General features: G+C 38.1%; 2 protein-coding genes across 2 annotated transcripts in view; both read left to right on the top strand.

The window, feature by feature from the left end:
* The first annotated feature begins 13,595 nt into the window (after positions 1-13,595).
* On the top strand, positions 13,596-45,582 carry LOC108719763. The gene is made up of 5 exons (XM_041567704.1): positions 13,596-13,741; positions 15,424-15,513; positions 16,115-16,915; positions 20,471-20,560; positions 45,503-45,582. The coding sequence occupies exons 2-5, from the start codon at positions 15,426-15,428 to the stop codon at positions 45,580-45,582; spliced, it is 1,059 nt and encodes a 352-aa protein (XP_041423638.1). The 5' UTR covers positions 13,596-13,741; positions 15,424-15,425.
* Positions 45,583-67,214: 21,632 nt separating this feature from the next.
* Positions 67,215-71,354, top strand: part of oc90.S (otoconin 90 S homeolog) — a 34,091-nt gene continuing 29,951 nt past the window's right edge. Inside the window, exon 1 of the mRNA XM_041568023.1 lies at positions 67,215-67,260. Within this exon, the coding sequence (XP_041423957.1) occupies positions 67,215-67,260 (46 nt within the window). The remainder of the gene's footprint in view (positions 67,261-71,354) is intronic.

Here is a 71,354-nt window from a genome sequence, read left to right as displayed (position 1 = left end):
TTTTATTTACTTTTACTATCTTTTGTTAGGCTGGTTTTCTTTAGTTTTTTACTCTCAATTTTGGTTTCTATGATAATTAATTGGATTCCTGTCTTTGGTGCCATGTTTTGCACACAGGAGGGTTCTCAAGGGTTTGCACTGTTAGTTTTTTTCCCTGCGGAAGATCACTATGATGTGGATTATTTGGATAAAATGGAGTCTATGAGAGACAGCTTTCATAATTCATAGCCTTCTTGATAAGGGTTTCTGTATAATGGATTCCATACCTATTGTAAGAAACTTACCCTGGTGGTCTAGTGGGCAGCGGGGTCCACGCCGTGTCCTTGGCGTGGATGCCTGCTGCGCCCCTCCTGTCCTGCCCTTGCCGGCGCTATCTTTGATTCCCAGGGCGCGCCTGCGCGTCTCTTAAAGACTCCAGCGCGAAATTGCGCAAGTTTCGGCGCCAATTGGATCCCTATTTAAGGCCCATTCAGACCTGTAGCCAGTGCCCGTTATAGGATCATATCCTGAGGTTTCCTGAGCTTTGTGCTACCTGTTCCTGAATTGCTATCCTGACTGATTATCCGTGTTTGACCCTGCCTGTTCCTGACTACTCTGCATTCTGTATCCTGACCCTTGCCTGCCTACGACAACTCTTCCTGCTTAACCCCTTGAATGACAATCCGGTTTGACCCTTGCCTGCCTGACGATTCTGATATCCGCCTGCCTCGACCCAGCCTGTCTGACCATCCTTCTGCCTTATCCAGTCTGTCTGATTATCTGGTTTTGACCCCTTGCCTGCCTGACGATTCCATTATCTGCCTGTCCTGATTCAGTCTGTCCTATTTCCATTTCCACCATACGCCTTGTCCTTGACCTTCTGCCCAAAGACTCTTGCTATCCGGTCGTGCCCCTTTGCAGCCAGAACACCTCGCCTTGTACCCCTCGTTAAGTCCAGGTGGCACCCAATTAAGCTGAGGGCTCCTCCCGAAGCCCAACGGTGGTCACACTACTGGTGAAACCGAGCCGAGACCAGGGTCCTTGGCATTTGTTCTGGTATTGGGTGCCGGCCGTTACACCTATATACATATATTGATACTTCCCAAATGTATTCTCAAAGGCATAACAGTCAGACATACAGTTCTACTTTTAAAAAGATTATGAAGCCTTTGTTTGATCTGCCTGTTCTAACTAGTGACATTGGAACTGATAAATGCAATGGTCACCTGGCATGCCATCATAATAGCTTGTCGATGAAAAAGCAACATGTAATGCCATTCATTTTGAATCCAAGAGATGTCAGTAGATAGCAAGACATCCACTTCTTGAGGTTTCCGAGGTTCATAATAATGAGTCTTCTGAAATTTACATCCCTTACTGTAAAAGTAGTGGAAGTCTTTACTCTACACTAATGGGTCCATTTACTAATTTGTAATCTTTGTATTTTTTTCCACAAATCTCGAAAAATTTGCGGTTTGCCCATTTTTTTTAAAAAAATAGCTCTAAAAATCCAAGATTTATCAAGTATAAAAAAACACAAAAATGGAAGCTTATTGGACCATTTTAAATCAAATCGGACTTTCAGTCTTTTTTTAAATTTTTTTTGCTAGGAATTGTCCAAAAAACTGTCCTAAAATTATTAGATGTTTTTGAGGTAATTGTATTCATCCAGTGCTTTTTTTCATTCATTCGTTTTATAATCTGAACTTTTAATACATTTCATGACTGTTGTCATTTTAGGGGCCAATTATGAAGCCTTGAAGTTTTCTGGTTGCGTTGTAAAGGGGAAAAAAAATGGAACTTTTATAGGAAAAAAAACCTCAAACTTTTCGAGATTTACTATGCTATAAAGCTGCTACAAATCCGAATTCGAAAATAAAACCATTTAGAAGTCAATGGCAGATGGTCACTATAACAATTAGAACATGTTTTATGCCTCCATGATTCTTGATAGTTTTATGGCTGTCTGACACTGGTTTTCATTCTATAAATAGATCATTTATATCGAGACGACAATTTGATAAAGTTGCGTTTTCCAGGGAGACAATTTGAAAAAGTCGTAAAATTCGAATTGTCACATGATTTTGTCTTGACTTTTTCCCGCACTGACTTTTTCAAACAGATTAATTGGTAAATTAAGGTGATTCTGGTTTTAGAGTTTGGTCGATTTTTTTTATTATAGTGAGAAAAAAGTCGAGTTTTAGTAAAAACCCCCCTTAGAGTTTCAAAAACCTCTAAAACAACTAAAATCTAACCCTTAAATGGCATGTAAAGTCTAAAATAGACTAAGGCTAGAAATGCTGTATTTTGTATATTAAATATAAACATGAACTTACTGCACCACAAGCCTAATCAAACAAATGATTTATGCTTTCAAAGTTGGCCACAGGGGGTCACCATCTTGTAACTTTGTTATACATCTTTGCAAGACTAAGACTGTGCACATGCTCAGTGTGGTCTGGGCTGCTTAGGGATCGTCATAAACAAAGCTGCTTGAGTTCTGCATGGCTGGGAAGTAAGGCGGGGGCTCCCCCTGCTGTTCATAAGTATGATTGTTTCCCTGCTCAGCAGTTAGGGACTGTCTGACAATTCCTATCCACAGCAGTAAATGAAGGGAGAATTTCACTGCATACAGTCAGGTTTCTTATAAAAACGGTACACATTTTTTAATTAAAGTATATTGGAGATAGGTTTCTTTTTCATTAAAGAAAGTAAAAATGGGGTTTTATTTTTTTGCCTTTACATGCCCTTTAAATAATAAGCCTCTGAGTATTATTTTCTTGCTTCTGAGAATTGGGACGAGAGGTCCTTGTGGCTCCACATCTTGTTGCATTTAATACATTATTTCATGGTCGATGAATGACTGAAGAAGAGAGGAGGGCTACAGCACCACCATTCTCTTAACATCTGTCATAGTATATAACATCCCACTCGTGTCGGGCATAGTTCTTTCTCCATTACTGCTCTTCCTTGTCAGTAAATTGCTGCCTAGACAGTTCATATTTCCACTGAAATAAGACAACAACCATGTCAGGTCAATTTGGCTGTCCACAGACGTTTCGAGCTGCCAGTTTGCCAAATGAGCAGATGTTTTTGATGTATCTCTTGTGATGACAGTTGCTGTGTGTTACCAACATTCCAGAGAAAAATGTATTCCTGTTTTCTGAATTGCCCTTTTCTTCTGCCATTTCTGAAAGAAGTTCAAGCATCATTTCTGCATAACCACTAATTAGCTCTAGTTCTATATAATTTTTTCTTTGTTTACTGTTTCAATGAATAATTGTTACCCTTATAATTGTTACCTCCCTGGGACTCCACAGCTGATTTTGGAGCATAATGAGAAATAATTTATCTGCACCAATTTACTATGCGCCTGAATTAAATTTTTACTGTAATTGAGTTAAAACTCATAAATTTAAATTAGAGTTTCAAAAACTCAAATTTTAGAGATTTATTAAGAAAAAAAACTTGAAAAGCTCTAATGTAAAAATTTGACATGTAAAAGCTCTGAAGTGGTAGAAGTCAATGGGAGTTGGCCTTCACAAAATCAAAGCAATTTTTTTTTCAATTCAAGTTTTTTCACATTTTTCAGAGTTGGTAGAACCATTGAAAATGATAATATGAAATAGCTGCCTTTGAGCTTTTTTAAGCACACAGTCGAGTTTGGTAAGTGCTCAAGTTTATTTGAATATAGAAAAAAATCAAAAATTTGAATTTTGATAGATAGGCCTCTACGACTTTTGAAATATGGGTTAATAGAAAATGTGTTCTAGAACAAAATAGGCTTTAATGTAATGTAAGTTAAGTATACCTAGGGGGAGCATAGTTGTTGTGAAGAAATACTAGAAATGTCGGGATTAAACATTAAATCTATTCTGGGCCTCAAACCTTAGTTAAAATGAAGAAAAATAAATGGAAATGTTCCTTAGTAAAGATCTACACTGGAGCCTCTACATTCCTGGTCTCCATCATCCTCTTGCGCCTGCTAATATATTGCCCCTCTATATATTCTGCTAAATATAACAATGTTATTTAAAAAGTCTGTTACTTTTATAGGAAGGCAAATTTTATCCAGATACAGATGAGAACACATTTGTCTTATCTGTGTAGGGACCCATAGGGTAAATGTGCCCCTATGGCTTTAAATCCCTACATTTCTACCTAATTGCCCTTGTAGCTAGTTGTAATTTACATATCCAAGTTATTGGCCAGGAGGCGCTGTGACCACATCCTGTCACACTTTGGTATAGTGAGTGAGAAGAGGTGGATCTTCCTCTTTGGCTTCTGGTTGCTGATCCAGCTGGATATTTGAAGGGAGCCTGGTTACAACAAGGCCCAGTAAATCCAGTTTGCCCTAGAGGGACCAGCCTGGTGTGTTAGAGTCCAATGTAACACCTGCTCTATTCCTATAGCCAGAATTTAACCACTTTGGTCTAAAATAGCCCAAAAACTCATTACTGTTATGTCAATTAATGAAGAGAAAACTTGGGCATGACTGTTGAGATAAGATTTTCCCTGACATTGTTCTCTAGACCCTCTTTTGCTAATAGAAAAACACAGAGAGGCAGAATAATTCATTGTCCTATTTATTTGTTTTTATCACAGATACCTCACTTTGACTTACGTAGAAGAATTTTCAATTCAGAGCTTCATGGATAAATCTTGAAAATTTGAGTTTGCAAAACTTGAGTTTGAAAACATCCAAGATTGTGTTTTCCAAAAGATGCTTAGGGGCCCATTTACTTAGCTCGAGTGAAGGAATAGAATAAAAAAAACTTCGAATTTTGAATGATTTTTCTGGCTACTTCAACCATCGAATTGGCTACTTCGACCTTCGACTACGACTTTGAATCGAACGATTCGAACTAAAAATCGGTCGACTATTCGACCATTCGATAGTCGAAGTACTGTCTCTTTAAAAAAAACTTCGACCCCCTACTTCGCCCCCTAAAACCTACCGAAGTGCAAAGTTAGCCTATGGGGAAGGTCCCCATAGACTTTCTAATGTTTTTTTGGTCGAAAAAAAATCCTTCGAATCAAGAGCGTTATCGCTAAATCCTTTGACTTCGATATTCGAAGTCAAAGGATTTAACTTCGACAGTCGAATATCGAGGGTTAATTAACCCTCGTTATTCGACCCTATGTAAATCTGCCCCTTAATCTCAGATTTCCATAAATTGGTCCTTTAACTTAAACATCTTTCTCCTTTTTTTTTTTTTGTGGGACATCTTCACATTATTAAAATAATAAAAACAAGTAATAACTGTGTGTATACAGTATGTTCTATGTGTTGGTCTGTATCAAATTCCTTTTGTTAGTTTGAATGCATTCTATATGTATTTGGATTTAATATATGTCTTGCTTACTATGTGAGCATGAACCATTCTCATAAACAGTACAACAGAATACATTATTTTGCATTTGAATTTGTATGATAACCATGAACTCATTTTTGTAGGTATTGGTTTATTAATGTTAATTTTGGGGGTGGTATTCTTCATTCAGGCCTATAAATAATGTGACTGTGAGTACAACAGAAAAATGTTCTCCCATATATTTTCATTGAGCTCAGTATGAGATACACTCAAATTCCCACTTCAGAATCAATTCAGGATTGACATACCCATTTGCTCATTTATTTTACATGGTGCATTTTATGTACAGCATAAAGCATTAGCAAGCATAACGAAAAGAATAATACGATAATGTATTTGTGTGGCATTAAAGTCTATACCTTGAGCTGTCACAACATACTTTCCTGTTATTTTTTTCCAGAGATCCCTGCTGAATCCATTGATCTTTCTCAGTTCAACTTTACTGATCTGGTGAATGGAATGCTTGGGAATGTGTTTAAAGGTATTGTTTTATTCACTTACAGAGGCACAAGAAATATGTCTTGTTGTTGAGATTAAGGAAGTGCTATAGCCTTAAAGGGAAAGTAAAGTCTAAAATAGAATAAGGCTAGAAATGCTGTATTTTGTATACTAAACATAAACATGAACTTACTGCACCACAAGCCTAATCAAACAAATGATTTATGCTTTCAAAGCGGGTCACCATCTTGTAACTTTGTTATACATCTTTGCAAGACCAAGACTGTGCACATGCTCAGTGTAGTCTGGGCTGCTTAGGGATCGTCATAAATGATCAAAACAGCACAAGTCAAATAATATCTGCCAGAAGCCGATACAACAAGACTGATTAATAAACAGAATATACAGACTGCACAGGGTCCTGTTTTGTCATGTAATGTAATGTGGATTTTATAGTTTTTATATTGTTTAATACAAACTTTCTCCAACTCTGCAGAACCAGTGACTGCAGCAAAATAATCCTCCAAAGAGAATCCCAGTTTATCTGTTTAAATCTGGCTCCATGATCTTTGTCCCTGCTGCTGAAGTTGGAAACAGTAAAGGGGATGTAAAGGCAAAAATAAAATCTGATACAAATCTCTACACTGTCGTCGACTGCTCTACAGGGAAACAAACAAAGCTGCTTGAGTTCTGCATGGCGGGGAAGTAAGGCGGGGGCTCCCCCTGCTGTTCATAAGTATGATTGTTTCCCTGCATAGCAGTTAGGGACCGTCTGACAATTCCTATCCGCAGCAGTAAATGAAGGGGGAATTTCACTGCATGCAGTTAGGTTTCTTAAAAAAAATGGTACATATTGTTAAATTAAAGTATATTGGAGAAAGGTTTCTTTTCATTGAAGAAAGTAAAAATGGGATTTTATTTTTTTGCCTTACATGCTCTTTAAAGTTATCTAGAAATTTCTCTAGCTGTACCTTATGTAAAGTTCTTTCATAGTAGCATAGTAAATTATGTTGAACAAAGACACAAGCTCATCAAGTTCAACCCTTCTATATATAACCTGCCTAATTGCTAGTCGATCCAGAGGAAGCATCTCCCTATTTGCTTCAGAATGAGAAAAAATTCCTTCCAGTCCCAGGATCAACTTGTACTATGAGCTATCTCCCATATCCCTGTATTCCATCACTTGCTAAACACCATCCAACCCCTTCTTATACCTATCTAATGTATCAGCCTGTACCACTGATTCACTTCCCAGCTCTCCCTGTAACACCCCTTTCCCTCCTCTAATCTCATTGGCTCCCTCCTGTCTGCTGGGAGGAGCTACTGGTGAATAAAGCATCTGACCCTTCCTTGTACCTATCTAATGTATCAGCCTGTACCACTGATTCAGGGAGACAATTCCACATCTTCACAGCTCTCACTGTAACAAACCCCTTCCCAATATTTAGCTGGAACCTCTTTTCTTCTAATCGGAATGGGTGACCTTGTGTCAGCTGGAAAGACCTACTGGTAAATAAATCATTAGAGAGATTATTATATGATCCCCTTATATATTTATACATAGTTATCATATCTCCCCTTAAGCGCCTCTTCTCCAGCGTGAACAGCACCAACTTGGCCAGTCTTTCCTCATAGCTAAGAATGAATATTGATATAATGTCGACCTCAATTAAGTTGGCATAAAATATTAAACTTAGAAAAATTTTCTTTCAGCAGAGGGAGGAGATTTGACATTTAAAACTCAAAGCCAGTTAGTTAATTCAATTATTTAAACACAACCTAATATTTTGGATTAAATTGTTTCAAATAATTCTCCTATCACCTGGTGCTATATATATATATATATACGTGTGTGTGTGTGTGTGTGTGTGTGTATATATACACATACACACACATATATATATATATATATATATATATATATATAAAACTATTGTAACATTAATAGGGAATATTGGTGTGACATGTAACAACTCACCTCCCTGGTGGTCTAGTGGTGCGGTGGGGACGCCCGCCACGGCGCTCCTCCTTGTCCCCTCAGGTGCCGCGCCTCTGTGGGATTTAAAAACGCAGTTGCGCTTGTGTGATGACGCCAGCGCACATTGGCGCGAAACTCAAACACTATTTAAGGGCAATTCTGTGTGCGAGTCCTTGCCCGTTCTAGGATCTTGTTCCTGAGTTTCCTGGTGCTTCTGTGCTTTTGAGCTTTTGCTAGTTTGTGATTCTGATTATCTGGTTTTGACCCCTGCCTGCTTCTGATGATTCTGACTTCTGAAATCCTGACCCTGCCTGGTAATTGACTCTTCTGTTCCGTAACCCTTCTGATTGATCTCCTGTTTTGACCGCTGCCTGTTTGACTCCGCTTGTACTCTGCCTGCCCCGGCCTGATCTGACTTTGCTTTCTGTCTACGCCTTATACCGCCACCGTCTGCCCAAAAGACTTTGCATTACCGTTGTGCCCCTTTGCTTGTCCAGAACCCCTCGCTTTGCGCCTCTCTTAATAAGACCTGGCGGCATCCGACTAGCCGAGGGCTCCTCCCGAGGTGAAAGGCTGTAAAAGGCAGAAACAAGAGCCGAGAACAGAGTGTTTAGCATCGGTTCTGAATTTAGGATGCCAACCGTGACACTTATACAAAATGTTTAGTGATAAATCTGTTTCCGTTCACATAAACTTAACAAAGGTGAACACCGCTAATTAAAGCACCAAAAAACTTTATACTAAGCCTATGCTATATGGTGCATGCTTCATCTCTATCGGACATTTTCAAAAACTCACATTAAAACTGCTCACCCGAAAAAGGTGGTGACCCGGTTGTATAAACCCTTGATATTGCCTGAAACAGTATCAAGGGTTATTTGCAAGAGGGAACTCACCAGATCAGATGGGTGGCCCGGGTGCATCTTTTTCAGTAGAAAAGATTTAACGAGCACTCCATTCACCCGTTGAATTAAAAGAAGTAAATGTTTATTTCAGCATATTAAAAGCATCCATTACCTGACGCATTTCGTATCCACGTAGTCATAGGTATTACATATACAGTACATGCAGCCAACGTCTCTTTAAACCAACAATTATATTGGTGTGACAGGGATTAAGAAGAAGCTGAAGATCATTTGAAGAACCTTAAAGACATGTAAAGAGGCATAAATGTCAATTAAAAGAACAAACGTTATAGTCTCAAACTGAATTGTAAACCCCTTTGGTGTGAATGCAAACACTATTATTTTTAATTAATTTCACAAAGCAAATCTTTTTTAGGCATAAATCATTTCACACATATGGAATGAAGGAAATACATTTGGTAACCAGGGTTTTCTCACTAGTAGTTTTTAATATTTATGGGGAATCCACATATTGCAGCACTCTGGTCAAGGAAACATAATTTCACATCTCTGATATAGGTTTAACAATTTTTACTCATTCTATGTAACTGGAAGCAACCTTAGAAGTGTGTTTATTTATATTTTATATTAAGAACTGATGTTTCAATTGTTTTCTCTACTGAAAGTAAATACAATGAGGATTTTATCATGGGTATTCCGACATTTTTACTTCACCCTTCCTGCAAGTCACATTGCTGAAAGACACACAGATGCAACACCGACTATCATAAATGATTCCTCTGGATTTCTCAGATACTCTAACTAACACTTCTAAGATGGATTCCTGACATTAATTTGCTTGAGCTGACTGAAAGTTAAAAAAAATATTTTGGCATACTTGTAGGGGCACATTTACTAAGCTCGACTGAAGGATTCGAAGTAAAAAAACTTTGAATTTTGAAGTATTTTTTTTGGGTACTTTGACCATCGAATAGGCTACTACGGCCTTTGACTACGACTTCGATTCGAAGTAAAAATCGTTTGACTATTCGACCATTCGATAGTCGAAGTACTGTCTCTTTAAAAAAAAAAACTTTGACTACATACTTCGCCAGTTTAAACCTACCGAGGTACAATGTTAGCCTATGGGGACCTTCCCCAGCACTTTCCTAAGGTTTTTTTTGATCGAAGAAAAACCCTTCGAACTATCGATTAAAATCCTTCTAATCGATTTTTACATCGATCCTAGTATTTGTGGTAAATCCTTCGAATTCAATATTCGAATTCGAAGGATTTTACTTTGAGGGACGAATTCGAGGGTTTAATAACCCTCGATATGCGACCCTTAGTAAATGTGCCCATAGTCTCATAATTGTCATCTTTTAAGCAATTAATTCTTGGGTATCCAACTAATAAAACCTTAGTACCTACACCACGGGTCTCCAACCTTTTATAACCCACGAGCCACATTCAAATGTAGAGAGGGTTAGGGAGCAACATAAGCATGAAAATATTTCTGGGGTTGCCAAATAACGGCTATAATTGTCTATTTGGCAACCTCTATGTCTATTGGCAGTCTTCAGGAGGCTTTGTTTGGCAATAGACCTCCAACCAAAAATAAAAAAATAAGCTCCTGCTTTGAAGCCACAGTTTTGGTTGATCTCATAACTAGTATTTTATATCACTATAAAGTACCTGCCATTATACAGTATATTTTTTATAATTTTTTCCCCCAGATAACTGTAACTAGTGTTTTATCGTAAGCAAATATTAACCTGTCATTACTTTCTCTTTCAGGAGCAAACAGCTTTTTTTCTTTTTTGAGCGTAACGTCACATAGCACATTTGCGTTCCATAAAGTCTCGATCCTCATTTACAATAGTAGGTTTCATAGATTTACTCACTTTAACTGCACTGAATGCTCGACTTCAATGGAATGTACATAGTAAAATACCTTCTGTTTCAATACAGTCTCGAACATAAAATATGTGGACTACAAAAAATTTCCCATGAGGTATTGTTACTGCTTAAACAATCGGACCAATGACTTATCAGGTATGTATAATATTGTTTTATTCAAGAGCAAAATTAGAGTGTTAAAGGGAAACTGTCATGGGAAAAAAAATTTTTTTCCAAAATGAATCAGTTAATAGTGATGCTCCAGCAGAATTCTGCATTGAAATCTATTTCTCAAAAGAGCAAACTGTTTTTTTTTTATATTCAATTTTGAAATCTGACATGGCGGCTAGACATATTGTCAATTTCGCAGCTGCCCCAAGTCTTGTGCTCTGACAAACTTCAATCACTCTTTACTGCTGTACTGCAAGTTGGAGTGATATCACCCCTTCCTTTCCCCCCCAGCAGCCAAACAACAGAACAATGGGAAGGTAACCAGATAGCAGCTCCCTAACACTAGATAACAGCTGCCTATTAGATCTAAGAACAACACTCAATAGTAAAACCCATGTCCCACTGAGACACATTCAATTACATTGAGAAGGAAAAACAGCAGCCTGCCAGAAAGCATTTCTCTCCTAAAGTCCAGGCACAAGTCACATGACCAGGGGCAGCTGGGAAATTGACAAAATGTCTAGCCCCATGTCAGATTTCAAAATTGAAATTGAAATCCATTGCTCTTTTGAGAAATGGATTTCAGTGCAGAATTCTGCTGGAGTAGCACTATTAACTGATGTGTTTTGAAATAACATATTTTCCGATGACAGGATCCCTTTAACATAAAGTAGTGGTTCTCAATCTGCAAGGATGCCCCCTAGGGACCACAGAAAGGTTGCTAAAAGGGCAGTGGCGTAACTAGTTGTTACTGGGCCCCATAGCAAATTCAATTTAGGGCCCCAAAATATTTATAAGTTGGCCTGTTTTACCAAGATATATTAAATTGCTAATTAATTAGGGTCTCACTGGGCTCCCTACACTCCTGGGCCCCCCTGCAACCGCAGGGTCTGCTTCCTCTATAGTTACGCCCCTGTAAAAGGGGGATAGAGTGAAGACCAGTTAAGGTAAGATTTGGAGAATGCCATTTTGCTGGCCTTCATATGTGACTAAAATAAGGCTTGTTAAGAGAGAGAGAATAAAGGTAAACATATGTTTGCTGTCTTAGATACTCTTTGAACTATGACAAATATTTTGGATTCGGCTGAATCCTTCGCAAATGATTTGGCCGAATACCTGAATCTGAACCATCCAATCCAAATCCTACTGATAAAAGCCGAATCCAGGCCGAATCCCGAACCGAATCCTTGATTCGGTGCATTCCTACAAATAGGCAATGTTTCCATATGTTTATAACTTTGGTATTGGCTAATGGGCCTTAGCCAAATATTGGATCTCAAAGCCGGCCTGAACTGAATATGTTAGAAATCCTCTCAGCTAAAGAACCCAATAAGCAGTTCATTCTGATTGGTCTGCAAATAAGTGAATGAGGGCAGAATTTTTCTGTGGGTTACTAATGTGGGTTTTATGTTATGTACAATTACCTATAGATAAGAAATGTCAGATTTTAGTCATTTATAGTTACACTTCTCTTTCTAGACTACACAGCAGTGCTACTTGACATTATTGGAAATTCAACCAGCTCTCTTAAAGAACTTTTCAAATCAACATCAATCATCTCAGGTTGGCTTCTGTATTTCATCAATATAACTATTTATTTAGTCAAACTCTTGAATATCACCAACATGAAAAACAATTGTCAAGATATTTAGAATATAAAGTATAAGTATCTTACCAAACCCATCTAACACAGAGAGGTCAAATTTAAAAAATTTTGCTGAAAATAAATCTAATAATTTTATTACATTTTTTTCTGACTTTCTCAATGCTACCTTGCTTAAAAAAAACATTGAAATGGAAAAACTCAATTGTGCTTATTCACTCCAAATGCTTGACAAACAAATTTTAACAAATTAAACTTAGAAAAAACAAAACTTGACATAAAGTAGGTTTGCCTTCTAAAGAAGGAAGGAGTATTTAGTTGCTGACTTTTTCCATTAAATTGTTTTCAGTTGATAACACTCAACAATTCAAATTAGGAAAACTTACGTTTGCATATATTTCCATTTTAATAAGTTGGACCTAGAGTGAAATATGGTTGATTTCTTTTGAGTAATCAACACCCAATCCCAGTAAAGAGTTCAACTGATATTTGGAAACCAAATCACTTCCAGTCGGACATGTAGGAGATAACATCCAATTAGGAATTGACAATTTTCAACATCATGTGATCTAATAACTTGGTCCAAGGAACAAACAAGCAGATTTTGCATACAATGTGGTCATTTGACAATAGCAAGCCTCAGATGCTAGGCAGAAACATAATGACAGTCTACCAACCAGAATTATTGATGTCAATTAAAATGATAGTTGAAAATATTGAGGAATAAATCATATTTCAATGAAACTTATTCCCTATAAGATGAGTTGATGAGTTTATGTTGGCATGAATAGGTTTGGTTTATGCATCAATAAACACAAGCACAGAGCTATACTTTCTACTTCTAACTTATAGAAGCACCATTTTAATTAGCAAGAATGGTCGGCTGTTATGATTTAACATAATTAGCTCCGTATAACTGTCAACTACAGCCGGCAAAGAAAAATTCTTGTAATTAAATGGCTTCTGCTGACTAATTAGGAATTTCTTTTGTCTTGCAGTGAGCCAGTTTAATGAATCCGACTGCATCTACTTCTGCGTTATGACGGGCAGAACGGGTAACAGTCATTAGCGAAATAAGTATTGGGTATTCAGTAGTGATGGGCGAATTTATTCGCCAGGCACGAATTCGTGGCAAATTTGCGCGATTCGCGCCAGCGAATAAATTCACGAAACGCCCGCGAAAATTTGCAGAAAAATTTGCCGGCGTCAAAAACGGGGGGGTTACGCGGACTTTTCGCCGTTTCGCAAATTTCGCGTGAAATTCACAAATTTTTCGGCCAAACGAAACACCGCAAATTCGCCCATCACTAGTATTCAGACGCTTTTACCATTATTTATCAGAATTATTTATATTCTCTTGTATAAGGGAGAAATTTATCAGATATATGGGATGTGACACAGAAGGCTCCCGTTGTAAATGTGACCTACCCCAGGAACAAATCCATAATTTTGGGTAAGTAATGAGCATTTAGTTAAATATAATCCAATTAATGCGGCAGGTTTCTCTTTTGGGGAAAAGGTCTAGAGCTAAATTAAAATAACATAAGCCATGTCAGTTAGGTAATAGCTCAATAAATAAAACAGTGTCGTTTATAATGAGTAAATATGGAGCATAAATCTCAAATATTTTGTATTTATTTTTATTATTAATACAAATGGTTTTAGTTATGTAGGAAAATTAGGGCAAACAAAGGAAAAATTGATCAGGTAGTTTATGAATGAAGACCCTTTCTTTCAACTCTTACATTTTAAGCACACACCCACCCACAATCTTTGCAGCAAAAAGTCCCCCAAAGCCATCCCCAGCCCAGAGATACTTAGCAAAGGCACTCCGACATTCGTGTTAATATTTTGAAAATAGCCCAATTGGTTCCAAATATCACCGTGACTTAAATGCATTTAAAGACATTGCAGCAGCCTTGCCATCTACTTGATTTGGCATTACCTGCTCTCCTTGCCGCACTTCCAGCTGTGCAGGAAATAGGCTGAGGAATGAAACATCTGTCCATATGCAAGCCATATAGACAGATGTTCCACAATTCTAATTTTCAAGTTTTTAAATTTCTACATTTTTTTTAATTCTCATTTTTCAACATATTTACATTAAACTACACTAGAAAATAATCAGGTTTTTTGCTGGGAAAAACCTGGTGGAAGAAACAGTATGATCAATAAATCAGCCTCTTAGAAAATACTGATGCCTCTTGGTTGGTAAGCATCGTACAGTTGCCTAGTTTTAGGCAGCATCTGAATCCATAACACTATTTATTGATGTCTCAGAACTTAACAGGAGTAGGGAAACATACAAAGTAAATACTGAGCTGAATTAAGTGCCTCCCCCACTCTAAACTAAAGAAGGCAGTATTTCGTACAAGGGTCAGAGAATTATCAAAAACAATTAGAAACCTTTCCTAAGCAGAAGAACATCAGAGCAGCCTCTTTCTTTCTCCAGACAACTTCCTTGACTACTTGGTGGTCAGACTGGTGGGAAACTGACCAGCAGGTGGCGCTGTTGTAACAAAATTCATTCATATTAACATTATGTGTATCCCTTAATATCTTGGAATTAAAGAAAAATAAATAATGAATGTGCATTGCAAATGTTCTTAGAATAGCCCCCTCATCAATTTTACATTCACTTATTTTAAAGGATTACTTATCCTGGTGAGAGGACCAGGGAGAGTACAGAATCAGGAGCCAGGACTGTAGTCAAGATAAACAAGCCGGGGTCAAAACCACTCAGTAACATGGTACAAAGTCAGGAAAAGTGCTGGTCCAGGAAGCAGTACAGCAAAAAAAGGCAAAGGTCAGGAACAGAAAATCAGACAAGAATTAAACTCATGAAATATACCTACATTGGGCTATGAGTCAGTGCAGAGTAAGGGATTTTATAGCCAGACTAATGGCTTACATTGATCATCTGTGGCCAGATTGGCAACAGGTGAAACAAGCCATGCTTAATTGAACGTACAAGGCATAGCAATAGGAGTGAACCAGGGCTTTGGCTGTCTGCTCACATAGAGCAGTGGTACTGCAGACAGCACAGAAAACACCAAGTCCCCAGTTCAACTCCACCCAGGTTATTACAGTGTACTGGACATTTAAAAAATAAGAGTTTACATGTTTTTCACGTAGATATGGAGTCAATTTTACCCAACTTTATTACATCAGCCGAGGATATGGAAATTATTATGGATGTTCCTAAAGAGTTGTGGACCATAAATGGTAAGCAGCCTTCTTTGTATTGCAATGCAAAAACAACCCTTACCTTAATGCACAGGTTCTCCATACTTTGAAGCTGGTGTCCCAGGGGTGGGGGTTATATCACAATTTATTTAAGTTCATGAAACTCAAATTTTCAAAAATTATTAAATCCAGAATTTAAGAAAACAAAAATAAAACAAAAAAAAAACCTGAACAATTCAAAAAGGTGAAGCTTGATAAATCTGCTTTGGTTCAGTTGATGTGAAATTTTTACTTGTCTTAAATGTTACTTCAGTCAAAGCCCAAATTTCATCTAGTTTAATCTATAAAATAGAGACATGCAAGATATATTCAATTTTGTGCCTATTTACTTAAAAAAATTGCCATTGAAAACCAGCAAAAGGAAAAAAAAACAATAAAAATATGAAATTGATGATGTGCAGAGAAAATTTAAATAGAAAATATGAATAATTACATTGACTTCTTTGGTGGGAAAAAGTAAATGTTATAGGATCTCATAAATGCAATAAAATATGACAACATAAATTCAGTGTAGTTTATTTGATTTTTATAGGTGTTGTTCCATGTATCTAGTACAAGCTTGTTTTCTCCTGTGCTTTAGATTTGCAACGGCAAGAAAGTGATAGAGCAGAGCAGTACCTGTCTCCAACAATAAACCCTATGTGGATTTCTTCAAAGCAACATGATTTCCCAAAGAAAACATCACAGGACATTACTAAAAAAGAGCAGGAGGTTCAACCATCAGACCTTCATCCATGGACATCTGAACCCCCTTTAAAAGGTCAAAGTAGTATATTAACTAAATTCCCTTCTTGGCAGCAAGGCTTTGCTTTAAAAGGGGATGATGCTGTACCTACCAAAACACATCAGTCAGTGGATATTTTCCTACCAAAAGGTCAACATCAGTCTTCTGACACAATTCCTTTATTTCCACTTAATGTTTTAAAAGGACATAACATTTCATTTTCCATTCAAAAAACTAAAGATGCATATCCACTTAAACTTCTAGGATGGACTTCACTGGTCCCCTTGGAAATGCTAGAAAGACCTTTCACAATGATACCATTATGGACTGAACTTCATTCTGAAACCTCTACTTTTAAAAGGGTATCTGCGTCTAGAGTTGACTCTTCAAACATACAGGAGGACACTATCTCAGAAATGTCATCTTTAATTGAATACAATAAGTCCTTACGAATACCTAGTCTTCCACCACTCATGATTGCAACTGTTGTTAAAACAATAACTCCATTGATTCATGGCACCTCCTCAGTTTTAATGCCCACAATATCAAAAAGTGTTATTTTGGGTAAAGAAGAAAGGTCTACAAAAACGTTTTCATGGACATCATCTGCAACAAGAAGAAAGCATGAGATGCCTTCAGTTATTCAGAGCTCTTCAAGTAAGTGCAATATAACATTATGAAAAAGGAAAATATTGTTCTATTGTTTTTGCTTTCTTTCTGTCATAGTAGGATCTCTGGAAATGCAGAGGTAAATATATTATGTGAAGATTATAGTAGATGTATTATGTTATTTTGTACAGTTCCAGTTGTGTATGGGGGTAGAGATGACCGAAATATTTTGCAGAGAAAAAAATCCTCATAGATGATAATAGATACTGTAGTAAAAAAAATGTTATACAGTTTGACACCTGTTGACTTCAACATGGTTTTTTTTATTATTTTTTTGCTGCTTCTAGAATTTTTGCCGAAGCAAATCAGGTTAGAATTCCCCCATTGCTAGGAGGGGGTAATAAGCACACAGTAAGCACACAATAACTTGTACGTTTCAAAGGATAAGTATCACACAGCCTACAGTAAGTTGCTATAGGCAGCCTGGGAGCTTGCCAGAAGAATAGTTCAATATAACAGGCCCAATAAGAACTAGTTTACCTGGAAAGGCCAATTTATAAGTTTTCAAATTGAAAAAAAAAAAACGAAAAAAATAAATAAAAATGGAAAAACCTTCATAAAAATACACATTTGCATTGTTCACTTCATTTTCATGCACATTGGTCTATTTAAGAGAAAAATAAACAAAAAATAAACTAGCTTTAATGTTAAAATTACATTCCCACTGAAGTCTATAGAAGCTCACCAGGTTTAAGTTGGGGACTTTTTAGAGTGATAAATGCAAACAAACTGTAATAAAAAAAACTGGAATCTCAAATTTGAATAAATGAATCAAAGATAAAGACACCTTCAACTAAAACCTTTAAAAAAAGTGTACCTCAGAATGTTTTTTTGTTATTTAGCAATTTTCTTTAATTTTCTTTCAAGCAGTTTCTCACCTAAACATGTTAGCGCCTCGTTCTATCCAATGAAAATGTGACCATTTTGTATATATGAAACGATGTTTTCAGTGGACCTACTAGAGAATTTTTGAATTGGGTTAGTCGATTTAAAACAAAAGTGCAACTCCAGAAACATTGATAGACTTCATAAAATTAAAACAAGCTTAGATTATGATAAATATTTCCCTTGGAACTGTTTGATAAACAAACATTGATGGATTGTGTTACTAAATAAAGCTTTTATATCACACAGTTTAAAATTGTTTAAATTGTTTCTGTTGGGATGCTAAGCTTTTCTCAATCTCAATTTTTCTGAAACACAACAATACACTGATCTCTGGCCTTCAACAAAATTACTTTTGTCCTGAGGAAGACACCCCTCTGTGGTGTCGAAACGTTGACAAATAAAGTAAGACTTTTGTATTTTTTTTATATAATAAGTCCAGAGTGCATCAGTTTATTGTTGTGTTTTGGATATATGTGTGGGGGAATTTGGCAGAAATCCCTGGTGTGACTTGCACGTGGCTAATTAACGGAAAGGAGTGCAGGCCAATCTACATAGTTCTCAATGTTTCTGTAAATTTGTACTTTAAAGGGCAAAACATTCTTCACTAATGGATTTGGGCAGCAATTTATTCTGAAAGTAAAGTTAGCTAGAATCTCAGCCATAAAGAAGGGGCTGCTGTTCTGTGAGAGGAAACTTTAAAATTACATCGTATTTGCGACAATTTTTCTTTTCTGGACACCTCCATTTGCAGCCTCTTCACATGGGTTGTATCAAAGCTTAACCAATGAGAAGGGTAATATAAAGTCCAGAACAATACAAGTAAATGTTATTGAAAGGGCCCCTGAAAGCCCATGCACATAAACGTGCAATATAGTGTGGTAGTGGGGACCAAAGGATACCTCTCATAAACAAACAAACAAACAAACAAACAAACAAAAGAAAAAAAAATCATAATTTTTTCCCCCCACAAATTAAAAACTACTATGGGAAAGGTATACCGATATGTCCCAGCTAGGGTCTTCTTCAGGAGTCCAGTTTGGGAGGACATGGGGGGAAGGAATGTCACCTCCCTGGCAAACGCATACTGATTTCTCATCAAGCACCAACTATTATCTAGTATTATCAGAAAAATCTTACCAGCAAAAATCAGTAGCCCTTTATCAGGAAAAACCTTAAAGGATAAGTAGACCTTTAAAATAAGTGTTTAAAATGTAAAATTAATGAGGGGGTTTTTCTAAGCACTTTTGCAATGTACATTCATTATTTATTTTGTTTTTATTCCAAGATATTAAGTGATACATGTGCTGTTAATATGAATGAATTTTGTTACAACAGCGCCACCTGCTGGTCAGTTTCCCACGAGTCTGACTACCAAGGAGTCAAGGAAATTGTTAGAAGAAAGAGGCTGCTCTGGTGTACTTCTGCTTAGGAAAGATGCAAAAAATGTTTCTAAATTTTTCCTAATCAGAAGAACATCAGAGCAGCCTCTTTCTTTCTCCTGACAACTTTCTTGACTACTTGGTGGTCAGACTGGTGGGAAAGTGACCAGCAGGTGGCGCTGTTGTAACAAAATTCATTCATATTAACAGTACATGTATCCCTTAATATCTTGGAATTAAAGAAAAATAAATAATGAATGTACATTGCAAAAGTGCTTAAAACAGCACCCTCATCAATTTTACATTCACTTATTTTTTAAGTTTACTTATCCTTTAAAACCTTTCTCATCCTTCATTGTGAGGCCTTGAGATGGATTCTGAAAAAAATTATAAAAAAATTATAAAATGTGCTTGCTGCCTGAAGTCCAAGGCACAAAAGCATAAGGGAGTGAGAAAAACTTTGTACTAGGGATTCACCTGAATCCTGCTAAAAAATGATCCTGTGCATTCCAACTTTATACTCGAGTTAAAGTAAGTCCTGTATTGTCCACCCTCCCGTTGCGCCACCCCCTTCACATGTGAACGAGTGTGCCTGCAAGTGAATTGACAGTTTGAGGGGTAAGCGAGTGGGTAATTAGTGGCGACATGGAGGGGCACATGTACCAATGATGAGCAGGCTGTGGGGGGATGGGGCCCACCATTGCACCCTAGGCATGTGCTTCTTCTGCCTGCCCCTAGTTTTGGCCCTAGAAGCAGCAGCTACAGTATATTTGCTTGAGCCAAAGCTCTAGGTTTGCAAAGACATTGGGTGGATTTAACATTTTCTCATGATGCAGCAATATTCTGTAGAATTCCGCCATATTTGCAATACAAATAGGGATGAGGGAAATTTTACAACACGAAAATGACGCCCATAGACTCTAATGGGTGAAAAAAATTGTTGTCCGACAAAAATTGTAGCACAATTTGTTGTGCATCCAAAAAAATAAAAATATTTGTTGACCATAGGCTTCAATGAATTTTTGTGAATTTTCACAGCTTCACAAATTTTCGGCAAAGCGAAACAGGTCAGATTTGCCCATCACTAATCACAAACCATTGGAAGAGCCACTCAACAGAAGCTGAGCAGCAATGTGGGCATAAAACTTCAGCTTGTTAATAAATGCACCAATGTTGTGTTTGGAACATTGGTTATAACATAACTAATATATAATAAGCAGTATTTGTCGCTGGGAAATATAAATTTAATTTGTTTTTCACTCTTTTTGCCTCACAGTTCCAATGTTATCGGAGACTCTCCTGCCTCAAGTACAGTCGGTATCAGTCGATGGGCACAAAGCGTTACTTAGCGCCCACATGCAGTCAAGTGAGTTAATAATAGTGTTTTATATATGTTATGGGTAAGCAGAATGGGTTTATTAAGAGGGAACAGAAAGATACAAGTATCCTCACATATACTGATAGTAGTTGATGTTGACTTTCTCAGACCTGTTGCCGCAGAAATTGATGTGCAAACAATATGACATTGTGGGTGAAATTTTCATGATCTGAGAATTTTCATATTAAACTTGTCAAACCCTTGGACTGTGCTTTTGGCCCCATTAACAGACACTACGGGGCATTTTATCAAATTTGAATTTTATGAATTTGAGATGTATCAATCAGAAAAACCTAAAGCCTTTATAGAAGTTAACGGGACATGTGTTTTCTACCTTCAAGCTATTTCAAACTATTTTTTTTAAGTTGAATTTGCAAAAATGTATGGAACAGTGTGTTTTTGTTGAGACCAGGTTTTTTAGATTCAACCTTTTTCATAAATATGCTAGCAATCGTGGAAAAACTTGATGGAGTCTCATGACAATATTTTCCCACAATATAATTTTTCTGGTAAGGGGAAAAATCTGAATCCGAGGGAAAAAAAACACATTTTTTTCTAGATTTATTATGCTCCAAAGTTGCTTAAAATCTGAATCCAAAAATACTCCAGCTAAAACCTGTTGACGTTATATAAATGTTAGTGGCAGATGGTCCTTTTACAATTGGAGGATGTTTTTTGTCTTCGCGATTTTCAATGGTTTTGGCCTTCGTGATTTGCAAGGGTTTTGGCCTGTTTGACTGGTTTTCATTCAAAAATCCGAAAAATCTGTGGTTTTCGGGTGACAAAAAAAGTTGCTTGATTCAAATTGTCTCATGATCTTGTTGTGACTTTTCCTACACATACAATTTTCTTTTGGATTTTTTAGTAAATTAAGAAAATTTTATTTTTCAAATAATGCCCATGTATTGTTCTTTTAGAATGGAGTGATATCAATGAAATGGGACTGCATTTATAAATGCTTAGAGCTTTTGCCCCAATGCCATTTTCCTAGAGTTTTGTTGGCTTTGACACAATTTTTTCTGCTTGCTCCCCCTAGTGGCAGATTCATAAATACATAAAGTTGACTCAAGTGGGCCTATTTAATAAAAATAAGTTAAATCTGTGCAGAATTGCAATTTATATCAATTCATTATTTTTTTTATTGGATAAACTTGCAGCAGCCCTTTATATAAGGTTTTAGCCAAGTATTCCTTTACAATCTTGAATGAAACACAAGGGTCAGAACTAGGAGAAGGCAGCAGAAAAGGTACGTGCCTGGTTCCCCTCCACTTTTGCACCCTAGACATGTGCCTCTTCTGCCTACCCCTAGTTCTGGCCCTGCCTGTCCCAAAGAGCTTACAGTTTATAAGGAAGAGGAGATAAACAGGAATGAAATGTGGAAGGGAAAGTATGCAATGAAACAAAAATGTATTTTATTTAGACACGGTGCTGAACTGGGGACCATAGTGAATTGTGGGCAGCACTTGGGACATTAATGGGATCCAAAACTGTGGACGCGCAGTGCTCTGACGATCGCGGGGGTGTACGGGAGGCAAGAGCAAGGACCACATGGTCAGGCCGCAGTCCTATAGCAGGGACATAATGCTGCATTCCCAGGCCTTCCCAGCAGAGTCAGGGCCGGATTTGGATCTACGGGGCCTGGGACAGAAATGGGATCCTAAACTGGGGACCATAGTGAATTGTAGGGACAGTAATGGGACCCAAAACTGGGGACCATAGTGAATTGTGGGCAGCAAAATGGGACCCAAAACTGGGGATGCGCAGCTCCCCAGTGCTCTAGCGATCGTGGGGGTGTATGGGAGGCGAAAGCAAGGACCACATGGTCAGGCTGCAGTCCTATCGCATGACCGTGGCATGAGCATGTGGTCCTTGCTCTCTTCTCCCGCACACTCCCGTGATCGCCAGAGCACTGGTGAGATGTGCGTCCCCAGTTTTGAGTCCCATTACTGTCCCAAGTGCTGCCCACAATTCACTATGATCCCCAGTTTTGGGTCCCATTATTGTCCCCACAATTCACTATGGATAGTTTTGGTTGCCATTATATTCCCCACAATCACTATGGTCCCCAGTTTTGGGTCCCATTATTGTCCCCACAATTCACTATGGTCCCCAGTTTTGGGTCCCATTATATTCCCCACAATTCACTATGGTCCCCAGTTTTGGGTCCCATTACTGTCCCCACAATTCACTATGGTCCCCAGTTTTGGGTCCCATTATTGTCCCCACAATTCACTATGGTCCCCAGTTTTGGGTCCCATTACTGTCCCCACAATTCACTATGGTACCCAGTTTTGGGTCCCATTACTGTCCCCACAATTCACTATGGATAGTTTTGGATCCCATTACTGTCCCGGGTGCCCTTGATCCAAATCCAGCCCTGACTCTGCTGGGGAAGCCTGGGAATGCAGCATTATGTCCCTGTTCTTACACAGACATTTTTACTTTTCAGATCCATTTACATATTTCTAGATGTTGTGACTATAACATAACTACATAAAACTATGTTTATTTTGTATGATTTTTTTTTTACAACTTTTCTTTCACCTACACGAATAGAACATTCTACAATATCTGACTGTTAAACAACCATTTTAGCCAAATAATCCAAGTCAGATTTAGGCTACATCTGAACTGACCTGTGTTAGGAAGAGTGTTTGGTTCTGCATTTGACAATAAAAGTCAATTTAAAGTAGCGCTATAGAGTGCTCCAAGTGGGAGGTGCTAATGTAATCAAACTAGCAAAAGCCGCCAATCAGCAGTTAGCTGTTACTGGCCACCTGTCTGAAACCAAATATCTCTGTGTGGCTGCTACGTGCTACTAAACCTAGGCTGATTGTATGCCTTTTATTTTACATTCCCTCATAGAGTTCTGAAAAATTCACTATGGGGCTGATTTACTGAAATTCAGATTTCTATTTTTTTTCACGAATCATATTTTTTCTCTAAAAATTCATGTTTTTTTAATTTCTTTAAAACTCTATACATTTCGAGATTTACTTGTGTAAAAAACACAAAAACATTTAATACAGGTATGGGACCTGTTATCCAGAATGATTGGGACCTTGAGTTTTCCAGATAATGGATCTTTCAGTAATTTGTATCTTTATACCTTAAGTCTACTAGAAAATCATATAAACATTAAATAAACCCAATAGTCTGGTTTTGCTTCCAATAAGGATTAATTATATCTTAGTTGGGATCAAGTACAAGCTACTGTTTTATTATTACAGAGAAAAAGGAAATCATTTTGAAATATTTGGATAATTTGATTATAATGGAGTTTATGGGAAACGGGCTTTCTGTAATTTGGAGCTTTTTAGAAAATGGGTTTCCAGATAATGGATCCCATGCCTGTATAGGTATAGGACCTGTTCCATAATTTGGATTATTTAAGTCTACTAAACAATATTTAAAAATAAAATAAACCTAATACAGGTATGGGACCTGTTATCCAGAATGCTTGAGACCTGTGTTTTTTTGGATAACGGATCTCTCCGTAATTTGGATCGTCATAACTACTTATTCAACATGAAATAAACCCAATAGGCTGGTTTTGCCTCCAATAAGGATTAATTATATCTTAGTTGGGATCAAGCTCCTGTTTTATTTTTACACAGAAAAAGGAAATCATTTAAAAAAATTGGATTATTTGGATAAAATGAGAGACAGCAATTCAGTAATTTGGAGCTTTCTGGATAACTGGTTTCAGGATAATGGATCCCCTACCTGTAGTATTGTTTTGCCTCCAATAAGGATTAATTATATCTTAGTTGGGAATCATATACAAAGTACTATTTTATTATTACACAGAAAAAGGAAATTATTTTTAAAAATTTGAATTATTTGATTAAAATCGAGTCTATGGAAAATGGCATTTCTTTCATTTCTGTATAACGGGTTTCCGGATAACAGATCATATACCTGTATTGTGCCAATGCTGCTTGCTTATAAATATATTTTACTTTTCCCTTCTTAGCAATATTCTTATATTTTTTGTTAACAACAAATGTGCTGCACTTGTATCCAAGAAAATTCTAATTTTAATAAATAGTCCATTATTTATAGATATTTGAGCGATCCCACCATGCTTACAGGGAATCTTTAAAGCCACTACCCGTACCATTTCCACCATTAAACATTAGCATTTTACTCTTGCCAGTAAAGGAGGTTTCTTTCAAGTATTAGAAGTATATTACAAAGCCTTTTCACAGTAGGGGGCAAAGACAAAGCAGGATGCAAATATGTTCTTAGAGGTTTTTGTTCTCTCATTTTATTGCTGCTTGGAGTTTCCTTTATAACTGGGAACCCTTTCCTGTATAGAGTCTACTTCAAAGTAGGTTGTGCTCAGAGAACTAGAAAGAGTAAAAGTGCTCATCCCCGAGAGAAAAATATGACATTAAACAGATGTTTAATGAATAAATACAAGCAAACCCACATTTCCGTCACAAAGAACATAACCCAAAATACATGTAAATAAGTCCTGACCTCTCTTTCACATTAAGGGGCAGATTTATCGAGGGTCGAATTTCGAAGTGTAAAATACTTCAAAATTCGACCATCGAATTAAAATACTTCGAATATCGAAGTTGAAGTATTTTTCACCGAATTTGGCCATCGAACAATCAAAGTAAAATCGATCGATCGAACGATTCGAATGATTTTAGCGTACGATCAAACGATTTTACTTCGATGTGTAAAGACACAGGCTAACATAGCACTTCGGCAGGTTTAATTCACTGAAGTATTGAAGTCAAGGTTTTTTTTAAAGAGACAGTACTTCGATTATCGAATATTCGAATATTCAAACTATTTTACTTCGAATCGAATTCAAAGTAAATTCGAAGCCGTAGTATCCTATTCTATGGTCGAAGTATCCAAAAAATTACTTTGAATTTCGAATTTTTTTACTTGATAAATCTGCCCCTTAATGTAAAAATATGAAACATTTGGGTACAGCTTAGCCAACTTATACAGGGTAAGATAAAACCGGTTCAAAAATGTTATTGAAATATATCTTGTCTCTAACTGATATCGTTCTGTCCAGTATCTGTTAATAATTCTACCAAATATCATCTGTAAGCCCAGCTATATCTCTAAATCATCAGTCTCGCACCCTGGAGTCAGGACAAGCCTGCCGCAGAATAGTGTAGGACCAGGAGGATTCAGAAACGTTATTTTAGATTTTGCTAAAAATTAAATTTCACAACTCAAACGACCATGATGCTTTCCAAAATGTATTGTTTTATTAGTCCTCCATATTCATAACGGCTGTTAAACCACTGGACTGCAAATAAAATATTACAGCTCTGCCCTGACCGAAATGCATTCTCAGTAAGAAGGAAAATAATTGAAATGTGCAAATGTTCCTGGAATCTGCAGTCTCTGAGGGCTTAATTTGCATGTGTCACAGATCATAAATATAGGTGAACAAGATGGAAGTTTAATCATATCTAATAACCAAGAGAGCTGATTGAGGAGTGAAAATGTAAAGTCGACTCCGGAATATCTATATTCATTTTAATATACCAGCCGATTAGTCCCATTATAAGGCCATTAGAGAACAAATGGGAGAACGTAAAAAGCCATAAATCAAATAGAAATTGCCAAAATATTTTGGAAAATATTCCCTCAAAAGTGTCTCTATTTAGGGGTTTTACCTTCTATAAATATATAATGTTTATTAGTGATGAGCGAATCTGTCACCGAAAAATTTACAAGACTGTGCAAAAATTCTTGAAACTGCAAAAAAATAGCGAAACACAAGTTAATGGGGTCAAAATAGTTTTTGCTCCAAATGCATTAAAGTCAATGAGCATCTTTTCTTATGGCGACTTTTTTGTCCTAAACCATTAAAGTCAATGGGCGTTTTTTTTTCTCTGCGACTTTTTTGTCTCTGCAAATTTTTGCCGCAGTTTCGCAAAAAAAAACTAGCAGATGGCGAAATACTGAATTTCACCACAAATCCATGGCAGGCAAAAAAATTCACCTCTCACTAATGTTTATACCTCTGTTATCTTTTCTCACAGTTAGGGGCTGATTCACTAACTTCGAGTGAAGGATTCGAAGTAAAAAAACTTCGAATTTCAAAGGGTTTTTTGGGCTACTTCGACCATCGAATGGGCTACTTCGACCTTCGACTACGACTTCGAATCGAAGGATCTGAACTAAAAATCGTTCGACTATTCGACCATTCGATAGTCGAAGTACTGTCTCTTTAAGAAAAAACGTCGACCCCCTAGTTCGCCATCTAAAAGCTACCGAACTCAATGTTAGCCTATGGGGAAAGTCCCCATAGGCTTTCCTAAGTTTTTTTGATCGAAGGATATTCCTTCGATCGTTGGATTAAAATCCTTTGAATCGTTCAATTCGAAGGATGTTATCGTTCGATCGAAGTAATAATCCTTCGATCGAACTATTTGCGCTAAAATCCTTCGACTTCAATATTTGAAGTCGAAGGATTTTAATTCCCAGTCGAATATCGAGGGTTAATTAACCCTCGATATTCGACCCTTGGTGAATCGGCCCCTTAGTATCAATGGAATCAAGTAATATTATTAACACCCAGATGAAATACCAACCAGAGGGCAACCTTAGTTCAGTATCAGTGTATCTCATCAATTAATGTTTGTTTGAGGCTTATTCCAATCAAATTCAAAAAGAAAATGGGCACAAGGAAGAGAGAAATTGGGCAAAGGATAAATGGGGAAATGAAGGGTGATAGAAGGAGAGCAGAAGAGATTGAAGAAGCGGGGGCAGTAAATGGGGGAGAACTTGAGAAGATTTAAGTTGGAGAAGAGCAGGAGAATTAGAAGCAAAAGAATAATAGGAAACATTGGCTAGATAAGGACAATGGAAAGCAGAGACTGAACAAGAAATGAGAAAGAAAGATGGTGAAAATCAGTAATAAGAAGTTTTAAAGTACTGAAAGAAAAGAAGAAAGGAGCGGATAGAAATAACTAATAGATGGCACATGAGAAATGGTGATCATAGAAGCAGCAATAAATCAAAATAAATGTATCAGTTATTTGTGGCAATATACATCTTCTTGTTAAAGGGATTCTGTCACTGGAAAACATGTTTTTTTTTCTTCAAAATACATCAGCAGAATTCTGCACTGAAATTCATTTTTCAAAAAAGCAAACAGATTTTTTTATATTTAATTGTGAAATCTGACATGGGGCTAGACATATTGTCTGTTACCCAGCTGCCCCCAGTCATGTGACTTGTGCTCTGATAAACTTCAGTCACTCTTTACTGCTGTTCTGCTGGAGTTGGAGTGATATCACCCCTCCCTTTCACCCCCAGCAGCCTAACCACTGAACAATGGGAGGGTACTTACTTGGTACATACTGTATAAGAACAGCATTCAATAGTAAAATCCAGGTCCCACTGAGATACATTCAGTTACATTGAGTAGGAGAAACAACAGCCTGCCAGAAAGCAGTTCCATCCTAAAGTGCTGGCTCTTTCTGAAATCACATGACCAGACAAAATGACCTGAGATGCACCTACACACCAATATTACAACTAAATACACTTGTTCATCAATGACATTTTATATTGTAGAGTGAATTATTTGCAGTGTAAACAGTGTCATTTAGAAATAAAAACTACACCATAAAAATCATGACAGTATCCCTTTAATCTGGGGAATGTTGCTGAAAACAATTGAGTGGGAATATGGCAAGTTAATATTGCTAAATTTGGTGCCCACCCTTATTTACATTCTGATTACATCACTTCCTGCTAAAAACACCCAGAGCAGATTCCTCTTGCATTTGCTCTAATATTCTCCACCTCCAACATCTCTCTTTACACATTTAACCTTCTTGGCAGTTTATCTATATTTATATTATATATATATATATATACTGTATATACTATTTGAATTTCCTCCATTATTATATTCAATTCCTTGAAAAAGCTTTTAAGTGAAACACGTTGGAAGAGCCTTCTTTGATTTTATATATACAGTAACTTGATTCTCTCTTTTTTAATTAATCAATTGAAGACTAATTTTCCATATTGAATACTGCTAGCCTGCTTCATAACCACATTTAACATCTTTCATTCTCTTTTGATTCCTTGGCACTGAAGGATTTGTGGTCTTATAGTGAAGACTGGCTCTTAAATTGAGGGCCTAGAAAGAAATAATTTAGCAGTTTTTGGGGCTTCTCCACTTCTTCACTATTTTTCTTTTCCTATTTTTATTCTTTAGATGACGGTTTTGGAGTGTTTTTTTTAAAAACTTATTAATGAACTTACCTCTTTTATACACCTTGGGGCAGATTTATCAAGGGTTGAATTTCGAAGTTAAAAATACTTCGAAATTCGACCATGGAATTGAAATACTTTGACTTTGAAGTCAAAGTTTTTTTCAGCAAATGTGGGTATCCTGCGGTCTAAGTAAAATTGGTGAAGTATTGAAAGCAAAGTTTTTTTAAAGAGACAGTACTTCGATAATCGAATGGTCGAATATTCGAGCGATTTTACTTTGAATCAAAGTCGAAGCACCCACCTTTAAGACTAACTTAAAGGTGGGTGCTGTACCTCTTATTAATTGATTGAGTTTTTAAAGGTATTTAATAATCTTTGTAGTAGTAAGGAATTTATTAGTAGAATTCAGCAATTGCACTTTACTACTTTAAGCAATGAATTATTGACACATATGAATTAAAGACATTTTTTGAGTGTTGAGTATTTTACCGTGTAATAATTGGAACATGGCAATCAGTTAATCACAAAATCTTCCATATAGATATTATTAGAGAGTGTGGGGGTTTTACTATCTTTCTTTCTTTCTTTCAAACAATTAATACTACTAATCTATTCCTCCTCTCTGTGAGGTAAACTCTGTGTAACTTGAAAAAGATTGCCTCCTTTATTTCCTTAACTATATTCAATTCCTTCCATCCCCTGCTCCTTTAAATCTACCGACTGACAGCAGTTTGGACATGATATTTACAGCCTAAAGTACAAAATGTTTTAATAAAATGCTAGTTGTTAATTTGCTGTCTGACACATCCGTGCGATAAATTATAATTTGGCCTTTTCTTGGAAAAAAAATGATCTGATAACTGTGACCCGGCCTTTCTTTAAATAAAAACCTCTCAATCCTATATCAGTGACCTTTTAAATTCATATTAGATATCCCCACAGCTTGTGCATGGAGATAATATATTATATTATAGAAATATAGAGTTTTATATATAGAAATGTATTTAGTGCTCACATCAAAGCACTAAATATATTTCTGGTTGTGTGAATTACCAAGTGAGCTCTGAAAGTCATTGTCTGTAGAGAAGGGAATAAACAACAAAGTAACCACCTAATGGGTTGGTCCACTAATGTCTCTTTCACATCCATTCCACAAAGACAATATTTGTTGTTTGAGTTTCGGAGCTGAATAGAGATCATGCATTGATAATGAGGTTAAAAGCACCTTAGGATAATCCCACCGTATGTTTGTGACTTGATATTAAATTGTCAGAAGGAAGCCTTTAAGGTATTTTTCAACAGGATATAATTAAGCCCTGTGTGAGCCATGCGACCTTACCTATCACATAACATAGGATTATAAGAAACATGAAGTGTCTCATGCATTTAGACAGGGAATGAAATTCCTTTGTTCTGGAAATCCACAGCTCCTTGCTCAAGTTACAGGAGAAATATGGTTTATACAATCGGTTCTACGATGACAAGAAACCCTAGGCAGGTCAACGTGGGAAGATAAAACAGTAGTTAATATTAAGGGGGTTATTTATCAAAATCTGAATTTATCTCATTATTTCATCTCATTTTAATCTGCACAGGTTATTTCCCCTTATTTATCAATACATTTTCCCGTAAAATTCGGGAAAAAAACTGAAAAAACTGTGAAAATCATACGAATTTTTCGAATCGTACAAATTTTTCGGATTTTCCGTCTGAAAAATCATTGTTTTAGGATTTTTGCCAAAAACCACAAAATCTTGGATTATTGCACAAAACCCAGTGCAGATCAGGATATCTTTGGAACTTCTCCCATTGACTTATATACAACCTCGGCAGGTCTGAAATGCCAGATTTTCAGATTCTAACCTTTTCTTTTTTTTTTTTTTTTTTTGTAATTCAACATTTTTATTAGGTTTTCCAAAGCACAAAAGATTTTCAACCACAATGCAATGTCATGCAAGCCTATAACATGTAGCTTACAATGTAAAGGAGTATATCACTAATAAAAGTATAAGCACAATAACTGTATTGTACAAGGGTGATAATCAAATTAACAAAAAAAGTACTTAGAAATAAATCTATCCTACATAAAACTGAACCTCGCATGGTGGAATTAAGAAATCAAAAAGCTTTATAAAGACAAAGAGCCACTAAAGCTGCCCAAGGGTCCACTAGATCGAAATAAAGAGACCAATTATCAGTAAATCTGTGTTTCAAATGGGGTTCTTCTGAACTCGTTTATATGGCTTCTTGTCAGCATAGCTGATTTAGTTGAGCTAAAATATCTTTTATGGAAGGGGAAAACTCTAAAATCCTGAATAAAAATAGGGCCTTTTTTGGCAGCCACCATAAAATGGAAAATTAAGTCTGAAATCACATTTGGGTTAGCTTTACAATGCTTACTCAAAGTAAAAGATGGAGAACCAATATTTAAAAGAGCATAAACTGGGGATAGAATCAAGTTTAAATTCAACATCGAGCAGAAAAAATCTCTTATTTTTTTTTTTTCATAGATGGGTAATATGAGGACAACGCCAAAGAAGAGGTTTACATTTTCCAGTTTGCATTTGGGGCAAAACGATAAATGACCCAAATTATTAACTGAACGATAAAGCTTCCCATATCCAAGATGGATTTGTTTCTAGTGTTGAGATCTCCAGTCCTCTGAAAAAAAATGGGTTATAATAAATCACGAAAAATTAAAGTTTTTTTTGTTCACTAAAAATTCAGATATTAGTAAAAAAAAATCTTGAATTTTTTGAATTTTTGGCAATCAGACTTTAATAAATAACCCCTTAGGGGCAAATTCATCAAGGGTCGAATATCGAGGGTTAATTAACCCTTGATATTCGACTGGGAATTAAAATCCTTCGACTTCGAATATCGAAGTCGAAGGATTTTGCGCAAAATACTTCAATCCAACGATCGAACGATTCAAAGGATTTTAATCCAACGATCGAAGGAATATCCTTTGACCAAAAAAACTTAGGAAAGCCTATGGGGACCTTCCCCATAGGCTAACATTGGGTTCGGTAGCTTTTAGATGGCGAACTAGGGGGTCAAAGTTTTTTCTTAAAGAGACAGTACTTCGATTATCGAATAGTCGAATAGTCGAACGATTTTTAGTTTGAATCATTCGATTCGAAGTCGAAGGTCAAAGTAGCCCATTCAATGGTCGACGTAGCCCTAAAAACACTTCGAAATTCGAAGTTTTTTTACTTCGAATCCTTCACTCGAGCTTGGTGAATTGGCCCCTTAATGTTTATTTAAAAAGTGGAAGCTTGCACGGTGGATTTTCAAAGAACAGAATATTTCAGCTGCTGTTACTCAGCTCTGTTGATGTGAAGCCTACTGAATCCATCTAAATCACAGAATACAGTCAGGTGCTGAGAAATAGAACAAACAATAGAACAAGAAAACCAAAATTGCAATGTATTGTTTAACATTAAAAGGGAAACAGTCTTTATTGTAATATAGACATCAAGGCCATCATTAACATACTATAGATATATAACAAGCTATGTTCTATTCTATATTCCATAGATAAACTACAGTTCTGGTGCATCTTGGGTGTTCCTTTCATAGCGAGGGATGGGACAACGGGAATGTAAATAAAGACGGTATTTGGAGTGAGGTTTCATTTGTTTTCCAGACTTATTTTGAAATTATAGCAGAATGATGATTTGTTCATGAATGTGTAAATTGATTGTGAGCTCTGGCCAAATCTTGGACTTCCAAGGTGGCCTCCATAGAGAACAATTAATACAACTTTACTGATAAGAGTGAGCTGATTCAGGTTCTATTACTGTTTTATTTATTGTAACTCCCTGTTCATCGCAGTTGGTTTATGGTGGAATGCCCTGAGCACTCACAGACATACTTTACATGACTGGTGCTTCTTGGTCAGTGTTAAAGGGGATGTAAAGGCAAAACAATAAAATCGCCTTTTTTTGTTCCTTATTTATAAAGAACCCTATCTATAATATACTTCATTAAAAAATTCTTTAGTGTTTTTATAGAAAAAATTGAATGTTTGTTGTTTTTTCCATTCTTTTACTCGCTGCTTGCTGAGGAGCACTAGGGACGAGAAGCTCCCCAGTGCTTTGGAGTGCCTGCTCTCACTAGATTGGTGCGGCCAGCAGGCGCTAGGACCACCGATGAAATCCGGCTCTGGTTATTTCATGCTTTCTTTGTTTAACCTGTCTAACCTGTGCCAACCTCTGCTCACCTCAGAGCAAAACAACCCCTGTGCCCTTATTCTCAGCCGTGCAAAACTCTGGCAGCCAGCGACCATCTAGAGAAGTCTTGTCCACAGCAGTCAGAGCAAGTAAGCAAAGGGGAATCATCCGAACAGCAAACAATCAATTTTTTATTAAATAAAAACACTATAGATTTTTGTAATAAAAGTATATTAGAGATAGATTTCTTTATAGCTAGGAAATGAGAAAAACGGATTTTATTTTCTGCCTTTACATACATTTTAAATGTATCCAATCATTCAGAAAATCTTCAATATGAAATTTGGCATTAGAAAAATAAATAAAAAGTACAGAATTTGTTTCTAAAAAAAACGAAACAGCTGAGTAGTGGGAGTGTCTTTGTTTACTCTTGTAAGCAAATAGTAAAATGAGTGGCACCGTTGCTCTGACTTGTAGCCTTACTCCAATATGTGCCCTGGGCAAGACCTTAATTCTCAGGGAGCAGGGAGTTTTTTTTTTCCAAATTAGGAAATCAAACAGGACATTGAATTTAATGATATGGTGATCAGCCAATCACTGATCGCCACATCATCAGTCCCCCCCCACCCCTGATGTCATTAGCCCTGCCCCTGACATCACTGACCCCACCCAATGCATCATTGGCCCGCCTCCTGCCCGTTTTCCCCAAAATTAAAAGGTGGCAACCCTATCTTTCCAGCTGGCATGAGGTCACCCATTAAGATTAGAAGAAAAGAGGTTCCGCCTAAATATTGGGAAGGGGTTTGTTACAGTGAGAGCTGTGAAGATGTGGAATTGTCTCCCTGAATCAGTGGTACAGGCTGATACATTAGATAGGTATAAGGAAGGGTCGGATGCTTTATTCACCAGTAGCTCCTCCCAGCAGACAGGAGGGAGCCAATGAGATTAGAGGAGGGAAAGGGGTGTTACAGGGAGAGCTGGGAAGTGAATCAGGGGTACAGGCTGATACATTAGATAGGTATAAGAAGGGGTTGGATGGTGTTTAGCAAGTGAGGGAATACAGGGATATGGAAGATAGCTCATAGAACAAGGCTTCAGATGGGGTTTTTTGCCTTCCTCTGGATCAACTGGCAGTTAAGCAGTTTAAAAAAAAATGTAAAAGGTTGAACTTGATGGGTGTGTGTCTTTTTTCAACCTTACTTACTATGTTACTATGTTACTTACCACCAGGGCCAGTACTAAGGGTAGGCAGAAGAGGCAACTGCCTAGGGTGCAAAAATAGGGGGGTGCTGGGCAGTTACCTCTAAAACTGTCTTCTGCCTACCCCTATTCCGCACCGTCTTACTTTTTCCCTCTTGACACCATCCCCTCTCTTGTCGCTCTCCCTCCCTCCCCTCCATTGCTGTCCCCTCCCTCCCAGTCCATCTCTTCACTCTCCGTCGCACACGCACGCCGGGGGGGCGGGGCTTACCGGCCAGGTTGCCTAGGACGCTCGGCCGGCCTGGCCCTGCTTACCACAGCTACAAAAAAGACAATAGTGATAATTAGATTTGCTAAAACACTACACAAACAGTCAGTGTTAGAGAAGACTTTATGGCTGGGGGGCCAGAGTTGGTATGGTAGCCTCTGAGGCTGCAGGCCCGGGGGGCCCCCCAGTCCAATGCTGTTGGCTACTCATAGCTGAAGATTTCACTCCCATATTGTGTGGGACAAAAAGAGTCAGTACACTCATGTGCCAAGCAAAGCTTCTTCTCTCATGTACCCAAACCCTAAATGGATTCTTTCCTGAATTAACTGGGTTATTTATTAATTGGGTTATGTATTAAAATCCGCTTTTTCTCTGGCTGGACTTTAAAAGGGAAAAAACACAATTTTTTTCAAGGGAAAAAAAACCTAAAATTTTTCAAGATTTTTTAAATGTAGAAGCCAATGGCAGATGTCCCGTTTCCTGATCTGTGCTAGGTTTCGTTCAATGTGGTTGTGGTTGTGGTTTTTGGGTGTCAAATATGAAAAAAATCACAGGTTTCAGGTGTCAAATCTGAAAAAGTCACAGTTTTTAGTGATCAAATATGAAAAAATCTTACGATTCAGATTTTATCACGATTTTATCTAATCTTTTCACTTACAAGACATTTTCATGAAAATGTATTGATAAATGGGGGGGGGGTCTGTGCGGATTTGGTCGGTGTGTGAAAATTTTGGATTTTGATAAATTACTGTTTATGTTGGTGTCCAGGGTTTCAGAATTGATCTGTCACCAGAGAATATCCATTTGTGTTTCATTCATTCTATAGATTTTCCTATATCAGGTGGGATTCACTTCTGCTCTTGTTTAAATAGTAGTGGGGCAATGTAGTTAATGTTGGTAACGGAAAATATATTCCCAATGCAAAAAAGTTATGACTTTGGGAGAACAAATTTTCCTTTACACAAATTAAAAACAGCTATTGCAAAAACAGTTTAGCAACCACTTCCGACAATGGAAGAAAGTTTGTGAATTTTATAGTTTGTGCCACTGCACAGTGAATGTAATAAAAGCTCTTATGCTTCCTCCAAATGAGGACAACACCTTCAAGCTCTTCTTAAAAGTGTGCAATTAAAACAAACAATACTGTACCTGTTTTTAAAAATGATATTCTTTTTCTCTGCAATAATTAAACAATACATTGTACTGGATCCTAACTAAGATATCATTAATCTATACTGGTGCAAAACAATCCTATTGGCAAATCATTCTTAGTAGACTTAGGGGGTTATTTATTAAAGTCTGAATGCAAAAAATTATACAGTCCAAATTTTTGTTGAAAAAAAACTTTTCAAGATTTATTATACCCAGATTATGTAAAAAGTCAGAATCTGGGAATCCTCCATCTCAGACCTGCCAAGGTTGTATATAAGTCAGTGGGAGAGGCCCCTATCCTATTGTGAAGTTTCTGTTGTCTATGCTGGATTTAGCCAAAAAAATCTGGATTTTTTTTCTGGATTTTCAGGGAAGAATTCAGGAAAATTCTGACTTTTTGTGAAAATTCTGAAAAAAAATCCAAAAACAACATACAATTTGGATTTTCACTCGATTTTGATTGTGTTTTACACTGATCCGATTCAATTGTGCTTTTTTAATAATAAGGTCCAATCGTGGATTCTAGTTTGGTTGACTGTTTTTTATTTAAATAGTCAGGAAATTTTGGATTTTTATAAATAAGGCCCTACAATTATGGTGATGGCTTAGACCAGTGATCCCCAACCAGTAGCTCACAAGCAACATGTTGCTCTCCAACCCATTGGATGTTGCTCCCAGTGGCATCAAAGCAGATGCTTATTTTTTAATTCCTGGCTTGGAGGCAAGTTTTGGTTGCATAAAAACCAGGTGTAATGCCAAGCAGAGCCTCCTGTAGGCTGCCAGTCCACATAGGGGCTACCTAACAGCCAATCACAGCCCTTATTTGACATCCCCATGGACTTTTTCATGCTTGTGTTACTCTCCAACACTTTTTTACATTTAAATGTGGCTCACGAGTAAAAAAGGTTGGGGACTCCTGGCTTAGACTATGGAAAACTCAGGCCCCAAGCATTCTGGATAACAGGTCCCATACCTGTAACAGTAATGTTTTTGACTTTCTTTATGAATAATGGCTTTTTTCTATTAATTAATACATTGTCAAATGATTTTTTTATTTTTTTATTACAGATCCATTTAGTTTGAATACATTAATCAGAACTGGGCAGAAAGTGTAGAATCCATGGGTGGACTGTGGTTTGCGATAATCCAACCATCAAATGGCACAGTGTTTAAATACTATAAAGATAGCTGTTGTCTCCCATTGAGGGAGGGAATAATCGCCCTGATACACATCTAATCTTCTGCAGATTTCAGTCTCAGGAATGCCATCACTCAGCACCTTCGTGTAGAGGCCCACCTAGCTCATGAACACATCAAATACCCCTACAAGGAAGTCCTGTTCCATAAATGATTACTGTGCAGAGTAATGTGTGATAACATCTCATCAAGAAGAAAAAACAGCAATGTAAGAATTTCTTTGTAAAGGGAACCTATATGCTCAAAGTAGAGTCATAAGCCCCTCGTGTATTTCAACGCCTCCCTGATAAGCAAAGGTTGTGCTGGGACATTTAACTCAACATTCTGCATTCCTGGGTTCTACTGACATACTGACTGGCCAATGTCAAAGAACTAATGAGGTATAACTGTACAATCTGCCCACCCAAGCTCAGAAGGATTATTAGAGCAATGCCTAAAGTTACCATCACATCCTTGAACCCATCTGTGAAAGCAGATACATTCTTTAGCACTTGATCCTAGGGATGTTCTGGGATTAAAGTTTACTTTATGACATACATCACAAACATACATCAGATTCATCTTTATTTTTTAAATGAAAATGATGTCGAAAATAAAAAGAGACTGTAAAACCCATACAAACATGTCAAAAACTGTTAAGGCCTGATGGCACTTGTAGGGTTGAGTGGGGACCAAAGAGGAAGCTACTATGCAGATTAGCAGACAAAAGTCCAGTTTGCGGTACACAAGGGGTTAAACAGATCAAGGTCCAGGCAATAAGTCAAGGGCAGTCAGTGTAGTCAGGATCAAACCAAGGTCAAAATCCAGGAAAGTTATTGTAGAGCACCCACGAGTAGAACCTATATTTAGACATTGAACCCAGGTGCCTGGCATCTTTTTATGTTGGATTTTCACCCCAAAATGCAGCACAATGATGTCATCATGTGGCCATGGGCACCACCATATTGCAGTAGCAGAGCACTCCGCAATGGAGCAAAAACAATTGCATTTTTGGGATATGGAAAAAACAACTAGGAGTGTTTGGTTAGATGTCAATCAGGTTGTTTGTTCTTACACAAACTAGTATTGGCCACTTGATGATTGACTTCAATGGGACATTAAAATCAGAGCAAACATTGCACTGATTATTGCATTAACCCTATAGATTTCTGTTCCCCTTTGGGCTTATAACAAATATAAAAAATATTCTTTACTTTGCTCAAGTGGCGGGCAAAATAAGCATTAATTATCCTTCTTCAATTGTCAAGCCTTATATTTTAAATGAGTAAAAGTAAAATATGCTATAAGGCATAAAGTAGTGAAAGGCAATTGCCAATTCAGTTGGTGCAAGCAGGAGCGCCTATAGGTGCAACACACAAAGGGAACCCTGCAATGAAGGCTTAAGGCAGGTATAAAGAACAGGGATCACATGCATGATGAAAGGTGCAGTGCAAGGGAACCCAGTTCCTTACACCTGCCTTCAGTACGTTGGGCAATATCAGTGGGCTAGAGCCTATAGCAGGAGTGCCCGTACTTTACTAATGTGAGGTCTTATTTAAGTAATGATGTCCAATTATGATCTACATCCATAAAAGCATTGTTAGCATTCTGTTCCATGGAAAATATTACTTAAATATTATATTGATTTGAGAGAAATTATATTGCTATATTTAGCAAACAGCTATTTCTATGTAACCCTATCATAATCAATATCTGAATGAAAAGCATGAAACAGGACATTGATTTAGACAAGCTGTTTGTTGACAGTGACTTGAGGTCTACTGATCCCCAGCTAAAGGTTTATTGGTAGATCCCGATCTGCATCTCGGGGCACCCCTGGCCTATAGCGTCAATAATGGTATTTGCACACAATTCAGCTTGTGCAAAGAGGAGCAACGTGTAAAGATAACCCTCTAGTTACCACTTGTTCAAGGCAGGTGTAAAGTAGAAGGCTCCCTTGCACCAGAGTGCACTGTACCTTCAAGCTTAGTCCAGATGAACCACCAATTTCTTGTTAAACAGTACTTTAAATTATACTCATGCAATGGTACTAGAGTGTGTCTGTGTTTGTATCAGTTGTACAGGTAATGATACATCTGAGTTTTTTATTGAATTGTTTTCTGACTTTTACAACTTTACTTTGTATTTCTTAATGCCCTAAATGCATTTTCTTCCTCTTCTGCGCTGTCCACCTACAGCACCATCTGTTCTCTTGATCCCATGTCTTGATAACTCTCTTCTTATGGCTGTAATTGATTTTATAATACCTTTAATCTGTCCTGGCACATTGCCTCCATTCTTTAATCTTGTGTTTGTCACACCAGCCCTCAAGAAATGAATCCTGATTCTAAAACTATTGATCTGAATTGTTGTGTCGTGCATTTAAACTCAGCAACTTTACTCACAATGTTTAAGAAATCCAGCTACAATTAAACATCAAAATAAAGGAAACAAAGACATGATGGGTTAAACATCTGACACCCCACGCTGCTTCTGTTTATGAACCCAATATTTCATTGTTCTCTTCTTTCTTTTGTCCCTTGCTGTGGCCTTACTCATATTATTTCATACACCCTGCAGCCTCTTTGGGTAAGAAGAAGGACACTGGCCTCTGGTCTCCATAAAACCACTTTTCTCTTTTGGAAAATATTGTGGATAATTTTCTCATCTCTCTTTGATAAGTATACCCACTGCATTCTAGAGTAGGTATTATCATTTCTCCTTAAATCCAGACACCAGTTTCCATTGTTGTCTTCTTCAGAGGGTTATATCTGCATTTTACACCCACGTCGCTGTCTGAAAACTTGGTGCACCTATTGATACATCCCTGGGAACCTTGGAACTGCTGTCCGGCTAAGGGTCGCAATAGCTCCAGGGTTCACAAGCATCAATAGTCGCAGTTGCATACCATATATCAGAAGAGGAAGAATGGAGGCATTGGCAACCATGCAGAAATGTAGCAGCAGGTTTGGGATTACCTTAATGAATTGTATCAGTGTGTGCTCTCTATTGTGTCCATTTTAGAGCAGAAACACTTGCTTTACCTAACACGCTTGCACACATACTCCTTGTAGCAAGTCAAGACTTGCTGGAAGGTAAATAAGCAATGACATTTGCAGAATTCAAAATAAAGGGTTTTATTTACCCTCAATTATAAATCCTACATCCGGACCAACTAAAGCCTGGTCATTGTATGATATTCATAAATAATAGTTATAAATATGTTGCAATCAATGTCAAATACTGTGAAAATAGTATTTGCTTAAAAAAAAGGGTTTGCTGTTGAGAAATCCTTACCGCAAAGAATCAATGGTAACTCTTTCATTCTTCATAAGCGTCATTTGCTCATATGGTACAACATTTTGCCTTTTCAATACTGAAGTACATTTGTGGTCTGAAGAGCTTCAGATTTATGGTTCAGATTTTAGAGGCAATAGCTGTGAATGGTCTAAATCAGTGAGTTCACCCATTACATGGTCATATGACTAAAGGTTATGTTTTCTTAGGAGATATCTCAATGAGCTGGGAGGAGGACACAAATTCATCAACTTTAGTCTATATGATCTAGGCAGTGTAGACACATTTGCGCGATTCGCCACCGGTGAATAAATTCGCGAAACGGCCACGAAAATTCGCCTGTGTCAAAAAAATGGATGTCGGCGTCAAAAACGAGACGCCGGCACCATTTCATGATTTTTTCGCCGTCTTGTGAATTTCGCTGGAAATTTGCGAATTTTTGGTTGAAGCAAATTCGCCCATCACTAGATCTAATCCTGGACTTATATTTTGCACATAGGTTCAGACAGGTCCTAGTGTACTTCAAAGAATCCAGGTACATTTACAAGTATCTCATGATGGGATTTGTGAAGAAAAACTGTGATTGTTGTTTTTTAGAGTAAAAATGCTCTCTATCCTTGTGTTTATTTATTTATTACGTTTTTAAGGATTTGAATTTGCAGCATCTTTACAGTGCTAGTCACCTCTCACTTACAATCCCACCCAATGATGTGGATGTTTGAGATCTAAAGAGTGATGGGCATTAATATAGCCAAATGTTACAGGGTATGATGAGGATACAGTATGTGTCATAGCAAAGACCTAGACCTTAAAACCAAGCGGGCCCAAAGGGTCCAAATGTAAAATTTGCTGTCTCTGATACTTTTGGAACTCTGATAAGGTAACTGCTTTATATTGACCACCTTTGTTCTAAGTTAAGGGGCGTCATGACCTTAAAAATAACGTGAAACCAAAATGTTAAAAAAAACCTCTAATATCGGCATAGATCTGCAGTCAAAAGTAATAAATATTCAGTGAATACTAGACTTTTATGTATGGTGCATAAATGTCCTAACTGTGTGTCCCCATTAGCTGAGAGTTGTGTTTCTTTTAGGGTGTCTGCAGGCCAGGCTAGCAGTGAATTCCCCATCAATTGCACTTGCCTTACACAAACTTAACCCATGTGTGATGGAACTTTGTAAATTTTATCAACAGTGCCTGTGTTTTAGCCAGGAACAATACATGAGAGAAGACGTTCACAGGTAAATAACATGCACTCTCTCTGCTTTCATGGTTCTAGGAATAACATTCACATAATAGCATATAATTTACTCACATACTGTGGGTGTTCAGCTATAATATACTGTCATTTATCCATGCTTTTAGTGAGATTAACCCTAACAAATACAGAACAGTTAAATACAGATTCAAACCGATGTTTATATGGATGTAATTGCCTTCTATACATTACATGTAATTTCATGCAGAATGAGAATGGAGGAGAAATGTTCCATATTTGTAAAAAGAGTATTTATTTATGTTGTTTTCCTTAAGAACATTGAAATAAAATATTATCGACGGGATCATTGTGTTCATTTGCAGATAACCCCCTTCTCTTCTCATTTATACCTAAGTGTTAGCCACAATGTTGTTTGCCGTAGCCAAGGAAAATCAAATTCTACATAGATAGCAATTTAATTAAAAGCAGTCAGTGACCAGTAAGGGACAAGGCAATGGGTGAGGGCGAGATCAAAAACAGAATAGGACAGAGTGCACAAAGAATCAGAGTAGATTGGAGAGTGATGGAAGAGGTGATGGAAGAGGTGTACAGAGACAACAGATTGGGTTGTGCAAACATAGAGACAGAAGAGAGTGGAGCAGGAAGGAGTGACCATAGAGACAGTAGAGACTAGAGTGAGATGGAGCAAGAATAGCGACAGAACAAGTCCAAATGAGCAAATCAGGCGGCACTCCGGACAGGTTTGAGGAGGTTTTATTGTAACATTTGAGGTAACAGCATAGAATCAGAACAGACTAGAGTGGAATGGAGCAAGCATAGAGACAGAACAGATTTGAAAAGCTGGCAGGACCAGGTAGAGCAAGAGCCAGAAGACAAGCCCCAGTGCTCCAGCAACAACAATGTTGAGGGCATGATATGGGTTTAAATAAGACACCCCAGTTCTTATTGGCTTGCCTTGTATAACTAATAAGGCTGCTGGCACACTGTATTGTAATATAGTTAACTATAGCCTATGATATTCTGCTTGTCCAAGAAATCATCCAAGCTCCTCTTAAAGGGGAAGGAAACCTAGTTGGCCCAAAAACCCTCCCGTGTGTTGCCCACCCTCCCTCCGCCCCCCTGGCCTACCCGTCCCGCTGGGCAAATGCCCCTAACTTGTTACTTACCCTTCTGCGCAGGTCCAGTCCAGGGAGTTCACAGACGACATCTTCTTCCACGCGATCTTCTTCCTGCTTTGACCGGCGCATGCGCAGTAGGAGCATTTCGCCAGTATGATCTACTGCGCATGCGCCAAAAGTAGATTGTGACTTTTGGCACATGCGCAGTAGATCCGTACCGGCGTTAATGCTCCTACTGCGCATGTGCCAAAACGCCGTTCAAAGCAGGAAGAAGATCACGTGGAAGAAGATGTCATCTGTGAACTCCCTGGACTGGACCTGCGCAGAAGGCTAAGTAACAAGTTAGGGGCATTTGCCCAGCGGGACGGGTAGGCCAGGGGGGAGGAGGGAGGGTGGGCAACACACGGGAGGGCGGAGGGTTTTTGCGCCAACTAGGTTTCCTTCTCCTTTAAAGGCATCAATAGAATCAGCATCACAACATCACCCGGCAGTGCAATCCATAACCTCACTGTGAAGAACCCCCTAATCTGCTTCAAATGAAAGTTCTGTTCCATTAGTCTGATGGGGTGGCCTCTGATACGGTGATCCTCTTTATAAGAAAAAAAGACCCCCGCTATCTGTTTATAATGCTATAATGTACTTGTAGAGTAAATGGGAAAGAAGCACAAACAGATTAGATTCACCAAAAACTTCAGCTTCCTTCCTGGTTCAGTAGTTAGGGACGAGCAGCCAGTAATTGGGGTGCTCCTAGTTTGAACCCCTGTAGAACCTGATACATACACCCTATGTTTAATTAGGCTTCAGTCACATATTAAAAAGTCTTTCTCTTGTTGTCCACCTTTAAATAAACATTGTTTTAATAAAAAAACAAATCAGTTGCATTGTGAGATAAAACATTTTTAATCTACTTCAGGAACTGTGTTCAATCATATCCCTGGTACATGAAAAATGCTATTTACATCTGTGAGAAAATGAAAAGAAAATCCCATTTGCGTAGTGAGTATTTTATTGAATCTACATGGGGTGGGGGGTGGGGCTGCATTATTAAGTGCTAGAGTTTAAAGGAACCCCAAAGATAAAGGGGCAGATTAATCAAAGGTCAAGGTGAATTTTTGAATGAGAAAAATTTGAATTTCGAGCAATTTTTGTGTATTCCGACAAGGAAATGGTCCAAATTCGATTTGAATTTGAAAAAAATGCAAAAATTTGAATATTGAAATTTATCATATACTGTCTCCTTAAAAATTCAACTTCGAGCATTGGCCATCTAAAACCTGCCAAATTGCTGTTTTAGCCTATGGGGGACCACCTAGAACCTATGTGGAGTCAATTGGTGGACTTTGAAAAATTTATTTTTTTTGGGGGGAAAACTTTGAATTGAATTCGATCGATTGTGCTATTCCTTCAGTTTGTATGATTGGAATTCGCCTGAATACGGACCTATTTGATAGAAAACTGACCTATTCAACCCAAAAAATCTTTGAGTTAATTTCGGTTGGTCTTTTTAAATTAGAATTTCGAAGTTTTTCAAATTCTAAATGCGACCCTTGATAAATATGCCCCTAAATGCCTCAATGTCTCATTGCCGGGAGAACCATAGGAACAAATCTGTTGGTCACTTTGCAAGAACTGCATTTAAAGAAAAGCAAATGGGGGTAATTTAAGGATTGAGTCCAATGGAAGATCAACTAGCCTTGATCCCCCCAACTAAACAAGTCTTTGCCTTGGTTGTGGATCAAGTCCTTTCATATGGGGAGACCTCACATTTGCATAGAGATGGTATTGGCAGATGGATAGATCAACTGCCATTATCTGTCCAAACTATATGCTAAAGTGACCATACATGTACATAGGGTATCAAGTCAACCCATTGCTTCAAGTATGGCTACCTTAAAGGGATGATTTGAACATGTAAACATGTTTTTAATAATATAACCTCTCCATCATATAAGTAAAGATAAGCCCAGTATTCCTGTGCCACCAATGCAGTAACCAACATCCAAAATACGTGTAGACATTACCGACCTCTAAGGACAAGTGGTGCCTCAGGCCAGTAATTCTATTTAAAAAACAACAGTACATCAAAAAAAAGTATTTTTGAAAATGTCATATTCCTGGTTATCAGACAAGAGGATTGATTTACTAACACTGGGCAAATCTACACCAGTGCAGTAACTCATAGCAACCAGCCAGCAATTACCCAGTCTACTAAAGGCAGAATAATAATTGCAAATTTCTGATTGGACAATATAGGGCAGATCAATCAAAGGTCGAAGTGAAAATTCAAATGAAAAAGATTTGAATTCTGAGCTATTTTTTGTGTATTTCGACTAGGGAATAGTCCAAATTCAATTTGAAGTTGAAAAACAAATCGAAAATTTGAATTTCAAAATGTACTGCCTCTTTAAAACTTCAACTTCAACCATTTGCCATCAAAAAACCTGCTGAATTGCTGTTTTAGCCTATGGGGGACCTCCTAGAACCTATTTGGAGTCAGTTGGTGGACTTTGAAAAATCGAAGTTTTTTTCATACGATTCAAATTCAAATGAATGCAGACTATTCCCCCGAAGAAAAAAAAAACTATTCGTCATTTTTTATCCGAATTATGAGGTGATGGGATTTTAAAAAAACTCCCATCACCTCAAAATTCGTCGCATGATAAATCTGCCCCTATGTGTCTGGGCTAAAAGACCAATGTTAGTAATGAGCCTGAAAAAGTTACTATTTTTTTTATATGTTCCTTATTAATGAGCCTGAAGAAGATACTATTTTTTTTATATATCCTTTATTTATATTTTTTAACATGTTTTAACAAAGTAAAAAAGAGAAAAATGTTTTTATATAAGATACTATTTTAGCCCCACCTACCCGTTACCACTTAAAAATAAAAAAACATTTAATTAATTAAAATGTATTTAATTCATTAATAAATTAATGTTAATTTTTTTTAGATATATGGAAATATTATCTTTATGCTTTTGTGCCCGATAATCTACATATACAGGGTTTAAATATAAAATACAATGAACACCCTGCATTAAATATAACATGATCTGCAATCCCTGCTATGTGCTCTAAGATCTCTTCTCTTTTGTTTTTTTTTACAGCTTTAAAGCAAAAATGCCTTGCAAAAATCTGCAATTCAATCAAAATTCCTGAAGAAATTATTGGAGATGAGAGGACTTAGTTTATTTTTGCAAAAATTTACTAAAATATAAAATTAGTGGATAATTTAGTTCATAAATATTTCTTTTGAAAATGTTGGCAGTACAATAAATATGATGTCAAATGTGTTGTATAAAAAAACTGATTAATCACGAATAAACTTTCAAAATGCCTTATAAGTTTTTTATTAAATAATTGAATTTTCAATGTTCAAAATTTTAATAAAAAATAAATAAAATCTTAATAAAATAATGTTTCATATAGAACAAAATCACATTTCTTTTTTTTTTTAAATTAATTCAATTGAAATTTCCCTGTAGATTTGGAACTATACATTATGGATGTTGGATGACACAATTAGGGACCTATTTATAAAGTTGTGTAAAATATGTTATGGCAAAAAAAGTGTGAAATATATGAAGTATTTATAAACTATTTAGAAGAAAATTCTGCATAAAATTATTAATTCACTTTATAAATTCAGGTATGGGACCAATTATCCAGAATGCTCAGGCTTCCAGATAATGGGTCTCCTTAATTTGGATCTTTATTCTTTAAATCTACTAGAAAATCATGTAAACATTAATTAAACCCAATAAAATGGTTTTACATCCAATAAGGATTAATTATATCTTAGTTGGGATCAAGTACAAGCTACTGTTTTATCATTATAGAGAGAAGGGAAATCGTTTTTAAAAATTTGGATTATTTGGATAAAATTGAGTCTATAGGAGACAGCCATTACGTCATTTGGACCTTTCTGGATAAACGGTTTCCAGATAACGTATCCCATACCTGTATATGTAAATTCACACCACTTGGGTATGAAAATAGCTTGACGCATTGTATATTTCAATGTCATTTTATTGTGCATCTGTAAATATTGGAAATATTCACCTTATTGAATTCCAGATTTAAAATCATGTCATGTTTATATTGTGGTTTTGTTTTTCAAAGATGGATTCATTTTTTTTTTAATTGATTCAGCTTTAATTTAGGTATAACAATTAGAATAAGATGCTCATAATGTAAGGAATTATCCATCTGTTGGGGTTTGAACCTGGGACCTTTTGTACTGTAGCCTGTTCCCCTACCTCTTTACTATTCTGGCAGGTTTGAGGTATGGGCAGGGCCGGAACTAGGGGTAGGCAGAAAAGGCACCTACCTAGGGCGCAAAGATGTGGAGGCACTGGGCAGGTACCTAATAAAACGTTTTCTGCCTACCCTTCTCTGCGCTCTCGCTCCCATTCTCACTCCTCCCTTCTTGAACTTCCCCCTCCCTCCGTCACTACCTCCCGTGCCCTTCCCCTTGGTAACTTGCCTGGTTATTGCGCGAATGTGCTCTTGCGCATGCGCACAATTGCGAGCGTGCACTTCTCATTGCATGTCTGCGCGAAGCGTTCCGGGCGCGCACAAGGGCGGGGTTATCCTGACGGCTGCCTAGGGCGCTCTGTCAGCACGGCCCGGCCCTGGGTATGGGGTTACCCTTTTCTGAGAATCCTATGACTAGCCCTAGCGCTGTTAATTACTCAGTTGCTCTGTGTTAACCGGCAGGTGTAGCCTATTCTTTATTAGCTCCGAGCAGAAGGCCCTTATAAAAACCAAGTACTAGCTTCCCTCCCTGCCAGTTCATAGTTCTGTTTCCTGCTGGTCATCTGGTCATTGTTCCTGTTGCCTATCTCCAGTTTGACCCTGTTCCAGGACTCTCCCCCATGCTGAAGTTCCCGAATCCTGTCTTCCTTTGTGGCTGAACTGGACTTTTGTTGTTAATTTTACTCCTGAGCCATTAAGTTGCTTCTCTATCTTTGTTGGCTAATACACACCTGTTTGCAAGAATCTTTACCAGCCTACTCCCTCTTAGTTACACTTTAAATACTGACCAGTAGCCCTGCTGGCCATTCCAGTGTGGGGTTTGGGCTACTGGGCATGACACATGCATGGGCAAATATTGCTATGTACAAGTCATGGTAAGAAAAATCAAATATTTTGAAATACATTTCTAAAAGGCAAATAAAAGCAGCTCATTGTTTGAAATCACAGAATGACAATAAATAAAATGTTTCTTTGCAAAAGGGGAATCAGAACCACTGTAAGCCCTGTAGAAATGGACGCTAGGTTCAGATGATGGAAAAGGTCAAAACTATTTTTCGAATTGAAAAAAAATGTAGTTTTATAGTTCCTATTTTGAGTCACAAAGGATTGTTCACGGAAGCAAATAAAACAAATCAAAGAAATTCAGCCTCTTTCGGGAATGCAGTGTTCCCCAGCACAGAATTTCGCTTTAACATTCCAAATTATTACTACTCTGCAGGCATGGCTTGAATGGCTAAATAACCCCTATGCGGCTCATTCAAAATGGACAAGTGCTACTAAATAGTGATGGGCGAATTTGCGCTGTTTCACTTTGCCGAAAAATTCGTGAATTTACCACGAAATTCGCAAAACGGCGCCAGCGCCTAGTTTTTGACGCCGGCGTCTGTTTATTTTTTGACGCGGCGACCTTTTTTTTGACGCTTGTGAATTTTTACCAGCGAATTTTTGCAGCCGTTTCGCGAATCGCGCAAATTCACTGCGAATTTGCGCCTGGCGAATAAATTCGCCCATCACTACTACTACACCCCTTTCCTTTAAATCTGTAGAGTAATTGGGAGACAAGTAGATTTTCTTGTATTCAGAGGGGCATGTTTTACCTGTTCATCATTTTCCGGGGTCTAATAAAGCTAGTAAACAGCTTTTGAACCTATGAGATAAAAATATAGGATTTTAACATGCATTAAGGAATTGTGGGTATAAATGTAAAAAGAGTTCTTCTATTATGGTTCTCCATAGCAGTGTTTCCTTTTCTTACTAAGCAGTATGAAGTAATGTCTTTCTGTATAATGACATTCATAACTTTCAGGGAGCTTCCTTGTTACCTTAGAACAGGGGTTGGGAATTATGTTGTGAATGCACTTTCTGTATCTTTAGTTTAATTGGGGTCCTCTATAAATACTCTTTAAGTTGTCCTTTAGAACAATCATCCACCTTGCCCCCAATGTTACCATAACTTAATGGTCAGTTAGGCCTTCTTTAAGTCATAAAAGTTATATAGAAATATTGGTTTACATATACACTTCCTCAGTTCCAGGCGTATCCAAGGCAGCAGCTGAGCAGTCAACACAAGGCAATAAGGTAACATATACGTAAAGAAACATTGATGTCATGGTTCTATAGTTCCAGGGGTATCAACTGCCCCATCCCTTAGCTCATAACAAGGTTACAGATACATAGTACCTTGGGCTAACAGTCACCCTGCTATAGTTCCAGGGGTACCCAGGGTACAAATAAGCACTCACCCCAAATCTCCCCCTAACTGGCCTTCAGGCTGGGCCCCTTAGCTCATAACAAGGTTACAGATATATAGAAACATTGGGGTGTCACCCTGCTATATAGTTCCAGGGGTACCCAGGGTACAAATAAGCACTCACCCCAAATCTCCCCCTAACTGGCCTTCAGGCTGGGCCCCTTAGCTCATAACAAGGTTACAGATATATAGAAACATTGGGGTAACAGTCACCCTGCTATAGTTCCAGGGGTACCCAGGGTACAAATAAGCACTCACCCCAAATCTCACCCTAACTGGCCTTCAGGCTGGGCCCCCTTAGCTCATAACAAGGTTACAGATATATAGAAACATTGGGGTAACAGTCACCCTGCTATAGTTCCAGGGGTACCCAGGGCACAAATAAACACTCACCCCAAATCTCCCCCTAACTGGCCTTCAGACTGGGCCCCCTTAGCTCATAATAAAGTTACAGATATATAGAAATATTGGGGTGTCACCCTGCTATAGTTCCAGGGGTACCCAGGGCAATAAATAAGCACTCACCCAAATCTCACCCTAACTGACCTTCAGACTGGGCCCCCTTAGCTCATAACAAGGTTACACATATATAAAAACATTGGGGTGTCACCCTGCTATAGTTCCAGGGGTACCCAGGGCAACAAATAAGCACTCACCCCAAATCTCCCCCTAACTGGCTGTCAGACTTGGCATGCATCTGGCGCCACATGGGTCTACAGTTTGGAACCCTCTGTTTTTGAAGAAGGTGAGCTAGTAATTCCAAGGGAAAGGATCCTACATAATAGAAAGCTCTAACCTGACAGTCATACACATTGTAAATGGAATAAAACTTTTCTTTTTACTTAAAACAATTGGGCTTATTTATAAATACTGGGCACAGCTGCACCTGGGCAGTATCCCATAGCAACCAATCAGTGGCTGGCTTTTTTTAAACCAGCTGCAGGCTGGCCAATGAAAACAAATATCAGATTTGTTGCCATTGATTACTGGCCAGGTACAGATTTGCCCAGTGTTTATAAGTAAGTCCCAATGTCTTTTCCTAAGTTTTTTCATTACATACACTTCACATGAGCACAATTTATGAAGGAGTAAGCTGTACAACTGTCACATGTTGCTACATCTCTGCCAACAATGCCCCTTGCCCCTTCTTAGTTGCTTCCATTGCTGTCAAGGGCAACTCTTTGTACAGTATCTCAAGTACAGAGGTATACAAATACCATAGTGGAGTGAAATTAAATGTAATTCTTGGTCAATTAATCTCAGCTCCTCAGACACTGCTTCAGGTACTTTTAGATATGAGATCCTACTGCACCAGCCCAGAGCAGCCCCAAGTCAGTGATGATCCAGGTCTTCAAAGTGGTGCTCAAGAGCTCCCCATCTTCTTTCCATAGAGCATCAATGAGCTCAATGTGCTTTTGTCTGCTGCTTACGAGTCATCATCATTAGTAGAAAGTGAGGTTACATTACTAATAGAATATTATGTGATTCTGCTGCAGAGTGCACTGGTTCTCCATGAATCTGAATTAATACTGGTCAGCCTATCAATGAAACCTATATTGTGTATTGTGTGTCAGTCCCTAAGCTCAGGTAAGAGAAAGCAGCACAGAGCATGTGTTGGGAATCAGCAGAAAAGAAGATGGGGAGCTACTGGGGCATCTTTGGGGGCACAGATCTTCCTGCTAAAGGGCTGTGGTTGCCTTGGGCTGGTAAAAAAAAGACAAACCTCTAAATGTACTTTCTCTTGCAATAAATATAAGTGCAGCATGGAATATCTAGACATTTTGAGCTTTATTCATAAATTGTTAACATATTCTACCGCACTGTGCAACATAGACGAAGACTAAAGACATATTGGCCGTGTTTACAAACCGTGGTACCAACAATAGCAAGTGTGACCCCAGCAGCTTTCTAAGCGCTTCTACCAAGTGACAAACGAGACATATACATCGTGGTGGAATAGAATTCTCAAGTACATTTCCAACAGGAGCCATTGCCTTGTGTTACCGGCGTTCCGTAGTGAAAGTGCAGACAAGGGCCACAATGCAACCAACAGCATCTGTTTTAAACAGAGGAGTAACACAGACATGTGGCTCAGTTGATGTCCAACTTTAATATATTTTTTTTATCATCATAATGCAATGATATACAACTAGAAAACAGACAAATCAACAGGCTGTCATAGTAAGGAACAAGTATATTCGATCTCGACATATATATATTCTGCCTATCGTCATAAGAACAAGCCTAGATAACCCCAGAGACTAACATAGCAAACTGGCACAAGTATGTTTTATCTAAACATTCATACTCTGCCTATACTTATAAACACTAACCTGTTTTAAACAGAGGAGTAACACAGACATGTGGCTCAGTTGATGTCCAACTTTAATATGAGCCTCAGGCCCTGGATCTCCTCAGAACATTGCAATAATAACAGAGCTCCCTCTAGTGGCAGCCTTATCATTGTGCTGTTTGGAGGTCTGAGTTTAACCCTGTCACACACTCCCCCTCTTCCATTAAATGTCTCCTGACATTTCACAAATACAGTTCAATCATAGTTCAGATCATAGCAATCGGCATATGTTCTTGGCAAAAAGTATGAACAGGAGGGTATTGGTAAAGGTATATAGTTAGGCCTATCTGTTTCTGGGGAATTACAGTGCTGTTTGATCACATTTGCCTGAACATTCCATTTTTGAAAAGAGGGTTTTCCAAGGGTCTCATATGTGAATATCTCCTTTGGTTTCCTTGTTCTCTGGGGATAGTCTGATTGTCGTGGAGGACTGTCCTTTCTCTGTTCTTCCAGGACATTTGGCATAACTGTGTCGTAGTCACATTGTAACTCTGGTTGTTGTAAAGATGGTGCTCTATTCCCTTCTGTTGATTCTACAGGCAAGTCTTGGACTTCCTTATCCGATAGGCTGTGGCGTTCCAGCTGTTCTTGTACAAATTCCACAGGCAGGTCTTGAGCATTTTCCTCTATCATTCTATGGTTTTCCAGCTGTTCTTGTGTGTCATTACAGTCCCTAGGATAAAATTCTTCAGCCTCAGCTCGTAGCTGGGGAGTAACACATTGCTCGCTATGTTGGAAAAGTTCAGGACAGAAGTAATACCCTTCATCTGAGGAATCTGACTCTGCGTTCTCTGAATTGTTGTTTACTTCAGCTCTAACCACTGGTCTGGTGAGAGTCCTCTTCTGTGATTCCTTTGGCTTATTTTCCAGGGGTAACTCTCTGACAGGAAGCAGCAAATTGCGATGAATCACTCTGGTTGGTTTATTACCTTTCTCTGATTCAACTTTATAAATATGTTCTGGCCCTATCTGTTCAATCACCCTGCATACTTCTTTCTCCCAGTAAGTGCGGAGTTTTCCTGGCCCTCCCCTCTCTGACAGATTTCTTACAAGAACACGGTCACCAGGCTGGCAGAGCAACTCCTTTGACATGCTTGTCATAGTACCTTTTCCCCTTTTGAGATGACTTTTGGCTGTTCTCCGAGGCAATTCTGTAAGCTTCCTTCATTTTTGAAGCCCATTTCTCAGCATAGTGTTGAGGTGATGCCGCTTCATTCTCATCATCCAGGTCAAATATCAGATCTATTGGTAGACGAGGTGCCCTACCATATAGCAGGTAGTAAGGGGCATAGCCAGTTGCAGCATGCCTGGTACAGTTATACGCATGAACAATGTGTGGTAGATACTCTTTCCACTGAGCTTTCCTCTCCTCTTCTAAAGTCCGGAGCATTTGTAAAAGTGTTCTGTTCAATCTCTCTACTGGGTTGCCTTGTGGATGGTACGGTGTTGTCCTAGAATGGGCTATTCCTGACAACTGCCTCAATCTTCTAAAGAGGTGGTTCTCAAATTCTTTGCCTTGATCATGATGTAATTTTTCAGGATATCCAAATATAGGGATGAAATTGTCGAAAATCTTCTCTGCAGCTGTTTTTCCTGCTTTGTTTCGAGTAGGATATGCCTGGGCAAAGCGAGTGAAATGATCCATGACTACCAGTATGTATTCATAGCCACCTCTGCTCTTCTCTAGGTGAAGGAAATCCACTGAGACAAGTTCAAAGGGGGCACTTGTGTTAATAGAACCCATCGGTGCCCTATCCGGTACTGTTGGACGCTTCTGTTGAAGGCAGCTACATCTTTTAGTAACATAGTCCGTTATCTGTTTCTGCATGAAAGGCCAGTAAAATCTTTCTCTTGCAAGCTGCATCACTTTGTCTACTCCACAGTGGCCCATGTCATTATGTAAGTGTTTCAACACTATTGGAGTTAATTTCTCTGGAACCACTATTTTGTTCTGCCGTAGTAAGAGGTTCTCTTTCACACTCAGTTTGCCCCAATCATGTACAAGTTGTTTTCCTCTCCTGTCCAGGTTCCTTTTGTCTTCCTTTGAGGGTACTTTCTTCTTCATTTTTAGATCCATTACCACTTGGATAGCTTTGTCTTCTGACTGAGCAGTTCTGAGCTTATCCCTTGTAATAATTTCCTGAGGGTCAATATCTTGAAATTTTTCTTCAATTTGTGGTTCTAGGGCTAATGACATGGCCCAAAGATCTGCTTCATCACTCCCTGCCTTGCTTCCTGTCCATATAGCAGAGATAGTCTGTGGCGTGATCACGTTTACGAATTCATCTTCATCTTCAGCAGTGTTTAACGGCATTCTAGACAGAGTATCAGCATCTGCATTTTTCTTACCTGGACGATATTTAATATCAAAATGAAAATCAGCTAACTCCCCTACCCATCGGTGTCCCACACTATTTAGTCTTGCTGAGCTGAGAACATAGGTCAGTGGGTTATTGTCTGTAAAAACAGTGAAAGAGGGAGCATAGTACAGATAGTCCCGAAACTTATCACAAATGGCCCACTTCAAGGCCAAGAATTCCAGTTTTCCTGAGTGTAGGTGATAATTTTTTTCAGTGGGTGTCAGTGTCCGTGAACCAAATCCAATAATACGCAGTTTATTCTCCTGATGTTGGTAAAGCACTGCACCTAGCCCATCTTGTGATGCATCAGTATGCAAGATAAATGGCAGATTAAAGTCTGGATAAGCAAGAATTGGAGGTTTGGTTAGCAACACTGTTATCTTGTCAACAGTTTCCTGATGCTTTGCTGTCCACCGAATGGAGGTTCCTGATGGTAACTGTTGTTTTCTTCCTATCCTCACATGCCGTTTCTCATTTGCTACATCATTTTTACTTATTTTCTTAGATTCGTTCTTTGTTTGCAGCGAGTCATACAGAGGTTTAGCAATTCTGGAGAAGTTCTGAATAAAACAGCGGTAATAACTTAGGAACCCCAGTAGTTTCCTCACATCTCCCACTGTCCTTGGTGTTTTCTCTCTGACTGCCTGAATTGCTTCTGTATCCTTTGGGTCCATTCGAATTCCTTTGCCTGACACAAGTCTTCCTAGGAACCTCACTTCTCTTTTGAAAAGTTCACACTTATTTGGTCTCAACTTTATTCCATATGCACGCATTTTCTGAAAAACCTTTCTTAGAACTTCAATATGTTCTGGAAAAGTCTTAGAATAACACAGAACATCATCTAGATAGGGCGAGCAACATTCATCTCTCAAATCTTCCAGAGTCTCTTCCATACACCTTTGGAATGCTGCTGGGGCATTCGTCAAGCCAAAAGGGATTCGCACCCATTCATGTAACCCCCATGGTGTACTAAATGCTGTCATGTGCCTTGACTCGTCAGAGATAAAGCCTTGATGGTAAGCACTTCCCTGATCCAAGATTGAGAACCATGAGAATCCACTCAGATTATCTAGAAGATCTTGAACTCGTGGTAGGGGATGCTTATCAGGTACAGTCTTCTTATTTAGCTCTCTGAAGTCGATGCACAGTCTCAAGCTGCCATCTTTTTTCCGGACACATACCACAGGTGAGGAGTAAGATGATTTTGACTTGCGTATCCACCCCCTCTTCATTAGCTTCTGAATATAGTCCTTCACTTCCTGATATAAGGGTCTTGGTATGGAGTTGTAGGACTTCTGTACTGGTATCTTGTCTCTTAAATTAATCTGCAGATTCAGATTAGGAATACACCCAATTTCTCCCTCCTCTCTTGCAAAAATGTCAGACTCCTCAGATAACATCTGCCTAGCAAGCGTCTGCTCTTCTTCCGTGAGATGCTGTAAATCCACTGGCGGATTCCATTTCTTGCCCCGGGAGCTTTGGGCCTTTGCTTGCATCATGGATACTTCATGTTTACTTCTTTTCTGTACCGCTTGTTTTGCAGGTTTAATATAATCCACAGAGATCTCTTCCATAATTGGGTAGATCATGCCTAACTCAGTCCGTGGTTGAATGTATACAGTATGCTTAGTGGTATTCTGAACGGGAATTTTTATCTGTTTTGTTCGCCCTCTGTGCATCTTCACAAGTATAGGGAATGCTTCCAAACCCTCAGGACATTGACTGGGCAATAATGGCTCAAACAGCACTGTTTCCTCTCCCGGCCAGGAGCGAATATTACACAGAATCTCACATGATTTCCCTTTCCGAACCTTAATGCTTTGACTTCCCGTATATATGCTACGTACCAACTCTTTATCTTTACTCGTGGATGACAATACAAGACCCACCAAAGCATTTGCTTTACATTTTTTTACATGCAATGCCTCACTTAATAGTATTGTGACACTATTTTCATCAGAGTTAGCACGGTCAGCATTTTCTTTAATCAATTCTTCTATTGCATTAAACCCTATGATTGGAGTGAGCGAGCAGTGTTGGCTAACTAGCATGGGTACAAACATGGTTACCTTTTTACCATTATTCTCAATTTTAAGTTCCAGCTCAACCCACCCATCATAGGGAACAACAGAACCATTTGCCGCTCTAATTGTTAAGCATTCATTTTCTCCTAACAATTTTTCAATAGGTTGTACTGTAGTGTGCTTTTGGTATTGTTTTAGCCAGTTTGCAGCTACAATACTTATTTGTGACCCTGTGTCAACAAGTACTTTTGTGGACACACCTCCCAAATTACAAGTAAGCAAACATTTATTTCCTATGAGCCTGGCTACTTTCCTTCTGTCCCAACTCTTTGGTGGGTGAGGCATTTCACTGGGTTGTGTAATGGTTTGGGACTTGTCTTGAGAACTGATCACTGGTTGTCCCTCACCTGTGACCATTCCTCGTTTCCCGAGAACCTTTTCTGTTTCATGCAGCCACGTGCACTGTGACCATCCTGACCACATTTAAAACAATGCCAACATTTATCTTTACCCTCATGCACACATTGTTTACATTTATACACTGTCTTGGTTTTAACACTGTCATTTAATACCTTCATAGGTCCAGGTTCATTCTTTTTTTCAGCGCCTGCCTGTAGCAGAGATTGTACATGCTTTGTAAGAGCAGCTACTTGCGCTGTTAATTTTACCAATGAGGTTTGATCGTCACTAGTATGGTTTATGGACTCTCTTACATCCTGTACCTGAATAACATTTGCGGTAGTCAGCTTGGATCTGCCTGTGCTACTTAATCTGACTTGCCTCTCTGCTTCTATTCTGGCTAGTTTAGTGACTGTTTCTAGGAGCACTTCATCACTTGTTAATAAGTCTGAAATATATGGCTTAATCTCTCTTCTAATGTCACTATATTTCTCACTTAACCCCTGATATAACGTGTGGAGAAACACTCCTTGCACCAAGTTCTTATCATAAGTAACTGCAGCACCAACTTGTTGAGAAGACCACAATACTTTCTGTTTTAGTCCCATAATTCTATACACAAACTGCTGCGGAGTTTCTTTATCATGCTGTTTAGCATTCATCAGTTCCTGGAACAAGTCAGTGCTGCTCCTGTCCTGGAGATGTGAGCGCAAAAACCTTTTAAGCTCAGCAACAGAAAGATCCTCCTTGTTAACCAGCATTTCCTTAAAAGTTCCCGGTTTCACAGCTTTCAGCACAGTTCTAATGATTTCTGACTCTGAGTATCTTTCTTGTATACCTTCATCAATCTGTTTGCATACACTGCTATATGTAAGTTCAGAGTCCCAGTCTGAAATTTGACCGCCATAAATTTTAAACTCTTTTCTTGGCAGGTAAGCTGCTAAGTCCTTTAAGGTAAACCCACTTTCTGTCATTTGCAGTGTTCTTTCCTGTGTGTGGATTGTGCTGTGCTCTCTGTCCCTGCTTACATGGGGGGTGTCAGAGTTTCTTTCTCCTAGCAAAGACTCAGCCAGCTCTCTAATCTGGAGCAGATATGCCTTACCACTGTCCTCCATGCTGCCCACTGCTTCTCCCTGTATGTGTTCCAGAATGTACTCACAGATCTCCTGCTCACTTGAACCTGTAGCTTGGGGAACTTCTTTCCCAGCATCTCCCTGAATCTGTACAGCAAGTGAGTGCAACTGATCCTCAGACAATGTGTGCAGAAGCTTCTGCACCTGCCACTGCAGCTTCTTTACTGAAGTAGTGTCAGCCATCTCAGAGCCTGTGTAGCTTGCTTGAAGCCTTTTTCTCTCCCACTTTGCTGTAATGGCCACCTTCTCCCTCTGTGACTGCCTTGCACGATGATTACAGAATCCCGGACGAGCCCCCAAATGTTACCGGCGTTCCGTAGTGAAAGTGCAGACAAGGGCCACAATGCAACCAACAGCATCTGTTTTAAACAGAGGAGTAACACAGACATGTGGCTCAGTTGATGTCCAACTTTAATATATTTTTTTTATCATCATAATGCAATGATATACAACTAGAAAACAGACAAATCAACAGGCTGTCATAGTAAGGAACAAGTATATTCGATCTCAACATATATATATTCTGCCTATCGTCATAAGAACAAGCCTAGATAACCCCAGAGACTAACATAGCAAACTGGCACAAGTATGTTTTATCTAAACATTCATACTCTGCCTATACTTATAAACACTAACCTGTTTTAAACAGAGGAGTAACACAGACATGTGGCTCAGTTGATGTCCAACTTTAATATGAGCCTCAGGCCCTGGATCTCCTCAGAACATTGCAATAATAACAGAGCTCCCTCTAGTGGCAGCCTTATCATTGTGCTGTTTGGAGGTCTGAGTTTAACCCTGTCACACTTGCATTAATGTACTTACATGTGCTTCAGTATCGTGTTATGTCTGTTTGCAGATCGAGCTAAGATTCCACCTTCTGGTTCATGACGGAGACATGAACGAAGTATCAATTAAGATGAGTTGCTTCATCAATTATTGAGTTTACCATGGTAAAAAATGAAAACGACATTGTGACTTCACATCAGAATCCCGTTTCCATTGTGTATTTGTAGAACCGATCTCATTGAACACTCCAGTTAATTAGTCATTAACGTCAGTTCTGCTGGATCATGCAATTGCGTAGAATATTTACTATATATTTGATTGTATAGAAATGGATTGCTTTAACTTCGAAATGGATGACTTTGGGAACTTGCTGCGGGAACTTATCAATTATTCAGTGTGAGTTAAAACTATCTCACAGAGCTCTAATGAAAGGGGAAATATTGCAGCAGCCACATGAATTTCCGCAATAATGAGGAATCATTTTTTGACAGCCATACAACTTACCTCCACCCCTTTCATTCCTTCCTGAGGAAAGTATATACTGTAATTAGAAGGTATTTACTGTGAATTTAGTAGAGGTTATAAAACATAGTTACATAGTTAGGTTGGGTTGAAAAAAGACCAAAGTCCATCAAGTTCAACCCCTCCAAATTAAATCCCAGGGCACCTATCAAAACTGTGAGGAATCCCACAGGTCAGGCGCATCTTCTTACCACTTCTCACTTTGGTTCCTCTATTGCGCAAACGCGCTGTTCGTTGGGAGTGATGTTGTGCCACGAGTCATGACGTCACATAGTACATGGTGACATCACAAACATGTGCATCACACACAAAGTGGGATTTGCCCTGTAATTGGCCCTTTTCCTTGTTGATCATTTCTGGTTGTTCCTGATTGGTTCGCTAAACCTTTAAAAATATCTCTCTCTCACTTCCCCTTGCCTTAGCTGGATTCTGGTTCTTCGTCTGTTTGCTTGTCTAGTTTTTGACGCTCTGCCTGGCAACTCTGCTCTACTGATTCTTGCTGCCTGACCTTGGCCTGTTCCTGTTGAAGTCTCTGCCTCCTCCTTGCCTGCACTGCGTTTGCCCTTGAAGTGTCCAGGTGCCTTGTCCTTCCCCTGCAGAAATTTCCAGGGCCCCAAAAGTAAGTCGGCGAAGACTGGGGTCGGCAGGGGTTCCCCCTATTACACAGAAGGGTTTTCTCCAGCAGTTCTCCACACTAACGGAGCGTTACATCCACATCCACTGAAATTCTATATACTGTACTAATTAATTGTAGATTGTAGTGTCACTATAGCATTGAATGCTTGTCAAAGAAATCATCCAAGTCCCTCTTATAGTCATTAACTGAATCAGCATCACAACATCACCCGGCAGTGCATTCCACAACCTCACTGTCCTCACTGTGATGAACCCCCTACGTTGCTTCAAATGAAAGTTCTTTTCTTCTAGTCTGAAGGGGAGGCCTCTGGTACGGTGATCCACTTTATGGGTAAAAAGGTCCCCTGCTATTTGTCTATAATGTCCTCTAATGTACTTGTAAAGTCTAATCATGTCCCCTCGCAAGCGCCTTTTTTCCAGAGAAAACAACCCCAACCTTGTCAGTCTCCCCTCATAATTTAACTCTTCCCTCCCTCTAACCAGTTTAGTTGCACTTAGTCTCTGCACTCTCTCCAGCTCATTTATATCCCTCTTAAGGACTGGAGTCCAACAAATGCACAATTTTGCATATCCTTCTTCTATGTATACAATATACCTAGTAACAGTGCACTCCTAGATCTGGATTATATATTTATAAAATGGACACATGAGGCAGCATTTTCCCTACAATCCTACCCCATTTACAGCTATAAGCGGAGTTGTGGCCAATTCATCAAAAGTAGTGCAATCACAGAATTGCAATTCCCCAGAAAATATTTTCTGTCTGGATGGCATCACTTCCAGCACTCACCATACAAGGATGTCTGCGCCTGATTCTTTAGGTTCAGTTCTTCATGGCTTGATGCTGGCCTCTTTGTGAATCTTGGAGCTAGCTCTATCTTGAAGATGGCAGAAGCTCTAGGGTCCCCCACCATTAATACTCTGGATTTAGAGCAGGAGGTGGGTACAAGGAGCAGCTTTGGAGACATGGACCTCTAATGAACAGTGTCAGTTCACTCACCAACTGTATCCATTTTAAAGTGAATGGCTGCAGTTGTAAACTAGTTCTATTAAATACTGGAAATGGTTTAGGTCACTCATTTAAAAAAAAAAGAAAAGGAAAATATTCAAAGCCGGGCATCAAAATGAATTACAAAAATACATGGCTTAAATAATAAAGAAACATATGAACATATTGTTTTGATTGCATTAAAAAAGGAGGGAGCAGATTAGTCAAGTAAAGAATTATTGGTGGACACAGGACAGGGGACTATTACATGGGGCAAGGCATTGCTGTCTTCGGGAACTTTGTAGATAATGGTTTTCCAGAAAACATTCACTGAAATTGGAGGCAAGTAAATTGCTGGAGAGAACATTCAGAATATAAATAATTTATATATTGTGCAGGGACTCTGCAAAAAAATCAGTATTCAAGATGAATGGCATATCTTTTGTTGCTCTGCAGCTCTCCAGCTTGGTATTAGAACTACTAATTGATTGTTGGTAGTGATGGGCGAATTTGCGCCGGCATCTGTTTTTTGACGCCGGCGCCCGTTTTTGACGCCGGCGTCCATTTTTTTCGACGCAGCGAATTCTTTGGCCGAATTTTCGCGGGCGTTTCGTGAATTTATTCGCTGGCAGCGAATCGCGCAAATTTGCCACGAATTTGCGCCTGGCGAATAAATTCGCCCATCAATAATTGTTGGGCAGGGTTTCACCCAATCAAGACTTATCCAGGTCAAAACTGCCTGGCCAATATTCCTAATCCAGACTGGACTCTACTTGAATGATTTAGTGATCAGCCAATCAGTGATCATCATGTTAAAGCCCCTCCCAATGACATCACAAGTCTGTCTCCAATATCACCCGTCCAGCCCCCTGATGTCACCCATCTGGCCCCCCACCCGGATTAAGCTAAATTAAAAGGTGTCAACCCTTTGCTAAGGTACCTGACTTTAAACTGCTTTAATCGCCTGGGCAATGTTTGATTTGCCAACCAGAATGGAAACGCTTGTAAACCAACGGTAGCCCTCAATTCTTGGTATAGCATAGGTAGTCTAAAAATAATTTAAGCTCCATGTAGATCCAACACATACAGTATACAAGTCTTCTTGCTGCACTATTGTTCATGAGGAGGGTGGAACTTGCATGAGCTGTATAAGCTTATGTATAGGAAGAAGCATCTGACAGTCAGCAACGAGCATAACTCCCAGCCTATGGAACAGATGCCCTCCACCGCACTACACAACAGATAACACACCCTGCATGGACACAAGTCAGATCTATGGTCAGCAGTAGAGTATTTTTAGGCGTTAAAAACTTCCTCTTCAACTAAGATCTTTCATTGTCCACATTTGACCAGACAGCTAAAATAATGAACAATATAAGAAAGTCACAAAATGTTGAAAAAGGTAGCTAGCACTCTTACCACACTTCTAGATTTAATTACTGTTTCCAACATGTTTGTGACTTACATATTCATATTCTACAATTCAGTGCCTACATTTTTGTTGTTTTTTTTTATATGTTCACCTGAGATACACCACCCCAGAAATCCGTCATCTTTTCTGAGCCTTATGTCATACCAGTTTGGAATAATTTAAAAACAAACCGACAGTTTGGACTGATTTACTGCTCCCTGGGAAGAAGGTTTATAGGCCAAGTGTTCCAAGAAATCGACTTAATCTTATGTAAAAAATGTGCACAAATAGGATTGTAATACGAATGCATTCTGGGTCAAAATGTTTGTGTCTCTCGCATTTGGTCATAGAAAAACAAATCAAAATAATTTCGAATATTTTATGGTTTTCAGTAAGTCGACCTTCATGCAGAGTAAGCAAACTGCTAAAAGAAGCCATGCCAAAACAATGCTCCCTTTTAGGATTTAACACCCAACCTGGGATTAAAGCCAGATTTTTGATTAGTAAACTAATCGCATGCCAAGAAGTTCCGGAGCCCCAGCTGTCATGTCAACCGTTACAACTCAAACACGTTTTCAGAAAAATGTTCCTGTGCTGTCAATTTGCCTTTATCCCATATCTTTAGAAAAGCTTTTCTCTGACCACCTCAACAATTCCAGGTTCATTGGGCTTAACCTACCTGAAAGCTTGACTGATTTAGACCAGACACTTTTCTGTTTCACAAAGGAATCACAGACATGGACCTCTAATGTCAGGAAGCCATTAATACAATTGGACAGACTTTTATTTCTGGGGTTCTTCTTCTTCAGGGCATCCAAGGCCAATGGATGTCAAATGCTCAGCATTTATTTATTGTGTATGAAGTGGAAAATGCATTCTAATTATTCAGTCATGTTATTAAAGTAACTGCTATCTGCTATCTGAATCTAAACTATGGAAATATTACTAAAAAAGAAGACAATGAGGCAGATGAGAAGTAGCGGGTGGGAGCAGAGACCATCTGAACACGACCTCCAAGCTCTGCTGTACTTCACCTTGCTTTCTCTTCCATTCTGTTTAAAAATGTTGGTTTCCACCTATTTTATGCAAAAAGAGTTTTTCTTTGAACATCAAAATCAGTAGTTGTGACATTTCTTGTGAATGGTAGTGGAAGGTAATGTAGGGATTGTCAGAGGAAACGTCAGCCTGGCAGCTGCATTTATTATGGACTGGAGTGATAGGAGGGGAGGCCAATAAATAGGAACTTGCTATGACAAGACTGTGGCATCTTCTGTGATTAATGGTCATATGTTACAAATATTCTGTAGGTGAAAGAAATGTGATATATTTATTGATTGCCTCTGAGGAGTGAGAGAGAGAGATCAACATCAAATATATCCACCAAGATACTGGTCCTGAGGAAATGGGGTGAGAGTGTACAACCAAATGAGAGAGATTCTCAACTTTAACCAGGGTCGGACTGGCCCTCATGGGCCCCTGCTGGGCCAGACCCCCTCTCCCAATCTCCTGGCCCTACAAAAAAAAACAATTTTCAGCACTGCACAGCCCCGTTTGTGCATGCACGCGGCTCTTTTTGTGGCTGGCATTGCAGTAGGGGGTCAGGAGGTGGGCCCTGGACAGGAGCCCCCAGTCCAACCCTGACTATAACTCAACACTTGTATCGTTGGGTACAAGCTGCTGGTCCGCTGACGCTACGACAAGCGGTGAGTTATAGTCAGGTGTGAGTGTAGTCATGTGTTTCTTGGGGTGTGAGTGTAGTCATTAAAGTTAATTGATGACTTCTGGGATTTCATGGGGGCTGGGGGGATGACTATTTGCTTTCTTATATAGTTTAATTTAGTATCTAGATATCCAAGTAGAAATGTCCCATAAACTAGAAGAAATACACAAAAAGGGAGGTTATGGGAGTAGCCCCAGTCTCAGCAAAATCCATGAGTGCAATGGAAGTGCATAATGGTATAATTAGCTGTCTCCAGGCCCCCATGCGCATCAAGGACATACCCCCTTCCTGCTCACTTGTGCGCTCTGCAGTGGCTAAAGGAAAAGTAAAGGCTCTAGGAAATGATTTAGAGTTACTAAAAAGAAGATACCTTCGTGTATGGATTTTTTTAAATGTTCTTCTGTTTAGTAGATATCAAATCCAGTTCTTTCTATAGCCTCAACTTCATCCTGGTCCTCTTGATTTCAATGCCTTTAGTGTCCAAGCTCTTGAGTCTCCGCAGAGGGAGCTAAAGGGAAATAAGTATACCATTACCTGGCCCTCTAGCACTGAATTCTTTCTTAGCACCTTGCATACATATATCTGCTTGGCTTCCGCTGCAGTTAAATCCAAGTTAACATATTTTAACAATTATTTGGTGAAATTATCATGGATAAGGTTCAGTTGGCTTGCTTGGAAGTACTTCTCAAGACATATGTAGCTGCTCCCATACATATGAATAAACACAAATTTTCAAATTAGTAAGTCAATGACCCCGCAGTGAGCAGAAAGCATTTTTAGCTATGTCTTTAACATACATAAAAGTATAAAAGGTGAACATCCACTCTAACATGTGTGATATGTGAAAATATCTACATCATCTGTACTTTAGCCTCTCATTTATAAATGTCTACCAAATCCTAACTCCACCCATTTAGGTACTCTCTAACTTCACAGTCGCCTAATGTTTGTATTCATCTTGTTCTCATAAAAATCCAAAAATCCCTACGTTTAGCGCAGCTAACTTTTATAGGAATTGGGAGAAATGGTCCTCTGACAGACACAGGCTGGTTTACAATAATCCTCCGCTTCAGGTATCCTAGGAATGCATACCCCCTCCCCAAACCCCCCCTCTATCTTTTCTCCCACAATACTGTGCTTTTTTATTTTATTTTATTTTCCCCTTTATTGCATTTATGTGTATTGTTTTCTTTTGAAACTCAATAAAAAGACACATTTAAAAAAAAAAAAATCCAAAAATCCAATTTGATCTTAAAAATCAGCTGCTAAAATACGTTTCCCTTTTTCTTAGGGAAATATAATTTAGATTAAACCCCAAAAAATTGTCTAAAACTGAATCTTTCCCCATGGGGCTGATCAAAGTTCAAATTCAATTTTTACCCCATATATTTTTTGGAGCTAAACCCCATTAATTCCAATTAGGGTTTCAAAACCAAAAATGTTCTAAGCTAATAAAAAAACTGGAAAAACATAAATATAAATTTTCAGCATGTAAAACTTTGTGAGTTTATGTAGAAATCAATGGGCAAATTTTTTAGCGAAGTTTTTTAAAAAAATTTGGGAAACCCATTGAAAATTATTAGTACAGGTATAGGATCCATTATCCGGAAACCCGATATCCAGAAAGCTCAGAAATACGGAATGGCTGTCTCCCATAGACCCCATTTTATCCAAATAATCCAAATTTTTAAAAATCATTTCCTTTTTCTTTGTAATAATAAAACAGTCGTTTGTACTTGATCCAAACTAAGATATAATTAATCCTTATTGGAAGCAAAACCAGCCTATTGGGTTTATTGAATGTTTAAATGAATTTCTAGTAGACTTAAGGCATGAATACCCAAATTACAGAAAGATCCATTATCCGGAAAACACCAGGTCCTGAGCATTCTGGATAACAGGTCTCATACCTGTAGTATATGAATTCAACACAATTTTTTCTCCACGGTTTGATGCAATCTCATTTTTAATAAATTAAGCAGACATTCACATTTTTCGAGTTTTTGAATTTTATTTAGAGACCCATTGAAAATGATAAGTAGAATAAGAATTCAATAAGAATTTAAATTTTTTTGCTAACGATTTGATTCAATCTAATTGTTAATAAAAATTGGTAAAAATTGGACATTGTTTGAATTGAAAAATACACTGAAATTCAAATTTTGTTACATAAGCCTCTATGTGTTGCCTGTTTTAGGAAGGAATTCTACATTTTTAATTAATGGGCATCACAGAGACCCACAATGAACAGTTCCGCCCATTGGTTGGGATGGATCCCTGTTCTAAAATAAAACTAAAATCACTTTATTCTCATAATGTTTAAATTTAAACGTTTCATAATAACTTTAGGAGAATAATTTAAGGATCTGCAGAATCTTTTATGAGTACAATAAGCTACATCGGTTACATATGGAACCTTTTATTTTTAAGTCAGACTATTTAGGAACAAATATGTATTAAACATAAAAAAAGAATCGGAGTCCCCAGCTTAGTCAGCATTGCTCTTATATCAGTCATCATTAGGGGCCACCGCTTCAGTTCATTAGTCCTACTGACATATTAATGCATCATTCACATTGAGCTCCTGTGGTAGGCCGGGAACAATAGGGCAATTGTTGTTTAATTAGTAGCTAAGTACTAAGTCAAGCAGCAGCGCAATGAGTGCTTGGGACAAAAGAGCCCTTTAATATGGATGCACTAGATATATTATTAAGAGCATATTGACCTTCAGGTATCCTGTGAAAGGATTATTTCATGAATGTTGAACTGAGTTAAAAGAGAAGATCACATGGGTATGATACACATCAAAGTTGCTATAAATCACTACTTTCTTGGCTTTTTAAAGCCATTTGTCCTGCACCCTACTGCTTTCCAGAAATATATCCAAGGTAAGACATTTCTCTTTTCTACTGAAGGTTTCTAGAATATGATATTATGCGGATTATGTTGAATTGAACTCATCTGCTGTAAGGAACAGAGTAAGAAAGAAAGATGTTTGGATACATGGGTGGTTGACTAGAGATGGATATATTCACAGGAATTAAAGAAAGACTAAGGGGGTCATTTATTAAAGTCTAAATGCCAAAAACTCGAAAAATTTGAGTTTCTTTTACTATAAAATCTTAATTTGTAGTGGAAATAATTGTAGTGATTTATTATACCTCGAGGCTGCAAAAAGACCGATTCCGAAAATATTCCATCTTCAAGCTGTCGGGGGTCCTGTAGAAGTCAATGGCAAAAGTCTCATTTCAAATTTGAAGATATCACGGCCAAAAAATAAAAAAAAAATGGGGGTTTCGAGAGATTTCATGAAAAATTTGAGCTTTTTTCACCAAAACTACATTTTTCAAGTAATATTCTGCACCAATTTTATCAAGTTTTTCAATGATAAATAATGTCAAATTGTGGATTATAGTTTGGTCAGACTTTTTTTTACTTGAAAATAATAGAAAGATGATTTATATATATTATTCCCAAGCCAAGTTCATCTTTTCGGGTTGGGTTTCTTTGAGGATAAAAGAGATATTTGAGGAAAATTTCTGTTTTCCATGCATTTTCAGTAAACATTGTACTTATCCAGCAGGGAAAGCATATTTATCTGTGTTTATTCATGTGATTGGGAGATATTTTGGTTTTTGCTCTGGCAAACAGTGATAATCTCTCCAATGCTGATGTTATGGAAAGAATACCCTTGCTGGCCACATTTTCATGAATTATTATTAAAAAAAAACTTGACGTTATTAATAAGCATTTCAAACATTTTGGTGAAATCCAATAAACTTTGTTTAAGGCTTGTGAAGCTCTAGAGGTTTTGTCAACCCAAACCAACTCCTTCCTCTCTGTCCACTAAATGATCCGACACACTGGGACTATTGCGTTATCTTTTTTGTGCACAAAATCCATTCTGTCCATGTCCTTTTTCTATAATGAGTGATTTTATTTGTCAGGGAGAAATAACTGTGTGCGGGGTGAATAAACAATGATTATTATACAGCTGTTGGGGCTGCTGATGATTTTGCACATTGGTAAGTTGAATTAAATTCTACTTTTATTGAATGTATAACACAAATTACAAAATCCAGAAAATTAAAGAGCTGATTCTGTCATTTTAGAATCCGTATGAATTGGATTGCATTTTGAAGTGATTTGCAGTTTTGTACTTATTTCATATGTAGTGGATATTTGAATGTATATTTGTTAAAGGTGCAGCTCTTTTTTAATTAATCTGTTAGTATGCGCTAGACCAATGATCCCCAACCAGTAGCTCATGAGCAACATGTTGCTCCCCAACCCCTTGGATGTTGCTCCCAGTGGCCTCAAAGCAGGAGCTTATTTTTGAATTCCAGGCTTGGCGGCAAGTTTTGGTTGCATAATAACCAGCTGTAGTGCCAAACAGAGACTCATGCAACCTGCCAGTCCACATAGGGGCTACCAATAGCCAATCACAGCCCTTCTTTGGCAGTGCACCCCCAGGAACTTATGCTTGTGTTGCTCCCCAACTATTTTTACATCTAAATGTTGCTCACGTGTGAAAAAGTTTGGGGACCCATGCGCTAGACCAATGGTTCTCAATCTGTTGAACTGCCCCATGGGGAGACCTGATCAGTACTTGGGTGAAGAATATGAAAAAAAATGTTCGGGTGAGTTAGGGGGTACATATTTTTTCTACAAGGTATATTAGGCTTTTTGCTACCACTCCAGATATGTTATATAGTTCAAACAACATTGCTTATATATATATATATATATATATATATATATATATATATATATATATATATATATATCAGTAAATGGACTCGCACTCCATAGTCAAGTGAATAAATGTGTCTTTATTCTTTAATGCGTATCCGACGTTTCGGCCCACATTAGGGCCTTTTTCAAGGATCCTTGAAAAAGGCCCTAATGTGGGCTGAAACGTCGGATACGCATTAAAGAATAAAGACACATTTATTCACTTGACTATGGAGTGCGAGTCCATTTACTGATATGTACAACAAAGTTGACCAAACGCACCCGCATTGACTACAGTCCGGTAAGAGTGCACACGCTGAATACAAGTTATATATATATATATATATATATATATATATATATATATATATATATATATATATATATATATATATATATATATATATATATATGTAAACTTGTTATTAGGTAAGGGCATGTCCTGGCCAAATATTGGGCATCACAACTGGGCTTGAACCGAAACTAAAGTCTAACAACTACTGTTCTACACCGTCATATTCCAAGACAAGTTACACTTAACCAGATATTTTTTGTGTCTGTTTTTAAAGTAAATTTAGCGTCTAAATTATTATTTGGTTGTTAGGGTCTCACTTTCCATAGTAACCAGGCAGTGTTTAGAATGACAAATTGTATAATAAATAAGAGATAGCCTTACAGAAAGTGCAACATTTTGGTGGCATGGAATGTACCATCTCCAAATGTTTGAGATGTGAGCTTTTTGGACAAGGGTTTTTAATTCAGAGCGCCAGTTGTAAAATTGAATAAAACATGTATTAACATTAAGAACCCAGGACCATTGCTGGGTTATTTTTCATCACCTGCAAGGTTTATATCTTATTTTCTTCTAAATGGGCCAGATTGGGGGAAGGTTTATTTAAATAATAAACTGTTGGGAATGACATTGGCAGTAACTGAATAATAAGTTTAAGAGGCTGATTCACTAAGGGTCGAATATCGAGGGTTAATTAACCCTCGATATTCGACTAGGAATTAAAATCCTTCGACTTCGAATATCGAAGTCGAAGGATTTAGCGCAAATACTGCGATCGAACGATTAAATCCTTCGAATCGAACAATTAAATCCTTCGAATCGAACGATTAAATCCTTTGAATCAAACGATTCGAAGGATTTAAATCCAACGATCGTAGGAATATCCTTCGATCGAAAAAACTTAGGAAAGCCTATGGGGACCTTCCCCATAGGCTAACATTCACTTCGGTAGCTTTTAGCTGCCAAACTAGGGGGTCGAAGTTTTTTTTAAAGAGACAGTACTTCGACTATCGAATGGTCGAATAGTCGAAATATTTTTAGTTCGAATCCTTCGTTTCGAAGTCGTAGTCGTAGTCGAAGGTCGAAGTAGCCCATTCGATGGTCGAAGTAGCCCATTCGATGGTCGAAGTAGCCCAAAAAAACCTTCAAAATTCGAAGTTTTTCTACTTCGAATCCTTCACTCGAATTTAGTGAATCAGCCCCTAAGTATCATATATCCTATAATGGCAATACAGGAATGAGATCCATTACAGGAAACCTGTTATCCAGAAAGCTCAGAATTAGAGAAAGGCTGTCTCCCATTGACCCAAATTTATCCATATAATCCAAACTTCTAAAAATGATTTCCTTTTTCTGTGTAATAATAAAACAGTAGCTTGTACTTAATCCCAACAAAGATTTAATAAATCCTTATTGGAAGCAAAACCAGCCTATTGGGTTTATTTAATGTTTATATGATTTTCTAGTAGATTTAAGGTATGAAGATCCAAATTATGGAAAGATCTGTAATCCAGAAAACTCCAGGTCCTGAGCATTCTGGATAACAGGTCCCATACCTGTAACAATAAAAATCTAGACTCTCAGTAAATCTGAATTTCACTTTGGGTTATACAGGACCATAACATAACACCAACAGTTCATTCTACAATTCACTATGCCTAGTTTCTTCTGCATCATGACTTAAAACAAAAATAAATTATTTTAGTCAGATATTGTATAATACTATTTATTCCCAAGTCAAACGTTGTCGCTATTATTAAACACTTAACAAAATTCCTAAATACAATGGGCCCATTTAGATTTATATTATATAAGTATTCTTGGGTTTGGCACTATTTCCGGGCACAGTGTGTGAGCTAATAGTAAAACAGAAAAGAGAATCTCACAGGAGGCAGAATCATGGTATGACTTTCTCTGTTTGGAAACTGATAACATGAGACTTATTTTTCTATCTTTGACTGGTGGAACGTCTCATTCTCTCTTTCAGCCAGACTTTATGCAAGGCTGCTATTAGATTAGAATCTTTCTCCCGCTCCCCCTTTAATTTGCCTTAAAGGATAAGAAAACCTTTAAAATAAAACAGATGAGGGGGGTTTTCTAAGAACTTTTGCAATGTGCATTCATTGTTTATTTTTCTTTAATTCCAAGATATTAAGGGATACATGTGCTGTTAATATGAATGAATTTTGTTACAACAGCGCCACCTGATGGTCAGTTTCCCACCAGTCTGACCACCAAGTAGTCAAGGAAGTTGTCAGGAGAAAGAAAGAGGCTGATCTGATGTTCTTCTGCTTAGGAAAAAAATTAGAAACCTTTCTCACATCTTTCCTAAGCAGAAGAACATCAGATCAGCCTCTTTCTTTCTCCTGACAACTTCCTTGACTACTTGGTGGTCAGATGGGTGGGAAACTGACCAGCAGGTGGCGCTGTTGTAACACAATTCATTCATATTAACAGTACATGTATCCCTTAATATCTTATATATATATATATATATATTTGTGAGGAGGAGAAGGTATAGCAGCCAATATTTACAGCTGTTTTTTTTACTAGAAAGGCTGACGTTGGCAAATTTTCCTTTAGTTGTCAAAAGAATAATTTTTGTGGTACTGATAGATGATTGTAATGTGGTGTGTGTGTGTCTGGGCTCATGATCATAAAACTCTGGTGTGATAAGACGACTGTGCGAGGTTGTTGTGCGAGTAAATATCGTTGACAGTAACTTGAATTCACAATTTGGGAAACTGTGGTAGTTGTGGTGTAATTCAAATCTGCCCTGTGCAAAGTTTATGAATGAGCCCCACTGTGTACTATCTACTATACTTCATGTGCAAAGTTAACACTGGATATCAGGCAACTGGCAATGTTTGTAGGCTGGGACCCCAATCTAAGCATGTTCTTCAGATGTGTCCAACCTGTGAACTAGAACAGCTGTCAGCATCCAACTTATGGTTTATAAAAGAGCCAGGGCCGGGCCAAACCAGCTGGGTGTCCCAGGCAATGCAGCCGGCCACATCGCCCCTCAGCCGTGCGCAACTACACAAGCGCACGCATGCGAACTGAACCACTGTGTCACCCCCTCCTGGTAAACGC

Source organism: Xenopus laevis, chromosome 6S, assembly GCF_017654675.1.
Source record: "Xenopus laevis strain J_2021 chromosome 6S, Xenopus_laevis_v10.1, whole genome shotgun sequence".
In the NCBI taxonomy this organism is placed as follows: domain Eukaryota; kingdom Metazoa; phylum Chordata; class Amphibia; order Anura; family Pipidae; genus Xenopus; species Xenopus laevis.
This window is presented reverse-complemented; position numbering and strand designations above follow the sequence as displayed.

Excerpts from the sequence above, each read along its gene's own strand:
- LOC108719763 (XM_041567704.1), top strand. The coding sequence starts at position 15,426 with ATGGAGTCAATTTTACCCAACTTTATTACATCAGCCGAGGATATGGAA. Across the intron at positions 16,916-20,470 it reads AGTTATTCAGAGCTCTTCAA|TTCCAATGTTATCGGAGACT; the intron begins GTAAGTGCAATA and ends TTTGCCTCACAG. Across the intron at positions 20,561-45,502 it reads TAGCGCCCACATGCAGTCAA|CTTTAAAGCAAAAATGCCTT; the intron begins GTGAGTTAATAA and ends TTTTTTTTACAG.